Here is a 72089-nt window from a genome sequence, read left to right as displayed (position 1 = left end):
ATTTCCTCATAAGCTTTGTGGTTTTTAATGCACAATTTTGCATAATGTAGTGATTTGCTACAGCAGAACAGAAAAGGCCCAGTGATGAGAAAGCTTGCCTCCTTGGGATAACTGAAAATAGTTTAGTGTTGTTTGGGCACTTACCCCTTGTAGAAGTGAGGACTATAGCTAATGCTTCCTCCCCAAGCTCCTGCTTTGTATCAGGTACTGTGGGCAACACTCGTCACACATTAACTCAGTAAATCCTCATGATAAAACTTGCATGTAGGTCCTATTTTTTACCTATATTTTACAGATAAGAAACAGATGCACTGATTTGAGGAACTCTATTCAAAAATGTCACAGGGGTAAGTGTAAAACCAGCTAAACCCAGGCATTCCTTCCCCAAAGTGCTGATTCTTAACTAGATCCTATCACAGAGGTGCTTTTGTATCACTTTTCTTTGTTTCTCTTGAGTTTGTGCCCCCAAACCCACAAAAATTTATGACCCAAAACTCAAAAGCTTGTTATTCTCTGGTGATCTCTTTTACCTCTCTCTTCTTAAATCTTTTTCACCTATTGTCTAATTATGAATGAACAAAACCATTGCTGATTGACATATACTGTATAAGAGTGCTTTATTTGATGCTTATGAATCAGACATACTTCGATGGTTCTAACATTTTGTACCTGTATAACCTTGCCTGTTTTCAGCCTCAGTTTTCTACCACTTACTGTTTACTAATCCTTGACACTTCTCTTGGGTGTCTAATAGGCATCTCCAACTAAAACAAACCTCTTGATTCCCAGTCTCACCTCTCCTCTAACCCATCACACAACCCAATCTCAGGTGCTTCCTCAATTCAATCACTGTCACCAATTTCTACCCTGATGCTCAAGGGAAAACATGAGGGTCAGCCTTGATTTCTACACTTCCCTTATCTCTCCCCAACCCCACACATTGACTCCATCATCAAGTCCTTTTAATTTTATTTCCAAATGATATCTCTGACATGTCTACTTCTCTGTCCCCACTATTAACTTCCTATCCCCAGTCCAGGCCACCATCTCTGGTCTCGAACTCTGGAATAATTCTTTCATCTGTTTCCTGGTCTTTTCACTTGAACGCACTCTCTACAGGAACTAGAGTACATTTCTTAAATTTTGATCTGGCTAAGCCACTCTCCTGATTAAAACCCTTCAAAGCCTTTAGAGTAAAATCTAACTCCCCACTGTATCTTTGAGAGGTCCTACATACTGAGGCCTATTTTCCGAACTTCCTTTCATACAACTCAACCTCACTCACTATTCCCCAGCCACACTGGCCTTGTGTTTCTGTTCCTTGAACAGAGCAGGTCCTTTCCCACTTCTCATCTTTCATGTTTCAGCTCAAGTACCATCTCCTCAGAGAGGAGCCTCCTGACCTTCCTATCTAGAGTGTCCTCCCCCAGGCAGGTTCTATCTCAGCGGTCTGTTTATGTCCTTGGTGGCAATAATCTCAAGGTGTAATTACCTTATTTACTTGCTTCTGTTTATCACCCTATTTGTTTGTTTCCTCTCCTGCACTATAATGTAAGCTCCATGATGGCTGTGACCTTGTCTGTCTTAGACACCACTAGATACTGAGGATCTGGCACATGGTGGTCAACAGTGTCTCAACCCGTAATATTGACATAAATAACTGAGTCTGACATGTGGGGCACTATCGTTGCTGGGACAATTAAGATTAACAAGACATCATGGTTTTGAAAGGGAAGGCAGAAACAAAACAGGTAAACTAATAACTATACAAAATTTGTACATAAATATGAATATAAAGTGAGAGGGAAACATGGAGAAGGGAGTAATTAATTCTGGGGGAAGAGGGATGCTAGAGAACATACAGAGAGAAAGTGACATGAGCTGAACTTTGAAAGATGAAGGCACCAGGCAGACATGGGGGAAGAGGCATTCCAGGGCAGAGGTGACAGTGTGAACAAGGCATGGAGTTGTAACAAGCATTCATGTGTTTCTGAAGAGCAGCAATGGGCACAGTGTGGCTAAAACTTAGGGTGACTTGGGGAGGGTGCTGCAGGTGAGGCCGGAAGGGTAGGCCTGACCCAGTTATAAAGGGCCTTGGAGGTTCAGCTAAGAGTTTGGAATTTATTGTACAAGGCAACAGACTTCAAGCAGAGGAGTGGCACCTTCATTTTAGAAAGGTCTATCTAACAGCAATATGGTAAGAACCAAGACTGGAGGCAGGGAACTCAGGAAGAGACCTGAAATATGGCAGAAGGCAGGGTGAGGAGCTTTGTGGTGCTTCAGGGGTAGAATCCACAGGACTTTGATCAATTAGGTATGTGCAATGAAGGCAAAAACATTAAAGAAGAGTCTGTCTGTAGGTTTTAGCTTGAGTAAAAGGTGATGCTGTCAACCATGGATTGTATGGTTAAATTCCAATGCACCTTCCTTCCCCCTTTATAGATGTGGAGTTTGTGCCCCTTGAGATGAAGAGATTTGTCCAAGGACATACAGATAGTTGCTCAAAGAGCAAGTGCTATATACAACAGTGATTCTCAAACAATCTGGGAGGAAGGACCTTTTTCTAAAATTTCTAATCTTCCACTGACTATACTTTTGTAAAATAAAGCAAAAATGAGCTATTAGAAAAATGATATTAAAAAAGGAAAGCCTAACTTTTCAATTATTGGATATAAATCACCCTGTCAGATTGCCATGAAAGTTTCTAAATAATTGCTCTCAATTTTCTATACTTACAGCAAACCAGTATAATCAGTTTGCAAACCAGCACTGTTTCCCAGACCTTACTTTGAGGTGGTTTGCTTCACACCACTATGAAGGAGAAAAAGGAGAAGTGGAATCTCAGTTTGCAAGAGTTATCAGACAAATGAAATTGAGATTAACCCATCTGGGCTACCACAGAAGATGGTAAAGCCTATCCAGGTTACCAAGTTTAAATCACTAGTAATAGTGCTCTTTGCACTGCTCCCTCTTGTGCATGGGAGGTCTTACTGTTGCAACCTCATTGAAAGGGATCTTCTTCATAAAGAGATCATTTCCAGTAAACCCTGCCAGAACAGTTAGTGACCTTCCTGAATTTCAATCCCTAAGTTATTGGACACATTCCATACATGGATTGGCAGTTTGGCAGACTTCTCGATTCAATATTCCTGCCTGCCAAGGGAAAGAAGTTATGACTCTTTGCTTGCTCATTCTATTTCTCTGCAAGGAATAATAATAATAATAAAAAAGATCTCAGACATTTCTTGCAGTATTAGTGCTGGAGGGAAAGGGCTAATATGCACTTACACAATCCAATTTATACTTGCATAATCTACTGAAGGAAACAACCGAATGACATTTGCACCTAATCCTTCCACGGGGCTATGACTAAGACTGCAAACAGCAGAGTGAAAACACACAGTTGCCTGGTACAAGGGGGCAAATGAAAGTTATTTGATAGGTAAGGGGCGCCTACAATAAGAGGAATTTGTTTGTTTGTTTTAAAGGGTCTTTTACCTCTTCAATTCCCAAATAGAAACATAAACAACCCAACTGATGATGGAGCTGGGATGTGGGAAATCGGGTCAAGGACTCTAGGGGAGATAAAGGATGATGAGAGGAGAGAGAGAAGAGAGTTAGGGAGCAGACAGCTAAAAGGGCCCCAAGACCATGTGGACCTGGTAGAACAAGGTTGTGCTTATTTTACACAACTGACTCTGGAGGCTTCTCTATGGGCATTCTGTCAGATCGTGTATGTGGCATTTCCTTGTTCCTCTCTCAGATGAGAGAGGAGGAGGCAGTGGCTTTTGTGCAATATCTCAGCTCTGTGAGGAGAGAGCTCGGCAGCCTCCCACACTGGTGTCTTTACCCTGCCTTTGGCCATTTTAAATCTGAAACACCTGTGTTCCCTTTTGCTGATCTATTGAATGCAGGTGTGTTTTAATGGTAGCGTGATAGCATTCTGGGGGCAAGGATTAAGATTCTGGCTTTCTTGATATTCACTGTCAGTGCCCATTTGGATTCTAGTATTTGAGTATTTGTTGTTTAAACCCTTAGTTAATTGCCACTCAACCCACTCAACAACTATATTGACTGGAAGAAACCTCAGAGGGGCTCTTCTTGTTTTTTATGTCCTTGCATTTACCTCTCCAGGCACACAGAAATGGATCACCTCCACTCCCAGGATCCTTCCCAATCTACTAATGCAAGTGCTTTCTCCCAAACACACCCCTACCTACCTGGCTATCCAAGATAGAAATTAAGGAGGCACCATGGACTCCTGCCTTTTCTTCATTTCTGCCTCCATACCCATGTTCAATCAACCACAAAGTCTTAACCATTCTATCCTTTATATATTTTTCATTGCCACTGCCTAATTTCTTTCCCTCATTATATCTTACCTGACCTATTTCACTACTTGTTTCCTACCTCCACCCGGGACACACCAGTCTTACTACCTCCATTCTTGTCTCCCTCAGATACATTATCTTCACTGTCACCAGGAATTCCATCTAAAACACAAATCTGATCATGTTGCTCTCCAGGCAAAGCCCCGAATTTTAGCATGGCATACCAAGCTTTCTTTGACCTGTTTTCTGCTCACCTCTGACACTTAGTGACGCAGACGATATGAAGTTGCCCAGATGCCCCAGCTGCTTTATGCCACTACTCCTTTGCTTGTCTCATCCCCTACCTGCCAGGCTGACTGGGCTCAGGTGTCCTCCCTGACATTCCCAGACTAGATGGAGGATTTCTGTGTTCTTTTATCGTAGGACCTAGATATTATTTGTATATAGGCCTTTCTACATTACTAGGCTGTAGGTACTGAGATAGATATAGATATATAGAGCTTATATATATTAGGGGCCAAGGATCATGGTGTCTGCAACTTACTTACAAATGATTGAGCACCATATGTGTGTGTGTGTATGACAGAGAACAAAAATGTGGCAAAATATGAACAAATTTATGAATCTAGGTGAAGGCTATATGAAGGATGTTCATTGTATACTTACAGATTTTATGCATCTTTCTAAATTTATAGTTAAAAATATAAAAAGAAAGTTCAGCACAATGATTTTCATATAGTACTTACACAATAAGTAGTAGTTATTATTATTTCTAAACCTGCATCTATTTCAAAAGCAATTAGAGGAGCATATCTTCTTAAAAAAATCTTCTGGAAATCTTGAGGTTCTCTGGGATTTAGTGGAAGTTATTTGCTTCTGTAGAACATCAAGATCGTATACTCAAACCCGCCACTGACACAGGAATCTTTCCCATAATATTTCTCCCTTGGTAAAGAGCTGTCCAACCTTTTCTTGTACTTTTCTATTTTTAGAAAGATCATTGCTTAAAATAATGAAGGGCATATGGTAAGTTGACCACAGGGTGGGCACATGATAATACTGCAGAGAGAGTTACTGTTTTTCCTGTATAGTGGATAAGAAACTAGGCTCAGTTTTATTTAAAAATCTGTTGGAGGTCACCCAAAGTAGTAGAGGAAGAGGCAAGTTTCATATCCAAGGATTTGAAGTCTAGGTCTAGAAAGGAAGCTCTGATTTCTAGAGAGATCTTTACTAAATTGTCCAGAAATTTTCTACTGATTCTCTCTAGTTCTGTCCTCTGGAGACACCTGTATTATATCTAACCCCTTGCCCACCAGACCACTCTTCAGATATTTTAAGGCAGCAGTTATGTCCTCCTAAGGCTTCCCATTCCCAGACTATCTTAAACATCTCCAATTTCTTCTCATAACACACAGTTTCCAGAACCTCTCATAATAGTCTTATCTTCATTAGGGCATATCAAGATGCTAATGCAGGTGAAATCACTGCCCTCCCCCCTTCGTGGGATCAGACACCCGGGGGAGTGAATCTCCCTGGCAACATGGAATATGACTCCCAGGGAGGAATGTAGACCCGGCATCATGGGATGGAGAGCATCTTCTTGACCAGAAGGAGGATGTGAAAGGAAATGAAATAAGCTACAGTGGCAGAGAGACTCCAAAAGGAGCCAAGAGGTCATTCTGGTGGGCACGCTTACGTACAATATAGACAATTCTTTTTAGGTTCTAGTGAATTGGAGTAGCTAGCAGTAAATACCTGAAAGTATCAAACTACAACCCAGAACCCATGAATCTTGAAGACGATTATATAAAAATATAGCTTATAAGGGGTGACAATGTGATGGGGGAAGCCATATGGACCACACTTCCCTTTGTCTAGTTTATGGATGGATGAGTAGAAAAAATGGGGGAACGAAAAAAACAAACAAAGGCACCCAGTGTTCTTTTTTACTTTAATTGCTCTTTTTTACTTTAATTATTATTCTTGTTATTTTTGTGTGTGTAGTAATGAAGGTGTCAGGGATTGATTTTGGTGATGAATGCACAACTATGTAGTGGTACTGTGAACAATCGAATATATGGTTTGTTTCGTACGACTGCATGGTATGTGAATATATCTTAATAAAATGAACTAAAAAAAAAAAAAGATGCCAGTGAACCTAGAGTGAAACACAAAACTGTAGTTGTGGGCCTCCTTATAGATACAAGTGGACGGTTTACTTCTTGCATGGATCCTTCTATTAATTGTACCCAGGAAGGCAGCATCATTTAACCCAGACCTGAATTCAAACCTCACTTTCCCATATGGATCATCTGCCTGGTCGTATTACTCTGATTCTCTTCTTGAAAATGTTTTCAATTATGTCAAACTCCCTGGGCAAACTGAGGCTTAATGAAATATATATGCAAAATACTTAGCATGGTGTTTGACACATGGTGACTGCCCATCAAATGTTTCTTCCCTTTCTATTTTCCCCTTATGATCACATCAGCTTTATTGTCAGTCACACTGAAGAAGGGATTTCATTTTGGACTCCAGCTGACAAAGGAGTCACTTCAGGTTTACTGCTGTTGGGCAGGGTGTCCCTTAATTGTGTAATTAAAAAAGAATACATATATATATACATATATATATATTTCTTTTTTACTTAGAGAAGTTGTAGGATTACATGTAAAAAATACAGGGTTCCCATATATCCCCCTATTGTTGACACTTTGCATTAGTGTGTAACCTTTGTAATTGATGACAAAATATTAAAATAGTACTATTAACTGCAGTCCGTAGTTTACATTAGGGGTATTTTTCCCCAAATGCCACCCTATTATTGACACCTTGTATTAGTGTCATATACTTGTTATAATTCATGAAAGAGCATTCCTATACTTATACTATGAACCCAGTCCATCATCCACAACAGGATATACTTTTATACAATCCCATGTTTTACGTTCTTTCATTCTAGAAACTTACACAAACCAAAACTTCCCCTTTCAATCACAATCACATACATAATTCAGTGCTGTTAATTACACTCACAGTAACGTGCTACCATCACCACAATCCATTTCCAAAATTTACAATCAACCCAAACAGAAATTCTGTACAAATTAAGCATCAGCTCCCTATTCTCTACCCCCAATTTATCGCCTGGTAATCTATATTCTAGATTCTAACTCTATGAGTATGCTTATTATAATTATTTTATATAACTGAGATCATACAATATGTGTCCTTTTGTGTCTGGCTTATTTCACTCAGCCTAATGTCCTCAAAGTTCATCCATGTTATCAAGACTTCATTCCTTCTTACAGCTGAATAATATTCCAGCATATGTATATACCACATTTCATTTCTACATTCATCAGCTGATAGATATTTGGGTTGCTTCCATCTTTTGGCAAATGTGAATAATGCTATTACGAACATTAGTGTGAAAATATCAGTTCAAGTCCCTGCTTTTTATTCTTCTGGTATATTCCTAGTAGCAGGATTTCCCAGTTATATGGTAATTCTATATTTAGCTTCCTGAGGACTGCCAAACTGTCTTCCACAGCAGCTGCACCAATTTACATCTCCACTGAAAATGAATGAGTGTTCCTATTTCTCCACATCCTCTCCAACACTTGTGATTTTCTGTTTTATTTTCCAGTGACTTTGCTGAATTCATTTATTACCTCTAGTAGCTGTGTTGGTGATTTTGCAGGACTTTCTCTAAACAGAATCATGTCATCTGCAGAGTGAAGTTTTATTTCTTCCTCTCCAATTTGGATGCCTTTCATTTCTTTTTCTTGCCTAATTGTTCTGGCTAGAACTTCCAGTACTATGCTGAATAACAGTGGTGACAGTGGGCATCCTTGCCTTGTTCCAGATCTTAGAGAGAAAGCTTTCAGCCTTTCACCATTGAGTATGATGTTAGCTGTAGTTTTTTCCATATATGTTCTTTTTTTTTTTTCAATTTGAAGCAATCACTGTTTATTAACTGACCAGATTATAAAAGTTATCACAGTAGAAAACTTAGTTCATCCTTCTAATAAGCCTATTGATCTGATCTTCCCTGTAGCCAGCATCTACCCCTTCTACAAAATGAGTGGTCTTTTTCTTCATCCCACCTTGGGAAAAGATGATTTGAAGGGCCACAGGAAGTTGTTTGCTTCTTTGAAGCATTTCCCAACAGTATAGTTCTCATGAATCAGGTCCTCCATGCAGATGATGCCATATTTACCAAGAGATCGTGCAATCAGAGAGTTATCTGTCAGGGCAATCTGCTTCTTATTGATTTTGCCATAACCACACTTACAGATCAGTTCGTTCACTGGCTTCAGGTTCAGGTACCCCCATGCAGTATATGGTTTCACAATCCTCAGCATGTTGATTGAGGCCTTGTTGAGCTTAACAAAGGTGCCATTGAAGATTTGGCGAAGGCAAAGAAGTTGCAACACTTTTCGGACCTTTGGGCTCATGTCATAGATACCTCTGACCCTGATGACAAATACTAATTTGGATTCCGCAGGTACATAGAAGTTGCCAGCTTTTCTTGCCATTCTAGCCATTCGAATCTCAGTTCTGTACATTTACCTATATTCCTTGTGACAGTGCTTGGCTTTTTCATAGATAAGCTCCCTCCTTGCCTTTCGAAGCATCTTTTGGGCAAACTTCTTTCTCAAGTGCTTGATCTTCAGTTCAGCAAAATTCCTTCGCTTTTTCTTAAGGGTGTCCGGCACAGCCGGAACCTTCTTCTCTTTGACACCCTCCATGTTTCCAGCCGGAAAAGAGGCGTATATGTTCTTTATTATGTTGAGGAAGTTTCCTTCTATTCCTATTTTTCTAAGTGTTTTTTTTTTTCAAGATTGGATGCTGAGTTTTGTCAAATGCTTTTTCTATGTCAATTGAGATGATCATGTGTTTTTTTCTCTTAGTTTTGTTAATGTGGTGTATTACATTAATTGATTTTCTTATGTTGCATCACTCTTGCATACCTGGGATAAAACCCACTTGATCAAGGTGTATAATTCTTTTTATGTGCTGTTGGATTCCATTTGTGGTATTTTGTTGAGGATATTTCATCTACATGCATAAGAGAAATTGGTCTATAATTTTCTTTTCTTGTAGTATCTTTATCTACCTTTGGTATTAAGGTGTTGTTGGCCTCATAGAATGAGTTAGGTAGTGTTACTTCTTGTTAAATTTTATGGAAGAGTTTAAGCAGGATTGGAATTAATTCTTCTTGGGATGATTGCTAGAATTCACATGTGAAACCATCTGGTCCTGGGATTTTCTTTGTTGGGAGGTTGTGATGACCAAGTCAATCTCTTTATTTGTAATTGGTCTGTTGAAATCTTCTATTTCTTCTAGAGTCAGTGTAGATTACTTATATATTTCTAGGAATTTATCCATTTCATCTAGGTTGTCTAATTTGTTGGCATACAGTTGTTCACAGTATCTTCTAGTAATTTTTTTTATTTCTGTGGATTCATTGGTAGTGTCCCTCCTCTCATTTCTGATTTTATTTGTCATTTTTTTCTTTGTAAGTTTAGCTAAGTGTTTGTCAGTTCTTTCTATTGTTTTATTTATTCTCAATTTGATTTATTTCTGCTCTAATCTTTGTTATTTCTTTCCTTCTGCTTGCTTTGGGGTTAGTTTGCTGTTCTTTTTCTGGTTCTTGACAGTGTGCAATTAGGTCTTTGACTTTAGATTTTTCTTCTTTCTTAACGTAAGCATTTAGAGCTATAAATTTCCTTCTCAGCACTGCCTTTGCTGACTACCATAATTTTTTATACATTGTGTTCTCATTTTTATTTGTCTCAAGTTATTTACTGATTTCCCTTGCAATTTCTTCTTTGGCAAACTGATTGTTTGAGTGTTATTTAACTTCCATATACTTGTGGATTTTCTAGTTCTCCACCTGTTACTGATTTCCAGTTTCATTCCATTATGGTCAGAGAAGATGCTTTGTATGATTTCAATATTTCTGAATTTGTTGAGATTTGTTTTGTGACTCAATATGTGGTCTACCCTGGAGAATGATCTATGTGCACTTGAGAAGAATGTATATCAGGTGTTTTGGGGTGCAATGTTCTGTTTATGTCTATTAGGTCTAGTTCATTTATCATATTATTCAAGTTCTCTGTTTCATTATGATCCTTCATCTAGATGTTCTGTCTATTGATGAGAGTGGTGTATTGAGCTCTCCAACTATTATTGTAGAGGTGTAGAGGTGTCTATTTCTCCCTTCAGTTTTGCCAGTGTTTGCCTCATGTATTTTGAGGCACTGTGGTTAGGTACATAAATATTTATGATTGCTATTTCTTCTTGTTGGATTGCCCTTTTTATTAATTTATAGTGTCATTCTTTTATTCTTAAAACAGCTTTTGAATTAAAGTCTATTTTGTCTGATATTTTTATAGCTACCCCAGCTCTTTTTTGATTACTATTTGCGTGAAATATCTTTTTCCATCCTTTCGCTTTTGACCTGTTTGTGTCTTTGGGTCTAAGGTGAGTCTCTGGTAATCAACACAGAGTTGGATCATGCTTTTTTATCCATTTTGCCCAACCTGTGTTTTTTGATTGGAGAGTTTAATCCATTAACATTCAGTATTAATAATGTAAAGGTATTCATCCGTTTTGTACTTTGATTTTTATATGTTCATATCTTTTCTGTTTTTTCTTTTTCTTTTTTTGTCTCTTTCCTTTATTGCAAGCTCCTTTTCTGTATAGCTGATCTTTTATGATATATCTGAATGAACTCTTTCTCATTTCTGTTTCTGTATAATTTAAAAATACTTTCATTGTGGTTACTTTGGGGTTTATATTATATGATCTACATATATGTCCTAATAATTTGAAAGTTACCAACTTAACTTCAATAACATACCTGTCCTCTACTCCTATATCCCTGTTTCCCCTCTTTATATTGTTTTTGTCTAGCTTTATATTGTTTTTGTGCAATGTTATGTTTTGCACATCTGTTATCAGGAAATATGCCTCTTTCTTGTTCAATTGTATTGTGATTCTTATATGAATTAAAGAGTAGAGCTGTATATCGAGGATATGGTACTACTGGGTTTTGCATTTACCCTTTTAGTTAACCTTTGTGATGGTCTTCATTTCTTCACACTACTCCAAGCCACTCTCTCCTGTCTTTTCCTTTCAGCTTGCAGAACTCCCTTTAGTAAGCCTTATAGGGCAGGTCTTTTATTGATGAACTCTCTCGGTTTCTTTTTATCTGTGAATATACTAAGTTCTTCCTTATTTCTGAAGGATGCTTTTACCAGACAAAAAAAATTGGTACTGGCAGTTTTTTTCTTTCAGTACCTGTTTTAGTTTGCTAAAGCTAATGGAATACAATATACCAGAAATGGGGTGGCTTTTACAATGGGGATTTATTAGCTTACAAGTTTACAGTTCTTTGGCCATGAAAATGTCCAAATTAAGGCATCAACAGGATGATACTTTCTCCCTGAAGACCAGCTACCAGTGATCCTCAGCTCCTCTGTCACATGGCCAGCCACATGGTGACATCTGCTCTCTTGGGTTTCATTGTCTTGAGCTTCTGGCTTCAGTGGCTTCCTCTCTCACCTTCTATGTGGGTCCTTGTCTCTCAGTTTCTCTGGTCTCTTAGTTTCCCTGGGTGTTTCTCTCTCTTATCCTTTAATAAAGGACTCCAGTAAGAGGATTGAGACCCCCCTTGAATGAGGTGGGTCACATCTCAATTGAAATAACCTAACCAAAAAGCACCCCTACAGGAAGTCTATACCTACAGGAATGGATCAAATCTAATGACATGATCTTTTCTGGGGTCCATAAAGCCTCCAAACTACTACAGTACCTTAAATATATCATAGCATTCCCTTCTTGCCTGAGAAATCAGCAGTTAATTTTATTGAGGCTCCTTTGTATTTGACAGATTCCTTTTCTCTTGCTGCTTTCAGAATTCTCTCTTTATCTTTGGCATTTGGTATATGTCTTGGAGTAGGTCTATTATGATTTATTGTGTTTGGAGTACTTTCTGCTTCTTGGACATGTATATTTATGTCTCTTGTAAGTATTGGGGAATTTTGGGGCATGATTTCTGTTCCAGTTTGCTAATGCTGCCATTATGCAAAATACAACAAATGGATTGGCTTTTATAAGGGGGTTTATTTGGTTACAAATTTACAGTCTGAAGACTATGAAAATGTCCAAATTAAGGCATCAACACACATATACCTTCATCAAAGGAAGGCCAACAGTGTCTGGAAAACATCTTTTAGCTGGGAAGGCTCATGGCTGGTGTCTGCTGATACTGGGCTGTGTTCCAGCTCCTCTCTCAACTCCTGTACATTGTTCAAAATGTTCCTCTTGGGGTGTTTGTCCTCTCTTAGTTTCTCCAGAGCAAACTTTGGGCTAGCATCTCCAAAGTTTCAGCAGAAGTCTGCTTTCAGCGGTTGTCTCCAAAATGTCTCTTTCAGTTGCTCTCTAAAATGTCCTTCTCAGCTGCTCTGAGGTCCTTCTGTTTGTGAGCTCTTTTATAAAACTCCAGTGATTAAATCAAGACCCACCCTGAATGGGTGGGATCCATATCTCCATGGAAACAATTCAATCAAACATTCCACCCACAGTTGATTGAGTCACATCTCCACGGAAGCACTCAGTCAAAGGACTGCAACCCAATCAACACTAATACATCTCCCCCACAAGTGTTTTGGGGTCATAATACATCCAACTGGCACAATCTCCGAAAACATTCTTTCTGCTCCTGTTTCAGGTTGCTAAAGCTTCCAGAATGCAATATACCAGAAATGGATTGGCATTTTCAATGGGGTTTTATTAGGTTACAGATTTATGTTTCTAAGGCCATGAAAATGTCCAAATTAAGGCATCAAGGGGAAGATACCTTCTCTGAGGAAAGGCTATTGGCATCTGGGGTTCCTTTGTCACATGGGAAGGCACATAGTGACGTCTCCTAGTACTTCTATCCTGGTTCTGGTTTCAGTGGCTGTCTCCAAAGAAGTAAAGATCTCCAGTAAAGAAAATGACATCAGTAAACACAAATACAAGTACTATCGCATTTTAGATAGGTAACTCCACTTTTTGCTTCCTACAGGTATAAGTAAAAGGAAAATGCATAAAATGTAATGACAAATCAATGGTTTTAGACTTACAATGTTTATGTAATTTGTCACAAGGACTACATAAAGGTGGAGGATGAAGGGATACAAGACCATAGCTTATGCTGTTGAAGTTAAGTTGGTATCAAAGCAAATGAAATTCTTATAGATTTGGGATGTTAACTTTAAACCCCATGGTAACCACAAAGAAAAGATCAGAAAATATGCACACTCAAAGAGACAGAAAGTAAAGTACAGGTTACTGGGGCTGGAGGGCAGGGGAAAAAGGGAATTAATACAAAATAAGGGTAGGATGTTTGGAGTAAAGGAAAGTTCTAGTAATGGATTATGGCAAGAGTACTGTAACATTGTGAATGTGATTAATCCGACTGATAGCATGCTTGGAAGGGGTTGGAATGGGAAGATTTATGTTGTATATGTGTTTCCACAATTTAAAAAAGTAAAGAAAGAAAGGAAGAAAAACTAAAGATATAATACCAATTAATATGCGATACATGCTACTGAATGGGATCTAAGAAAGGAGGTGAAAAGGCTCAAAAGGACATTATCCTTTTGTGTCTGCAGGGTCTGTATTGATAGCCTCTATTTCATTGCTGATATTGGTCATCTAAGCCTTCTTTTCTCTTTGTCAGGCTTGCTAGAGGTTTGTCAGTTTTATTGATCATTTCCAAGAATAAGCTCTTTGTTTCATTGATTTTATGTATTGTTTTTCTGTTTTCAATTTCATTGATTTCTGCTCTTTATTATTTCCTTCTTTCTGCTTGCTTGTGTACCTTGCTCTTCTTTTCCTAGGTTCTGAGGTGGAAGCTTAGATTACTGAATTGAGATGTTTCTTCTTTCCTAATGTATGTGCTTAATGCTGTAAATTTCTCTTTCAGCACTGTTTTCGCTGGGTCCCACAAATTTTGATATGTTATATTATTGTTTTCATTCAATTGCATGTATTTTTTCCTTTCCCCTGAGACTCTCCTTTTGACTCATGGTTGCAAATGCTCTCAGTTCAAATAAAGAACTGAGAATATCTTGATTTTCCCTTCATTCCTGAAGGATATTTTCCTGGTAGGATTCTAGATTGATGGTTCTTTTCCATCAAGACTTTAAAAATATGATATCATTTTCTTCTGGTCTCCATGGCTTCAGAGAAATCGACTGTGTTCCAATTGCCTTTTTCTTATAGGTAAAGTGTTTTTTGTTTGTTTGTTTGTTGTGTTGTGTTTTGTGTGTGTGTGTGTGTGTGTGTGTTTTAACTCTGGCTGCTTTTAAGATTGTTTACCTTGTCTTTAATTTTTGGAAGTTTAATTATAATGTATCTTGGCATGTATTTCATTTTGCTTATCTTGTTTGGGGTTCACTCAACTTCTTGAATCTGAAGTTTATGTTTATTCCCAAATTGGGCAATTTTTAGCCTTTATTTCTTTGAGAACTTTTCTCAGCCCCACCTTTTTTCTCTTCTCCTTGGAGTCCAATGACACAAATGTTAGGTCTTTTGTAATAGTCCCTCAGGTCCTCTTGGCTCTTATCATTTTCTTTTTTTAAGTCTATCTTCTTCATCTTGGGGAATTTCTATTGCTCTATCTTCTAGTTCATTGATTCTTTCCTTTCTCCCCTACATTCTGCTGTTGAGCCCATCCACTGAAGTTTTTATTTCAGTTTTTATATTTTTGAACTCTGAAATTTCCCTTTGGTTCTTTTTTGTATCTTTTATTTCTTTGCTACAACTTCCTATTTCTTTGTTGAGGCTTTTAATTTTTCATTTTTTTTTCAAGCATGTCCCTAATTGCTCATTGAAGCATTTTTTATCACAGATGCTTTCAAATCTTTGTCAGATAATTCTAACATCTCTATCATCTTTGTATTGGCATCTATTGGCTATCTTTTTTCATTCACTTTGAGATCTTCTTGATTCTTGGTGTGATGAATCATTTTCAATAGAAATCCAGGTATTTTCATATTATGTTTTGAGGTTCTAGGTCTTATTTAAATCTTTTGACTCTTTCTGAGAATACTCTGGTAAGGAAAGGAGATGTGCCTCCTCCTTATTGCCAGGTAGAAGTAGAAGTCCGGGTTCCCCACTTGGCCTCACTTGGCCTCACTTAACATGCAACACTGGGAGGAGTTAGGGGAGGTGCCTCATTACTGGTGGGTGGGGAATTATGGCTCCCTATGTGGTCTTCATGACACTCCAGTGGTGGTGGACTTGTTACCCCTTGGCAATGGTGAACATCTTGACTCTCCACTAGACTTCCAGTGATCCTACCCCAGTGAGGAGGAAGAGTAACTTTTTACTGCCAGGGGGCTGGAAGTTCAGATTCCCCATGTGCCTCTACTGACATTCTCACAGGGCAGTGCCTTGCAACCAGCCAGTGGGAGTGGAAATCCTGTGCTTCCTACTTGGCCTTCTCTGGCATCACCCCATGAGGGTGGAATTCTAGGCTCCCCACCCAACCTTTGCTGGTCTGCATGTGGATGGGCCAGGATTTATTATATAAATGTTTTCTGTCTTGATAAGCTGCCCTTTTCCTGGTTCATTGACTAGAGAGTAGGTTTTTGCTGGGGTTGTTTTTGTCTGCACTCTTTGGCATTTCTAGGCTGTTAATTTCTTTAGCTCCATGTCAGAGAAATATAAAATATAAAGAAAACCCAGAGAATGTACTTTAATGTTCCTTTGGGTCCTGAGGTCCCTAGCCCATCTGCCTTCTCTCTTCTACCTTTCAGTCTCCTTATATTTGCTTTATATACTATGTCCAGGGATTTTAGTTATATTTAGTAGGAAGAATGAGGAAAAGTACATCTGTTCTATCATTCCAGAAGAGAGACATTTTTTTTAAGATGATGGTTAGTTGTCCATGTTTGCCAGTGAAAATGATGCAGTATGAATGTGGAAAAGGACAATACAGAAAGATGACACAGAATGTGAGGGTTTTGAGTTGGCAAAAGAAAATGGAATTATGAAGACAAATTGAGGGGTAGTTTTCTGATTGGACCAGGGACATGTCTTCTATTGACACAGAAGGCATGACAGAGGGACATAATGCAAATAGTCTAGAAAATCAGGGGTGGATAGAAGAGGAAGTTTCTCTAGACTAGACTAGAATAGTCCAATAGAAATTTCTGAGATGAAGGAAATACTCTGTCTTAGTCTTGGCTGCTAATCAAATACTGTGCAATGATTTGGCTTAAACAATGGGAATTTATTGGCTCACACATTTGAGGCTAAGTGAAGCCCAAAATCGAGGTGTCAGCAACGCAATACTTTCTCCCTAAATACTGTGGAATACCAGTGGTTTTTGATCCTTGGTGCTGGTGGTGCTGGTTGTCAAGGTTCCTTGATCCTTGGATTTTTCATCAGATGTAAATGCATATGATGGCGTTTTCTCTTCTCTCTTCCAGGTTCTGGTGACTTCCAGTTTCTGGCTGTTCCCCATGGCTTTCTCTCTTGTGTCCAATTTCTTTTGCTTATTGCTTATACAGACTTCAGACACATTTGATTAAGGCCCACCTTCATTCAGTTTGGGCATACCTTAATTAATACATCTTCAAACATCCTATTTACAAATGGGTTCACATACCAGGACCAGGGGTTGGGATCTGCACATGTCTTTGTGGGGGGGGACAAGATCCAATCCCCATCATGTTCTATATCTGTGTTGTCCACTGTTGTAGTCACTGGCCACATGTAACTATTTATCACTTGCAATGTGAGACTAATGCAATGTGGCTAGTGCATCTGAGGAGCTGAGCAGCATTTTAACTTTTAAGTAATTAAATTTAAATTTAAATAGTCACATGTGGCTAGTGACTACCATGTTGGATATTGTGGCTCTGCATGATAATTCTATTGGCTGAGACTGAAAATGAGGCAGGAGTGGGAGATACGGAAGTTTCAGAAGCGATGAAGAACTATTAAAAGTCCTCTTGATTTGTGATCTGGTCAGCACAGTTGTGTGATTTTCTCCAGTAAAAGCCAGGTGCAGGAGGATTATATCATAAAAACGTTGTGACACCAGAGCCGAAAGCCCCTTAGAGAGTCAATCCCCACATCCCCTTAGTTTTACACCGAGGACCATGAAAATTAAGGGTCTGGTTTAAGTTATTCCGACTAGTACGTGGCATAACCAAGTCCTTTAGGGTTTTATTCCCTCAACATTAGTACTTTTCTCTCATTTTTTTGCTTCCTCTTGGTACCTTCTATATGAAAAATTCAAGGTCTGTGGGCAAATGCTTTAGCACTCCTTAAAATCAAACTACCTGTGGGGCCCAGACTGTGATCTCAGCAAAGGGCGTGACCCCCATATTACTCACGTATAAGATATGAACGGATAATTTGCCTTCTTTCATCTCAAACATTTTCCTTTGGCTTCTTTTGTCCTAAGCAGAGTATTGTACTTTAACAGAGGTGGAGAAAGAGAAACTAGGTAAATTATACAGAAAAATGATTCCTAGGGAATGGCAAGACCAATTCATCCATTGCTTCTTTATAGTTTCTGAAACATATGCAAGCTGTTTGGCCATGCTCTCTAAATTTCCTGGTAATTTAGACATTGAATTTTGCATTATATGACCTGGTCTTGTGGAGAACATGTTGCAGTGCAACCTATCCATGTGTCTGTACCATTGTGGATCACCTGGAAATAATCCTTTGTCTCCATGAGAAAGGAGAACAGTTGTCTGTCTGTGGAGGAGTTGTGTATATGAAGGAAGAATCCACTTTTGTCTACAATGCCTAAAGTTAATTATTTGAGCAGTTTTCTATCTGCTATGATAGATTCATTATTAATCCTTAAAAAAAGAAAGGAGAAAAGGAAAATAAATGAACATTTAATGAGTCCTACTATGTGAAAAGTTCAATCAAATAATTTATTTATTTATTCAACAACTGTATGCAAGATGCAATGAAAAGAATGGAGATGACAAGGCTTATGCTTAAGAGGATCTTACAGTTTACAGAGAAGGATAATGTCTAAGAATAAGTAATATATTAGTAGTACTATAATAAAGCCTAACAACCCTAGGAGGTGAGCGTTATTTCCATTTTACAGATTCAGAAACAGAGACCACCAGAGGTTAAATTTTGAACTCATGATTGTAGTCAGAGCCAGGATTTCAACTCAGATCTGAATCATAACAAAACACCTCCTATTAGGGAAAAAAACCTTGCCAGAAAAATACATTTTTGAAATGTCAGACTTAGAAAATTAGATATAATTAACATGTACTCTTGAAAAACTCTTTCTTGCTTTTTCCAAAAATACTAGAAGAAAAAAATCATCTTTGATTTGGATACAGGAGTGGCATCTTGTAAAATGAGCACTGGAACTGAATCAGGCTTCTGAACATTCTAGCTGTGCGACATGGACTTTTCACTTAATATCTTATAAATGTCAGATTTCAAAGGTAAATAATTCCTACTTTACTGGGTGAACAGTTTATGAGATAAATGTCTGGGGATGTGGTAGGCACATGTTAAATGTCGGATAAATTTGAATCAAGCAATTTCTTTGATCTGGCTTTTTACCAGGACTTGATTTTACTTTATTCACTTCATTTGTTTGAAAAAAAAAATTTAAGGGGAGCAGCAGAGGGATGAAACAGTGTGTTCAGGAGAAGAATGAGGTACATTTATGCACAAGAGGGGACTGGTAGATTTGTAATATGTAAAACTATAAAACTAATGTTTTAGCTTTAGGATTGCAAAGTGGACGCTGCAAAGTAGAGGATGGTGCTCCATGGTATGTCAGGTCCTGGCACCTGAGAATGCATTCCCAAGGGCTTAATAGACTTAACCAATTAAAAGCACTGTTCTAACACCATTTCTAACCAGTGTCTCCTACATGGTAATATGAGGTCTTTATGCTTGGAACCACTGGAAGGAACTACAAATTGACTTTGGGCATAAAATTAGTTGACACAAAGCAACTTTGATTGAACAAAATTGGCCTAGCAAAATGCAAAATTGTCCTAAGAGTGGGGTTGTTCATTTCTTTTTGGGGGACCTTAAAGCAGTGGGAGCCTCCACAATGTCTAATGAAATTTTTGAATATGCTGCTCCCCAAATTAGTGCTTCCCTGAATTAGAAAATACTAAATGGATGACCCTAAGAAGGCATCCTCCAAATTACTCTTTCCAAGAAGTGATTGCTTCTCAAGGATGCCAAGCTGTAGCAACTGCCACACACATTAAGGTAACTTGAGAACCAAGAGTCTCTCTGCAAAGGCCTAATGGGAAGTCACCAATCTCTTCATATTTATAGACATTTGGGCCCAGGTAAGCATGACCTTGAGTAGAAACCTATGGACTTCACACATTTTACATCCTGGTACCAGGAAGATTTGTGTGCTGAAAAATTTGCATCCATACCAATGCCTTGTGTGGGACCGGCCCTTTCCATCCCAGTTGACTGTGGAAGGAAGCCAAGAAAGGGGGAGGGGGTCTGGTGCATTTATTTGCATTTGCCATTTCTATTTGCCTCCGGGACATTAGACTGCAGGCCTCCTTAAGCATGAACTGTTTGTTAAAGTCTGCTGTAGGCTTTTGTGGACTGGTCTAGCCAAGAGTTCTTTTACCCCAAATGGGGAGATGGGGGTGGAGCTGGGGTGGGGTTAGACATCTGCAGAGCCCAACAACCGTTACCAAGGCTTCCCTTGGCTCTGCCTCTACCTGCCAAATGGTAAACAAAGCCCCTGGGAGAACTCAGGGCAAGCTGCACACCTTGGTCAAACACTAAGCAAACCACCTCCAGGTGTGCTTGCAGAACACACTCTCCATCAGCGTCCTGTCATGCATAAAATGTTTATCCAATTTGTCAAGATAATCTTTCCTCAAATAAGCCTTGGGCCTACTCCTTGGAACAGCCCGAATTTAGTCAGTATAATGTAACTCTATTTTTTTCACCCATTTTCCTTTAATCACTGTGTCAACTTTTCCCTGGCTTTAAGCAAACTGAAAGTAATTATATCATCCTTAAGTGAGTAATCTTTTGACTGCGTTAGCTGATTCGTGATTACTCTAAAATTCTTCTAAACTGTGCAGTCCTTTTCCAAACACATTTTCTTAGATGTTTCACAAATTTGGCTCATCGATGACCCACGGATGTGTTTATTCTGTCACGTTCTGTGGCTATGCAATGACTATATTAGGGCATTTGAAAAGAAGATGAGTGTAGAAATTGGAGAGGGAGAAAGAAAGGTAACTTTGCCCACTATTTTAGATATTTCTTGGAAATATTACAGCCATTGTAAAAAAATCTCAGCTTTGAGCATGAAGAACATTTGATTAGTGCTTTGAATCATGGTGTAATATGAAAGACTGGGCTTGACAGACTTCAATGCATCCACTTCTTTCATTTCATTATGTAGTTTCCTTGCCATTTGACACCCTGTGTGATATTGTTTTGTTTAAAAAACAGAAACACTCAAGGTTACCACATTTTTCTTAGTTCTACTCATTGACACTCCCACAGAACTCATGATATATTTAAAAATAGAAAGCTCAGCCATCTGGCTATTTGATGGTTTCTATTTTTGTTTCTCTTTGCATTCATAAACTCTGTTGAGTCTGAAATTCCCTATGTTCTGCCCTATATGTAATTGTGTATACATACACACATACTTTCTCATTTAAATTTAGCCATTATCAATCTGTGTTAGTTTTACTGATCACATTCGCATTTTGGTGGGACTCTAATCTTGCTTAATCTATGCATTAGTCAAGTCTGCATTAAGTTCCGACTCTGAAGATTATTACCCAAAGTCTAGGAGATGCCAAATCAAAGGCATTTCTTAATAGTATGTACCCACCCATGTTTATCAGGAGTTTCATTGATAGAAATGTGTTCACTTTCTGAGCTTTGATGGAAAAGACAGAATCACAGGACCAGAGGAAACAGTAAAGCTCATCTAATCCATTCCCATCATTTTACACACAAGCAAACTGGATTCTAGAGATGTGACTTGTCCAAGGTCATTTAAGCTAATTCATAGCAGAGCTCCCTTTAGAACCCCAGTTTCTTGACTTTCCAATACTCTACCCACTTTCATAAAGTTAGATAAAAACAATTAAAGATATTTTTTGTGTAGATAAAAACAGATTTTTTTGTGAAGCTCACAAATGAACATTTTAATTGTATTAATTATGCATTTATATCTATTGTCATTTATAGGATAGTATTTACAAGCAAACTTAAAGTGCATTGTTATGCCTTGATGGCTAAAGAAAAGAAAAAGACTGCGAAGCTTTTCCACCAACCAGACTGTTCAGCCTGCCCTGGTTGGCTGCACCTGCTTCTGGCCTTTGCTTTCCTGCCCTGTGATGAGAGAACAAAGCCTCCAACTGAGGAACTGACTGCTAGAGCTGGTAGGAGCAAAGTATTCCTCAGAATTTGGTCCCGACCAGGGGCTGGGGAGCTCTCACAGCCAGCTGCAGGCAGTGCCAAGTCCAGTAGAAAATTGAATATCAGCTGGTGAATTCTAGGTCTTTCTAATCAAGAATTAGCTTTTCTGAGTGATTTCTTGGAGTTATCATGCTTACTATGTACAGGATACTCTTCTAGGCAGTGAGTATACCTCAGGGAGCAAAATCCTTGCTCTCATGGAGCTTATATTCTATTGCTAACAGCTAACATTTATCTAGAGCTTACTACATAACTGGCACTTTTCTAAGCACTTTACAAGTACTAATTCACTTAACCCTTACAACACTATGTGCTAGGTGGTATTATAATCCCTGATTTACAGATGCAGAAACTGACGCACAAGGAGGTTAACAAACTTGCCCAAAGTCACATACATCCTGCTCTAAACCAAAAACTGTGGTTGCTTGTGGTTCATGTCCTAAATCCCAGTTCTGTGGGTATGACTCATTTGTAATTGGGATCTTTGAAGATCCTATTTGGATGAGGCCAAATTGATTTAATTGATTTAATCTGGTATGATTGGAGTCCTTACAAGCAAAGGAAATTTGGATATGGGTTGTACAAGCCACAGGAGGAGGCTGAAAGAGACAGCTCACCATGTGACAGAGCAGGGACTTATTGCCAGTAAGCCACCACCAGAACCCTACAGACGTCAGAGAAAGCAAGGCCTGACAATACCTTGATTTTGGATTTCTAGCCTCCGAACTGTGAGCCAATAAATTCCAGTCTGTGGTATTTGTCATAGCAGCCCTGGGAAACTAAGACATGCCCCCATAGGGCATTTCTTTCCTTTAGGATTCTTGGGCACAGATTTCCCTACTTCAGCAGCATTAAAGTATCCACAAGCGTGGGAAGGGGACTAGCTTTGACTGAGTATCGGCCATATGCCTGGGACTTGGTTAGGTACTTTCTATTCATGATCTTATTTAATCCTTAAAACAACATCGGTGAAAAGTCACAGAGCTGGCGAGAGGTGGAGTCTTTCTGATTCCATTGCCACATCATGCAGGGAAAATGGGTATGGATGACCTAGTGCAGACTCACCATGGCTACTAGACAAAAATGGCAAACACATAACTAGTGTTCCTAACAGAGTGCTGGATGAGCGTTAGAGGTCTGTGAAGAACTTAAAATTGTAACTAAATTAAATTTGATGATGAGGAGGATATTTGCATGCTCTTCCAGTGTCTCCTCCCAGACTGCCTGTTAGTTGCAAGGGAGAAAAATAGAATAGCAATTATACAGTAGAGATATCAGGCAACATGACCAATGAATGATACACAGAAAAGGACACAGCATCCCCTATGCAGTTTACCAGCAGAGAATGCAAAGCCTTAACGTAATCACAAGGAAACCTCAAACACAAAATGGAAAACTTTCTCTTTCCAAAATAAAAAAGTTGAGGGGAACTGAATACTTCAAAAATTTCAATATTAAAAGAAGACAAAGAAAGGCTGTGGAAATGTTCCAGATTAAAGGAGGCTAAAGAGATATGACAATTAAATGTAATATTTGACGCTTTGATCCCATACTGGAGTTAAAAACAGTGCTATCAAGGACATTATTAGACCTCCAACAAAATTGGAATATGGATGGATTAAATAAAAGCATATACATTTATGAACTCAATAACTGTACTGTGATTATATCAGAGAATATCCCTATTCTTAGGAAATACATACTAAAGTATTTAGGGGTTAAGTATTTAGGGGTAAAAGGCCACAATGTATGCCACTAACCCTCAAATGGTTCAGGAAAAAAATACACACATATACACACAGAATGAGAGGGATCAAATGATGAAACAAATGGTGTTAATAGATTAATTTGGGTAAAGTGTAAATGGATATTTCTCATGCTATTTTTATTTTTGCAAATTTTGTAAGTTTGAAATTACTACCAAATAAAGTTTTTATAAATGTACATAAATATTTGTCTGGATGTGTCTGTGTACATTCTATGTGAGGAGAGGGTTCAAGCTTTCCTTAGATTCTCATAGGAGTCTGAGACCAAAAAAAGTGGCTCAGAAGTAGCATCTTGATTTTGAAGAACAGTTTATCTGTCATTGGAGAAAGGTTTGCTCTTTAAGAGGGAGAAGCATGTTATTTCTGGCTTGTGGATTCTGATTTCTGGTACTCACATCTGCTTTTCACCTTTGCAACTCAGAATGTATAATAATTATTGTGCAGTGTCTGCTTTGATCTCTACTGTTTATTTATTGAGCATTCATTGAGAACCTGCTCTGTAATATATATTTGCACTATAGCTATTCAAGACAACAGGTGAAATTATTAGTGATGCTCTGTTCTTTAGGCAGCACACAACCTAGTAGAGAAGAAGCCTATGGGAAAAATAACTGAGATTCTAGCTATAAAGTGCTGAATATCTCCAACAGGTGTGAACCAGAAAGTTAGGTAGTTCCAGGGAGAGAAGAAGATACCAGGCTGAGAGAAGCCAGGTAGCCTTTTCAATGAAGGAGTCACTTATGCTGGGCTTTGTGGGATGAGTGGGATCTGTGTCGATGGACAGTATATTTGTGTGAGTGAGTGTGTGTGTGTAGGGAGGGCAAAATCTGCAGATGAATAAGTCTGGGCTGTTTGGGGGGATTTTCCATTTGAGCTGGAGTGACTGGCATATGTTAGGGAGAATTTGGTGGTAAGGAGGGGGGTAACTGGTAACAGACAATAAGGTTGGGCTAAGAGATTTGGGTTTTAGTATGAAATAGGGCGACTCGATATCTGAGCAGGTAAGTGACATAGAGCGGTGCTCGGGGAAGATTGTCCCAGTATTGGTATGAACGTGGGACCAGATGAGGCAAGGATGCAGAATGAGGAACAGGGCCCAACTGAAGTGCTTCCATCAGAGTTGCCTTAAAGTACCAGAAGCAGGGAGCCAGGGTTCCCAGTGAAGGCTGAGGGAAGGATGAGGGCTTCTCATTAAAGGTGGGATGTGTAGAGACAAGGGCTAAGCAGACATCAAATAAAGCCTCTTCAGCCTAGAGATCAAAGAGAGGCAGGCTCTTGGGGAAGGAGGGAGGGTGGGGACAGGCAGCTCACGGAGTGCCTCCTTCCACCCACCCCCCACTCGCCTCCCAGATCTGTGCCACCCCTTGTGAGCACACCTGGCAGGGGACATTTGGGTGAGAAGAAGTGAAGGCAGTGCTGGGGCTTGTAGCCGCCCCAGGCACTGGATGACATCACACCAACCCTAGACGAGGTCTCTGTTTGGAGGGTTCTCAAGACTGCCAAATCCCAGGGCTCAGAGAACCAACCCTTTTGATGTTTGGCTGTCACTGGCCCCTAATTATTCATGAATACTTCTGCATGGCATGGCAATGAGCTTGTTTCTTTACCATAGAAATAAAAACACAGCTCCAACCAACCAGGAGGAGAAAGACAATGTCAACTCACCTGAGGCATTCAGGCCTTTTAAATGGATTTGACTCCACTGTCACTTCTCAGCTTTCCAAGAACAGGGATGGATGGAAGTGCCTCAAATTTCCCCCTAAAACTTAGATCCAGATCCTGCTTAATTTCCCATTCCTCTTACTGGGAAGGAAGGGCACACTCATCCACCCTGAGCAACCCTGCCATGGACCTTCAAAAAGGACTTATTCTGAGTCGTAGGATTATAGAACAGAAAAAGACTTCAGAGGTATCTACTCCAATTCTATGCTTGTTCAAACGAGGAAATGGAAATCCGTAAGATTGGGTGGTTTATTCAAGGTTATATGGACGGGGCAAAGTACAACCAGAACGCGGATCTGTTGGCTCCCTGTCCTGTGTTAACTGGTTGTGGGCACCCCCAAAAGTTCATAATCAGACTTTAGAATTCATCTCATTCTCTGGAACTTTCTATATAGAGGGCTTCATGGACAGCAGACCTAGAGTATGGTTCTTCTAAGTGCTGCCTCCATGGGAGTAGAGAAGGGGTCAGGATGGGAAGTTTAAGTGGGGTGACATGACCGGAATCTTGGAAAACTTTAAAGGAAGTAAAAGGATCTGGTGTTGTACAAGATCCGAAACAGTTGTCTGGTTTGTTCACAGGATCTTTCCAGACAAAGCCATAATGCATCCTGAAAGAAAAGAGAAAATCATAAAGTTTTCAACAGATTAGATAGTTGAGGTTAGCTTTTTGTGATCTTGCAATGTTTTCATTTATTTCAAAATCATATAAAGCTGAGCATGTTGAGCAATCAGGTGAAAATCACATGCAAACAGAGTCTAAGTACTGATAAGAATCCTAAAGGTAAACAATGAATTCCTACTAATGGCTAAGTCACTAAGGTAAGATCCAGTCTAAATACACACCCTTGGTTAAATAGGGTTTCATTAGCTCAGGTTACAGTGGCTCAGGGAAATTTTTCCTTTATGCTTGTCAAGTGAAATTAATTATATATCATTCATCAATCATTCCTGCCATAGACGTTCTATGTGAATATTAAGGATTCCTTAGCAGCTCCCCCCACTCGTCCCCTACTCCCACTCTCCAAGCCACAAGGAGCAGTCTGGGGCATATTTTGGTACCCTTAGCTAAAAGTTGCTGGAATTTTCTAGGAAGTCACAACTATGGCTTTCACTGATAACTTGTAAAAGTTTCCTCTTTCAAAATTTGATACTTGGTGTGTGCTTCAAGTTACTGACAAATATTTGGCTTCTCAGAGTGTATCTCAAACGGCACACAGCAAATTAGGTTCTTGCAAGTTTCTGATATTAATTTTGTTTTCATTGGAAAAGGAATGCAAATAATTCAAGAACATTTAAAAAAAGAAAATTTATTTAAAAAAAAATCACCCTGTTAAACCAGTTAGAACTTTGATGCATTTTCTTTGGTCTTGTTTTTCTATTGTTTTTCTTTTTTTCTTTCTCATTTAAAAGGAATGTGTGTGCAGCACAGAAAATTCAGAAAATATGGATAAGAACATAAAAATTGGCCATTGACTCCTTTATCCAGAGATAATCAACATTTCCAGTTTTTTTTACATGCATTTATTTTATTTTGTTCAGTTCTAATCACTATTGCAAAGCTGCTTTTTCACTTACATTGTGAAAAAGCATATATATCATTTTAAGAAAACTGTTTATCAAGGAGATATGTAAACATATTTTAAAAATCAAATACTAGTCATTTTAATGATGGTTTAGTACCCTGTAGTCAATGTTTAACAGTCATTCTGTTAGAGATCAGACAAATCAATTTTGTTGTCTTTGACATTTAAGTGGGTTTTTTTTTGTTTTTGTTTTTGTTTTTGTTTTCTCTCTTTCCCTTTATGGTATTTCATTCACCATACACTTGGCATAAGTGCCTGCAGGACAAGGCACTCGGTTAAGAATTAAGGATAAAAATGCATTTTTATTTAAAAATATATATATACACACACACACATATACATATATAAAGTCTCATATATGCCAGCTAGTGTTCTAGGCATTCGGGATACAGCAGTGAACACATCAGACAAAACATCTCTGCTGTCTTGGAGCTTACATTCCGGTAGGGATGAACAAGAGACAGCCCTTGCTGAATTTAAAATATGGCACCTTTAGGAAATAAGACAGTGGTAAATATTGGTGTCCTATATTTAATCCTTATGAACTTCTACTCTCTTGTGCTTTACCAGGTGATTTGGATATAACAGTGGGCAAGACATTGCCCCCTGTTCTCAAGGGGCTTGTAGTTCAGGGCCCAGTGTCCCATCCAAAATGCATGTCTTTGTTTCCTAGGGCTGCGGTAGCAAAGAACAGCTTAAAACAACAAAAATTTATTGTCTTCCAGTTCTGCAGCTGGAGGTCTGAAGTCTGTAGGGGAGGCTCAGTCCTTGCCTCTTCCTAGCTTCTGGTGGTTTGCTGGCAAGCCATGGGCTTCATTGTCACATGGTCTTCTCCCCTGGGGTCTCTTCTCTCCTTATAAGATTGGCTTGAAGGCCCATCTACTCCAGCATGACACCTTTTCACTTGCATAATTCTGTCGGTAAGCACCCTATTTCCAAATAAGTTCACATTTTGAAGTACTGGGGGTTAGGACTTCAACATATCTTTTTGGGGGACATAATTCAACCCCTAACAATGGGTACGATGATCCTTGTCTTGCTCACCTTATTAGGTGAGTGTGATATCAAACAAAACAATGACTCTTTAAGTGCTTTGGAAACTTTAAAGTGAGATACTTCATGGAAAACCTGGTATTAGTACTACTGGCAGTTGAGGGTCAGGCAGTGGATCTGAAACAAGGAAATAATATTACCTGAGAGTGACTGCTAAGGGTCAGGTGGTCAGACAGACTCTGGGGTGGGTTTTCCCAGTGCAAGGAGACTTTTTTTTTTTTTTTTTACAGGTGGGCAAAGGCATGACACAATGAATTAAGAATACATACTTCTGTTACCACTGACGTGAACTCTGTGAAAAACGTAAAATAAATGTTTTATATTGTAGAATGTAGGGGACCTAGAGACAGACAGCAACTAGTGAAGGAGGAACAATAATCTAATAAGAACAGACAAGACATTGAGAGTAATCTTAATGATATGGGAATGCTCAGGAATTACTTTGATTTGTTAATTTTCTTGGGGTATGGTAGGAACATGTTGGAAGCAATGTAGTTATTTTAGGTTATTTGTTTTTCTTATTCCTTTGTTTTGTTGTTTTTTTTTTTTTAATTTTTTTATAAAGTATAAAAAAAAACCATATTTCCCAGAAGTATAAAGTCATTGAGTAAATAACACCTATGATGATAATGATGCTATTTTAATAGCACTTAACACTTCACTGTATCCCACTCACAACAACTATATGCTCTCAAAAAACTGTGCTCTGATGCTCTTTTCGTAACTCAGTGGTTCTCGAACTTTGCTCAATAACAGAATCATATGAGGAACTTGATACACCTACAAGGGCCAGGTCCTATCCTCTGTGTTATTTATGTGTTCTTTATTAGCTCTCCATATGGATCCGATACACACCAAATTTTGAGAGTCACTAACTTTTTGCTTGCTTATAACTGTATAGTTATCAGAGCTGAAAAAAAATACCTTGGAAATCATGCCTTTGATGCCTTTACAAGAAAGGGGTCTGGGGTCTAGAGGTGTGAAATGGCTTGCACAGCCAGCCAATGTCTGAGCCATCACCCAAACACAGGTCTTTCGACTGGCTTGATCAGTGTGATGCACCCTCCTTTCAGCCTCTGGGACATCTAGGTGCTCCGGAGCTGGGCTGCAGCATCCTTCCCCTTTTCTGAGCATGTCCATGTGACTGTCAAGTGTTGCTGGCACACAGCCACCAGCTCTTATATTAGAAGTGAATGTGATTTCCCAGAGAAAAGCTGCCCTTCAGAGTTTCTAGCACTGCCTTACCTAACCACAAAAGTACTTATTTTGTCTTGAGAACCATGTATTCTGTGTAGTGGCCCCCATGATAAGTTTTTAAAGCACTGTAAATTCTTCAGCTGAATATTGGGGAATTTCCAAATTTACCTCTCCAAATTAGGACATTATTATTTCCCATAAAAAACGTTTTCACCGTCTAGGTCTATCACTTCTTCAATCTCCTGCCTCACAGCGATGGCGTTCTCCAGTGTTTCCTGACTAATTCTGAATCTGATGCTTGGATTCTGAAGAATATTCCCACAACCTCAAACTACATGTTATACATGTTACAGCTGCAAGATGGCACTTGTGCTGTTTCTTTTGTTTTTATTTTGGGTGGGTGGTCTGGGGGCAGAAAGGATATGTAATGATATTTTTTCTAGTCTTATGAAAGTAGCTTGTTGCTTATTACATTTTTGGTTTCTTGGGGCAGCAGGAGTGAGACTATTTCCTTTACACCACTAGTCTGAATGGACTGATCTCAGTTAAAAGTGATTTCTTGTTAAGTGGATTGTTGATACTTGGTGTGACAAGGGTGGTGGAGAGGCGGGCATTCTCAACCACCCAGAGTGGGGTGAAAATGGTTCAGCTTTTTAGAGGAAAATTTGGAAATATTGATTCAAATAAAAACATAGTTGTTCTTTGAGCTGTTCTTTTAGATAATTATCCTATAGCAAAGTGTGAAATGTATATTACAAGAGTGTTAAATACAGTATTTTTTAATGAACAAACAAATAAATAATTGAGGGAAAACATCTATCATGTGAGATTAGATTTAAAAAAAAGGAGGGGTCTGTGTACACTAGAATACTTATATGGCCATTAAAAATAAGGGAAAGCTTATATTGCTAGGTGATAAAAAGGTGAAAACAGCGGGCATTGTTTGTTTATGCACGTGTGGATTAGTGTCTGTCTATATCTATCTATCTATCTATCTATCTATCTATCTATCTATCTATCTATCTAATCATTTATCTAGCAGTCTAAAAACTAGTCAGAAGTCAGAAGGGAAACATACCAAACTGCTAAGCATAGTTATCTCTGGAGGGGTTTACAGAAGATTTATTCCCTGTATTGTTGTTTGCATTTTTTATTGCGTTAAGACGTTTGTAATCAGGCAAAAACTAAAACAAAAACAGAAAGCTCTGGTAAGCATAAGTTTTTCTTAAAAAGTTATTTCTTATATTCCTACAAAAACAAAAATCAAAACACAAAACCCATTTGTCCTGGCCAGCTTTATACTCAGGCAATGAAGGGAGGCCCAGACCAGGGGAGGTCAACTTGAGGTGGCTGGGGTTAATTTAATGCAAATAGCTAGACTGGGAATATTTTGAACCAGAGGTTTCTGGTTCTGGGGAAAAGTTAATATGAATGGGAATGCAGATTTCTGGTGAGGAGGTGATAAAGGACTTCATTATCTTCAATAAGTACTTACAGGCAGCCAAAAGGAGCCCGCAGGCTGGGATCAGGCCCTTTCAGCCACGGGTCTCCAAGCCCTTTGCCTTCCTGTCTCTTCCGGTGTGAACTTGGCGCATTTCTGTTGAGCTGATTTGGGTTCTGTCAGGTTCTGTCCCGCTTTGGGTTCAAATGTGTAAGTGCCTGAGCTTCCTCACTAAACCATGAACTTGCGGAAAGTAGGCATGAAAAGGACTAGGCATAACCCACTGTTACATTGCCTAGTACGTGGCACAGTGCATTTCACAGAATAGGTGCCTAACTGGTGGCATCACTTCCCTGTTTCAAACCCCCTGTCATTCTCCATTTCTTACCAAATAAAGGACAATTTCCCAGTGTAAGTTCAACTTTCCAATGAACTTCCCAGTTTTATCTTGCCTTATTCCCCTAAATACACACCCTTTGCTCCAGAGAAATATGACTGTAAGCCAGTCACCCAATATAACCAGCATCCTCTCTTCTCTAAGATAGAACATGACCCATTATTACTTTCAGAATAAAATCCAAATTTCAGAATGCCATTGAAGCTCTGTCAGTGACGAGTGTTAAATGCACGGCCACCTGGAGCCAGGATCCATGAGCTCTGTCTCATCTCCCCCTCAAGGAGTTTCGACCTTGGGTAAATTACTTACCCTGGGAAATGGAAATAAGAATAACACTTACCTCTTAGGTTGTTAATGTGCAATTGCTTAGCATAGTTCTGAGGCATGGGCTAAGTGCTGGATATTGTCATGATTATTTATTCAACACCTTTATGTTAATTATCTGTTCCTCAAGCCTCTTGAGTCTGACACCCCTGAACTTGCAGAAATGAACCTGTTGGCTAATAATGGATGGGGATAAGGAAGGAACATCCCAGAATGAATGAATCTTGAACTTCTTAAAATTAGGTTGGAATTAAAGAAGGAAGGATTTTGAATACCTTGCTAAGGATTTTAAGTTTATGGAGTAAGGTTTGAGGAGTAATGATATATGTCAAAAAAGGTAATTTAGGTACAACACAATTGGCCATTCTCCCCAACTCATCAAGTATTTTTCTTCCAATTCCCCCAATACCTGATGATGATAATTAATATTATTAACAATAGTCACCATTTATTAAATACCTATTTTGTGCCATCTGTTGTATTAAGTCCTTTATATTTTTATTTATTAATTCACTCATTCACTCAATCATTCATTTGTTCATGCATTCATTCAACAAGTGTTTGCTGAGTGCTTACTGAACACCAGGCTTTGTAGTAGGCTTTTGGGGATAGTGGTGAACTAGACCCACAAGGTTGTGCCCTCCTGGAACATTCGCTCTAGTGGAGATCCAGAAAACAGGCAAGGAAGCGCATACATGATGTTTTTGAGTGTTGTGAAAAACAGAGCTTGGCACATGTGTTGTTCTTGTTAGCTGTTGTTATAATCAGTATCTGGCCTGATTCACTTTCCATCTTTCTTTCCCATGACATACTCACAAGCACCTCCAGCTCCACCGAACTTCTTTCTGGGCTTGTCTCTCTTTATGACTGTGCTCACACAGTTCCTCCAACAAAATATGCTGCAGTGTATTTTTGCCTTTTGGAGGTTTCTACATCCTTTACCATCTGTTTCAAATACCACTTCCTCTAGGAGCCTTCTTTGGTCCTTCCAGTTGGGATTAGTTACTCCCTCTTCTGTGCCACAGGAATTGTGTTTGAACTTCCCATCTAGCACTTAACCTCATCCTCTCAGAATGTTTAATAATATTTGCACATATCGGTTATCTGTTTTCCTTCTCCACCAAATAATCAGTGGCTTCTTTCCACTTCTACCACTAGCATCTGTTGCCTGGATGAACACAACTGGTACATTATGGCAAGCTCGTTTTCCTAGAATCTATTTTCCAAACCAGTGGTCCTCAGTCTTCTTTTCTACCCTTTTGTGCTCCAGCTGATCCCACCCAATTAGGAATAGCTGTTAACAGAGAGGGCTTTCTGGAAGTCAAATCTCAGGATTTCACTGGCTTACTTAAAACCTGTCAGTGGTTCTCACGGTGAAGATAAAATCCAAACTCTGTGACATGACACACATGCCCTTTCATAAACTAGGCTTGCTTAAACTCCAGATACATTTCTCACATTCCACCTCCCCTCCTAGGCCCCTATTGTATCCAACTGCCTGCCATGATCCCTTCAGCCTCCTTCCAGCCCTTGTTGGAAATCCCCTCTCCTAAAACCTGCTAATCTTTCAGGTCCCAGTTTAGATGGCACCTCCTCCAAGAAGCCATACTTGATTTCTCCTAGACCTCCATACTTGAGTTCTCCACTGTGATCCTTCAGGGCCTAATGCTTACTCCTGGCCAAGGTGTTGTCATTCCTTACAATCATTTCATGTTTTGTTGTCTGTCTCTGCTGCTAGACTATAAGATCTATGTGGGAAGTATCTCATCTATTTTTGTTCACCTCTCTACTCCCAGTGTTGGCCCCAAATGAATATTTGTTGAATGAGCTCTCTTTGCATCTCACATAGCCCTCCCCCAACTTTTAGAAGGTTAAAAAATAAACACGTCTAACATGACAACAGGTTTATTGTAAAAGAAATCCCAGCATGATGAAGGGATGAGCAAAATGTGGTATATCCATACAATGGCATATTATTCAGTCATAAAAAGGAATGAGGTTTTGATATGTGTTACAATGTGGATGAACATTGAAAATTTATGCCAAGTGAAATAAGCCAGACACAAAAGGAAAAATATTGTATGGTTCCACTTACATGAAGTATCTGGAATAGGCAAATTCATGGAGACAGAAGTACATTAGATGTTACCTGGGGCTGGGAAAGAAGAGAAAGGAGAGTTATGTGTACAGAATTTCTGCTTGGAGCGATGAAACATTTTGGAAATAGTATAGTGATGGTTGCTTAATATTGTGAATGTTTTAATGCCACTAAATGTACACTTAAAAATGGTTAAAAATGGCAAATTTTATGTTGCATATATTTCATCACAATAAAAAAAAAACATTAAAAAACAAAACAAAAAATCCTCAAACAAACAAACAAAAAGAAATTCCAACAAAACAGAATAGTTGAGTGCAAGTATAGGTTCTCTTTTACTGGTAAGTACCCTGCCCTTCCCTCTCCAATTCTACTCTCATGTCTGGGATGTTAACAATTTACTGTGTCTTTCCCTTCCTTCATCCTGCATACACACATGCACGCATGAACACTCACAGCCTCTCCCCAAACCCCCATGGAGTGTTTCAGTATAGATGTTGTTCTCTTCCTTATGTTCTGCTTTTTCATTCAATATATTTCAGAGATAGTTCCATGTCTCCATGTAGATTTACTCCTATTTACCTCAGTCTTTTAATACTTATATAGTATTCCATAAAAAGGTTGTATAATGGTTGATTTATTAATTCTCCTATTGATTGATCTTGTATGTTCACTTCTGCTTACAAATGCCTGTGTAGTTGTAGGGAAGGTTTCTAAAAGTAGAAGTGCTGGATCATATACTACCTGCATTTTGAAGTTAGTAGGTAATGTCAAATAGCCTTCCAACAGTTCCTTTCCACTTCTCATTCCCCAATGAGTATTACCAAAACTTCATCATTTTGATAGGCAAAAATGGATTTTCTTGGTCAGTTGGTAGTTCTTTAATTATGGACGAGACAGGACTTTTTACAATACGTTGTTGGCCATTTGTGTTTATATCTTTAGCTCATTTTTTGGTTGGATTGCTAATCACTTCTCGTAGACTTTTTTTTAATTAAATTCAGTTTTATTGAAATATATTCACATATCATACAGTCATCCATGGTGTACAATCAACTGTTCATAGTACCATCATATAGTTGTGCATTGATCACCCCAATCTATTTTTGAACATTTTCCTTACACCAGAAAGAATCAGAATAAGAATAAAAAATACAAGTAAAAAAGAACACCCAAAATCATCCCCCATCCCACATTATTTTCAATTAGTTTTTTGTTCCAATTTTTCTACTTACCCATCCATACACTGGATAAAGGGAGTGCAGTCCACAAGGTTTTCACAATCACACTGTCCTTGTAGACTTTTACGACTTTATATAGTAAGGGAATTACTAACTGTTAGTCACATGTGTTACAAATATTTCCCCCTATTTTGTTCATGGTATTTTTGTTCTGTAGAAGTTTAAATTTTTAAAAAAAGTCAAATTTCAAATTAACCAATGGTTTTGGGGGTTTTGAGTCAGGTTTAGAAAGATTTTTCTAATCCCAGAAAAAAATAATTTAAAAATTTGCTACTTTTCCTCAAATACTTTTTTAGTTTTTTTTTTTTTTTTAGGTATGTTTACACTGTATTTTGATACAAGCAAAAAAAAAAAGAAAAACACATAACTGTTAATAAACTTAATTTATTTAATGAGTGGATATATTCTGTTTATTCTGATTTTCTATGCTATTTGTAGAAGGTGTCTTTTGCAATGGTTTAGAGGGAGGTCTTAATCACTCATTCAGTCCCTCAGATATCACATCAACATTTATTAAGCACTTACTATGTCACAGGTATTGTGCTGGACAAGGGAAAGAATAATAGCTAAATAGCATTTATTATTTAACTACCAAGTGCTTTACCTATATCAACTCATTTAATCCACCCAATAAACCTAAAATAGGCCCCCAAATTGTCCCCATTTTAAGGATCAAAAGGTTGAGGCATAGAGACATTCACTGACTTGCCCAAGGTCATATACCTAGTAAGTGGCAGAGCTAAGATATCATCCCAGACAGACAGGCGCCTGAGCCTCACTCTTAAATTCTTATGCTACTGCTTCTCCAAAACCTGACCTCTGGGATCTCCGAGCCTGGTAGGAGAGACAAGCCCATCCACATTACCTGTAATGTCAGGCAGGCAGTGGTGAGGGCTAGACTACAAACCCCAACAAATGCCGCGGGAGCCCTGCAGATGCAAAAATTAATTCTGATTGGAGGGATTTGTTAAGGATTTGCCAAAAAACTGTTGTGTGAACTGGATTCGGAGGAATGCAAGGAATTTCTGTTTCAAGGTTGAAGATGAGAAGGATGGAGAGAGGCCCGAGAATTCCTGACTTCGTACCTGTTTCTGCAGTTTTAAATTTTTGTCCTCTGTCCTATGCTTTGCCTGTCTCCTCGGATAGTGAGATCTGCATGGGCAGGAACAGTCTGGTTCATCACTGGATGCTCAGGTCTCTGCCCAGTGCATGGATGAGAGGACTTGCTCAGACATGTCTGTTGAATGAATGAATGAAAGCATGAATGTCTACATAGATGACACTGACTTCAAGTGAAACCACAGGGAAGGGGGCCCTCCCACCACAGTCTGTGTTCACTTTGCCAGAGGGACTGTTCATTTGATTAAGAACAAACAGATGATAATTCAGTCTGTGGCTTAGGTTTGAACCAATTTAGGGGTTTAAAGGGTCCATATGTAAGTGTTGGCTTTTCATTATGGAATCTGGGTTTACCTTGCTAAATCTTTTTCTTCAAATGTTTGTCATATACCTGACATGTTACAAAGACATGTAAACATCTGGCTGTCTAGAATGACTGCCATATTCCCAGCATCTAGCTCTATGCCTGGCCCAAATATTTGTTGAATGAGATTAGCACTACCTGCCAGGCTGAGAAGCGTCAGGAAATGATTGAGGCCTGGCTCTGGGTTCCTGCCCTCCAGGGGATCTCTGATAATGGGGAATATAAATATCTTACTCAGATGGTGGGAGGCAAGGTGGGGAGAAAAAGGATTGAATATTTATGGGGCACCTCATCTCCTCAAAGCAGACAGTTTGTCTGAGGTGACTTTGAACGTTTTCTCTATTGCTTATCAAATATGAGATTTGGGTTAAATAATGTTTCTAGGCCTGAACTCACTTTTTAGCTGTTAAATGGCTGTGAGTACATGAGCACACGGAAAATGCTTGGTAATGCTAGTTTTCTTCTTTCTACTGGAATCAAACATAATGGAGGAACTGGGAGTTCATTTCGTTTCTCAGCTATTTCTTTACATAGTTCTTAGTGGAGGGATTACTAGCTCTCTCAAATATTTGTAAATCTGGCCCTTGGCAAAACTGACAAGGGGCAAATTTATCTTCTCATCACTTTTCATCCCACTTAGAATTATACTCCTCTTGCCCCCTCCCATCCTTCTATCTAAATCCCTCCCATTCCACTCAGATCTGCCCTACCCTACCCCACCCCATAGTGACTGAAAAATTTAGCAACTCTTAGTAATAGAATCTTCCTTCCCTGTGTGTCCACCACCCTCCCCATGGTAATTACTGTTTGAGTTAATGGGGCTACCATCCAGGTAATGGGGCCACCATCCAGCCAAGGAAATAGCCCTCAGGATACAGAAACCTGGAGGTTTTCCATGACTCCTCCCTCTTTAACCCACCCTCAGGCAATCATCAAATCCTCTCCTTCACCTCCCCAGCTTCTCCTGGAATCTAGCCTAGTTCTTATCACCCTCCTCTCCAGCCTGATCGGTCTTGGAGGTGCAGGATGCCTTTGCCATATTACAGCCAGAATAATTTTTCTAAAACACTAATCTGTATCCATCTGTCTTCTGCTTACGACCTTTCTGAAGTTCCTTCAGGACTAGCCCAAGCTCCTTAACACTCCAAGCACCTCCCTTCTCTGGCTCTGATTGTTTTATCTTCATCCTGAAAATATATCTCACTTATAGCCCCATCTCCAGCCCCACTTCCACTTCTTCTTCTTGTCTGTACCTATGCATTTGATTCCTGAAGGGCACCACGATCTCCCCCACCTCTATATTCTCTGCTCCATGACTGGAATGACCTTCCCTCTGACCCAGCGGGGCTTGCCTTACTCCTACCCTTCCTCCAGGTCTCAGCTGATGGAGCACTTTCCCCCTGGTCCCTCAGGTAGGGTTAGGGCCTGTCCTGTGTGACCCCGCTGCATGCAGAACATTCCCTCGTGTTGGCCATTCAGCTCCCTGATCACATTTTCAGTATAATTGCCCACTCAACCAGTTACTCCTCCCTTAGACTGTAAGCCCCCAGGAAGGGAGGATTGTGTTATGCACTTGTTAACTCCCAGGTGCCTGGCCCAGTTCTTGTGGCGATGCAATTTTGTGGATTTGAGTGAAAGGACAAATGAATGAGTGAGTGAATTCAAGTTTTTCCAGCAATCTCTACACTTTAACTCAGACCTACTAATATTAATAACAAGTTCCATTTAAAAATTTTATTTTGGGCCAGGCTTAGAGGTTGATATGTAGTATATAATTTAGTCCTTCCATCCACCCTGTGAAGTAGGTATTGTTAGCGCCATATAATGAGGATGCTGAGAGGCAGAGGAGTTAAGCCACTTACCCTCAGTCACCAAGCTAGTAAGGGGTAAAGCTAGGACTGCAAGCTTGTCTGATCCCAGAGCTTATGCCCTTAAACACACTTGGCAACCCCAGGGCTTTGCCTTTGTTATTTCTAGTTGATTGTGACTCTAATGGAGGGTCCAGCTAACTGCAATGGATATATGCATTTGGTCTGGTGGAGATTTGTGTTTTCTTCAAACCATACTAAGTAGGTGCTTGTCACCCTCTCCTTCATATTAGGCCCAGTCAAGTTGGAATCATGGAAGTATTTTTGCTTAGCAGACCAGAATAAAGATCCAGAATATTCCGTTTTTAAAGTTTTTAAAATACCTTTTATTTACATTTTGTTTTGAAATAATTTCATTCTATAGAAGAGTTGTAAGAATTTTGTACAAAGAATTCCTATATCCTGCACCCAGGTTCACCAATTGTTAACATTTTGACAAATTTGTTTTATATCTCTCTCTCTTAAAAAAATAAAAAAGAAAAAGATACTTTTTAGAAGCATTTAAGAATAAGTTCTAGCCATCATGTATCTTTACCCCTAAGTACTACAGCATGTGTCTCTTAAGAACAAGGACATTCTCTTATATAACCACAGTACAGCTATCAGAGTAATTAAATTAATTAAGTATTATTATCTATATTCACATTTTACAAATTATTTCAATAATGCCCTTCATAGAATTTTCCCTCAATACAGGATCCAGTCCAGGATCATGCATTTAGTCATGTGGTCTTGTTTTTTAAAACTCCTTGGGTTTTCCATGACCCTTTGAGCATGGGCCCTTAAGCCAAGTCCCAGGGATGGCAATGCTTGTGCTATGATGTGGGGCACTGGGTCAGGGCTTCTAGACGAGGGACCCCAGGCTCCCCTACTCTTAACTTTGAAAAGCCTCTGGAGCCTCAGGACCTCAGTTTCTTCACCTGTCAAAGGGGAAATGGAAGAGCTGAACTTCAGCATCTCTAAAATCCTTCCCAGCTCTTAAGGCACCAAAAGAAAGAACGAAAGATATGCTAAATTATTTTTAAAAAGCCTTTTTTTTTTAAATAAAAATTAGGTGGAAAGAAACCTGTCTCCTTCAGAACCTGTCAGTCTGAAAGTCTGCTAAATGATTCTATTTTCTGGATGTCTTACCTCTAAGATGTTGTCTTTTCTTCTGCATTATCTTTTTCAAATGCTTGGTTGACAGTCTTTTTCATCTTAGAAGTATTTTGAACATAATATGGCTGTTTATTTAATGTCTTGTGCACTTCAGAAGATAATGACCAGAAGAAGGGACTATTTACCTATTTTTCTAGCACGATAGCTTACTTAGCGCTAGACTTTTGAGAGAGCCTATGTTCATTTGTCTTTGTTTTGTCAGTTTGAAGTTAGATTTACACTTGTGGGCTCTCATTCTTTCTCTTTTGAAATCTGATGTGCATTTGTTACTCAGACTCCTTGCCATTTATTCTCATTGGTCCATGAGTGCTATTTACTTCCATGGGTCCCACCAGATTCAAATACTTTGCAGGGAAAACCGTAGGGAGATTGAAAAATGGTAAGAATGTGAGAATGACATTTTAGCCTGAAGATTTCAATATAATTTTCATTTTCTCCTCCCTTTTACCTTTAACCACTATTTTCAAGAGTTGGTAGCAGATTTTAAGGTGACAGGTATTTGTTTCAAAAGTAGTTTTCTCTGGCATTTATGTACAAAGCAAAAACATCTGAACTGTCAGTGAATATTTGCCAAGTGCCTACTATGTTTGAGTTCTGTGTTGGTGCTGGGAGTACAGCAAGACCTTGAGCCTCTGAGTCTGATAGACTCTTACACAAATAATTCCACAGATGAGATCAATTCTCTGCTAGACATATTGGCATGGTGTACTGCAGTACAAAAGGGAGTGATGAGCTCTGCCAAGAGGGGTGAAGTGAAGCTATTTATTTATGTTCATTAGCTTTAAAACCTTAATACTTTGCTTTGTAGACAATTTGTGACTTATCCCCTGAGAGATGTTTCTTGTCTATCTTCCCTTTTGATACAGCCCTCACTGAACCCTGAGCAAATTAAAGGAAGCAGCTATTTTATACCTTTAGTGCACCGGGGTGTCTAAGCTTGAAGCTAGGCACATAGTAGACCCACAATGAATATTTGCTGAAATAAAAATTTGCATTAATATTGATAGTTGTCTAATAGGGGTGACCCCATATGGCATTTCCAGAAGCAGAGTTCATTCCTCTGAGAATTCCACATTAAGGAGGCAGCTGGACATGAAACACAGGTCGGGAACGCCTACACTTAAGGCATCCCTGAAAGGCTGTGGACCTTTTGAATTGGTAGAAGGCCAGGATGTTCTAGAGAAGGCAAGGCTGACCTACACAGGTACTTCTGGAACGAAGAGGGTCGGGGGTGGGAGGGGACATCTCAGACTGAGGCTCTCTCTATAAGGCGGGTATTTCATACCAGTTTACAAACTGTGTGTTATCAATTCTGCAAAAGAAAACATATTCTGTCTTGTGGGATAGCAAATGTCTTTTATACATAAATCTGTGAGCTTCTCTACATTTTCCCACATTCCTACATTGAACTCTTACTGCTTTGGTAGTTAAAAATTGAAGACTTTTTAAACATGAGTTTGATAGGCTTGGAATGATGAATTAAAAGCAGCAAGATGCTTTGGGCTCTGGATGGAGGAGAAGTGGGAAAACAGCAACAAGTGTGAGAAAGAGGGGACTGTTTTTTTTTATTAAGATTTATTCACATACCATACAATCATCCAAAGTACATAATCCACTGATCACATTACCATCATATAGTTGTTTGTTCATCACCCCAAACAATTTTTTTAACATTTTCCTTGTACCAGAAAAAGTGAAAGCAAGAATAAAAAACACAAGAGTAAAAACAGAACACCCAAACTGTCCTCCCCATTCTTCCTTTAGATTTTTTTTTTTTTTGCCCCCATTTTTCTACTCATCCATCCATACACTGGACAAAGGTGAGTGTGATCCACATGGTTTTCCCAATCACATTGTCACCCCTCATAAACTACATTTTTATACAATCGTCTTCAAGATTCAACGGTTCTGGGTTGCAGTTTGACAGTCTCAGGTATTTACTGCTAGCTACTCCAATTCACTAGAACCTAAAAAGGGTTATCTATATTATGCGTAAGAGTGCCCACCAGAGTGACCTCTTGGCTCCTTTTGGAGTCTCTCAGCCACTGAAACTTATTTCATTTCACATCCCCCTTTTGGTCAAGATGTTCTCTATCCCACGATGCCAGATCTAGATTCCTCCCTGGGAGTCATATTCCACGTTGTGAGCTGGATTTACACCCCAGGGTGTCAGATCCCATGTAGCGTGGAGGGCAGTGATTTCACCTGCCAAGTTGGCTTAGCTAGAGAGAGAGGGCCACATCTGAGCAACAAAGAGGCATTCTGGAGGAGACACTTAGGCACAGTTATAAGCAGGCCTAGCTTCTCCTTTGCAGTAACAGTCTTCCTAAGGGCAAGTCCCGTGATAGAGGGCTCAGCCCATCAAACCTCCAGTCCCCAATGTCTGCAAGCACATCAGCAACCATCGAGGTGGGGAAGCCCAACACCCCTGCATTCTCCCCTAGCTTCTCAGGGGAGCTCTGCATATTTTTTTCATTTTTTTTTTTTAAATTAACTATTAACTATATAAAAAAAAAAATACAATAAAAAGCATTTCAAACAAACCAAAACAAGGGAATAAGAAAAAGACAACTAACCGAAAATAACTACTTTACTTCAAAGATGTTCCTACTCTCTACCCCAAGAAAATAACCTAATATAGCAACATTTCTGTGAACTTACCCACCAGAAATTAACAAACCATAGTCATTTCTGGGCATTCCCAGAGTGTTAAATTTACTCACAGTAGTTTATCTGTTCTTATTAGGTTATCGTTCCCCCTTCACTAATTGCTCTCTATTGCTAGGTCCCCTACATTCTACATTATAAACCATTTATTTTATATTTTTCAATGCTCACATTAGTGGTAGTATATAGTATTTCTCTTTTTGTGCCTGGCTTATTTCGCTCAGCATTATGTATTCAGGGTTCATCCAGGTTGTCATATGTTTCACGACATCGTTCCTTCTTACAGCCACGTAGTATTCCATCATGTGTATATACCACATTTTATTTATCCACTCTTCTGTTGAAGGATGTTTGGGTTGTTTCTATCTCTTGGCAATTGTGAATAATTCTGCTATGAACATTGGTGTGCAGATATCTGTTCATGTCACTGCGTTCAGATTTTCTAGGTAAATACTGAGAAGTGCAATTGCTGGATCAAAGGGTAACTCTATATCTAGTTTTCTAAGGAACTGCCAGACTGTCTTCCAGAGTGGCTGAACCATTATACAGTCAAAAGAGGGGACTCTTGATTGACAAAGCTCAATATGCTGTGGCTGCTGCCCAAAATGCCAGTGTCATCCCATTGCTGTTTTATTTATAAGGCTGAAAAATGGAAGTAAATTATATGTCCAACAATAGTGGCTAAAAAGTAAATCATGATGCAGTATGAAGGTATAATTGAAGGCCAATTAGTGATACGGTAAAAATTTTTATATTAATACATTAAGTTAAAAAAAAAAAGTCAGGAGGCTTTTGCCTAGAAAACTTTTCTCAAAATGGCAGAAACAAGGGGGACTTAACAGATGTAGTGTCCTGAGCAAGAGAGCATAGTCAAACTGTTTGTCAACAGCTGTACTGTGCCTGGAGTACTGTACTGAAATGTTGAAAACCTGATTTTACGATGTAAGTTTTTAAAATTGCGATGCATCCAGAAGGGAGTGAGGTGTGAAAAAGGGAGACAGGAAGAAAAGAAGCTTGGAGAAGTCTCAAGTAAGACGTGGTAGCTGTCTTCTAATATTAGGTACCCATTTTATGGAAGAGGGACTCAGTGGATTTTATGGCACAAATGGACTTCAACGGATATTATGCACGTAAGCTATAATTCAAAATGAGGGGAGGCTTTTTTTGTTTGGTACTTATTTTCATTTTTAGTTATCGTACCAACAACATTATAACAGCTGTTGCAATGAAAGAAATGTTTATAAAAGAGAACAAATTATTCACAGTTAGTTCACCTTTCATGCCTCAGCTGTTCAATGATTTTGTTCCCTTTGGTAATTGTCAATTTGTGCACATCGTTTTAGAGTTGCAGTTATTGTGTGGTTCCCAAATGCTAAGTAGTCATGTGCTCCTGTGCTTTCCTACGGCACTGCAGATCCAACTAACTCGTGGCCACCTGGAAGCACCCTCAGTGTTTTTTATTTTAGTACTCTAAGAAGCCATGACTGATTATAAAATTAGCTAGCATTTACTGAGTACTTAGTGCCAGGCATTGCTCCTTGTTCTTGACTCATATTAATTCATATTAACTTAAGACGACCCTGTAAACTTGGTACTGTTATAATTCCCATTTCACTGATGAGAAAACTGAGGCCTAGAGAAGTTATTTTACTCAACTGATAATATTTGACATGGGAGTTGACACTCTTTTGTTATTTCACTATATAGATTTTATTATGCATCATTTTCTTTTTTTACTTAAGGCATCATTAACAATTTCTATGTTTCTCCATGATTTCAAAATTATAATTATTAGGTGCAATGATTATGTAAGAAATGAAAACTTTATTATAATTAACACTAATTACTAAAAATGGAATGAAGAATGAGGAAGATGTTTCTGACAACAGTTATTTAAGCAAAAGCTGGATAATCATTTTGTGAGGATATTAGAGGGGGTGAAGTTTCCACCTTGTATAAGGGAGTTAGATTATAGTTCCACTAAGACCCTTTCCAATTCTTTGATTTAATGTGTCTATCAGTAGGTGCACCTCTCTGATCACTTAAAAGGCTCTTCTGCTGGGAATAAACAAAAAGCAAAACCTAAAAACAGCTTCTCTTGCTGTAAGTGCATTTGCAAGCAGATAGTTGAAATTCCTTGAACTGTGGGATAATGCTTTAAAGATAAGCTTAATTCTAGGGATAAGGAATTTTGACACATATTCACATTAAGAAGTAAATGACGAAGATGATTCTTTTCCAAGAGGAGTCTTTGAAGTGGACTGGGTAGGAAAACACCTCAGGGCATTTATAACCTAAAGGGCTGGGATAGGATGAGAGGAAAAGGGAGACACTGAAGGGAGTGAAGCATGAAAAAAGGGAAGTTGAGGCCTCCAAAAGAAAGTTCACTATCTAACAACTTGGCCCCTAACCAGCCCTATCAGGTCCCATGTTGTCAAGACCTCTCCTATTCCTGCTAACATTTTCCTTGGCTCCCCTCTCTTTGCCCTTAAGTCCTTTCCTTAACGTAGGTGCCCTTGATTTAAAAGGGCACCTACCATCATCACTTGAATAAAAGAACCTTGGTGATCTATTCTAGCTCCATTATTCCCACACTGGACTGCACACTGGGAACCCCCTACCCCTACCCCAACCAAGGGATTTTTTTTTTTTTTAGACAACCTATATGACGTTTTTATTTTCTTAAAAACAATGCTTCTGCTCCAATAAATCAAGATCAAAATGCCTGAAGAGTTCACGATGACATAGGTCCCATTTGTTGAAGTCCTGATGTTGTGTGGATGAAAAGCAGCCAGTTACGATGACAGGTGATAGGTCCAAAATAATTTCCAAATTTATTAACATTTCTCCATTTCTAAACCATCCTTAAAGAAAATCATATATAGAGTCATACCATCCTCATGGTAGTCCAGGAGAGCAACCATAAAATCTGGGTTCATGTTTTCACCAATACAGAACTGGTAGTTTTTGAAATTAGCAAGGATGTGCTTGATTTGCTCCACAGCCCCTGCTAAAAAGGTTTTACTCTTTCTGATCTCTGTTTTTCAAGTTTGCCTTTGATTGATTTCGTGAAATCTTTGATGTACTGCTTGTAGGTTTCTTTTGTGAAGCTGGTTTCCTGCAAGTGATGGCTCATGACAATATCAACACCTGTGATTTCTGTGCCTTTGGAACGTGCACCTTCGGGGCATTGGGCAGAGGCATTTCCACCCAGGAGGGAGTGGAGTCATCCAAGTTACTCTCTGTCCTGCTGACCATCTTCCCCTTCACCTCCAGGCACACCCCATCTGTGTGATCTCTTGGCTCTTATGAATGTTGGAGAATGTCTCCATGCCTGATGAGGTCCTGGTAGATGACTCCAGTGGCGGCTGGAGGGAGACCTTGGCAGCTCTAGCTTATTTAGCAGAAGACAGGAGGTCGGAGCCAGCATGGTGCAGCCAGAGCCACGCTCCGGGGGAGGAGGAGTGGCTGGAAAAGTGGAATTTAAAAAAAATAGTGATGCTTTTGCCACCCCCCATTCCCACCCCCCAGAGATTCTAAGTTGGTGTGGGTGTGGCCGAGGCATTGGGGCTTTTAAAAACCTCCCAGGGGATTCTAATGAACTGTCAAGTTTGAAAACACTGTCTTCAACCCAGATAGATGTGTATTGTCTTTACATTTTTTTTTTTTTTTTAAATTTCAGGTCTATAGTCTTTACTGATAAGATATCTTAATATGCAATTGTCTTCATCCTCCATGTTCTAAAAAAGCCACTTTTCTATTGCTGGATGGAGTGTTGCATAAATGTCAATTTGGTGGAGTTGGTTGGTAGAACTGTTCAAGCCTCCTACATCTTTTCTGTCTTCTTTTTCTATTGATTACTCAGAATGGAACATTGAAATTGCTAACAACACTTTTTTTATTTTCATTTTACTCCTGTCAGTTTTTATTCCATGAATTTTGAAGCTTTTGTTATTGGGTGCATTATGCATTCAAGATGGTTATGTCTTCTTGATAATTGATCTCTTTACTATTATAAAATAACCCTCTTTGCCCCTGATAATGTTATTTATTCTGAAATCTATTTTGACATTCCAGCTTTGTTATGCTTAGTATTTTTTTCCATCATTTTGCTTTTAACCTGCCTGTGTCTATGCATTTAAAATGGGTTTTATTGGGACAGCATATAATTGATTCTTGCTTTTTTAATTGAGTTTGCCAAACTTTTCCAATTATAGTATTTCATTTATATTTAATATAGTTTATCTATGTTATTGGGTTTAAATCTATCATTTTGCTATTTGTTTTCTATTTACCCTATTTGTCCTATTCTTTTCAACAGCAATAAAAGCTTTTTTTGGAATATATCTACGCAATTGACAAAACTCGAGATGGATTCATCAAGGAGAAAAATATAAGCTAGAAATCACCAATGTCAGGAACAAAAGGGGGGGACATTACTAAAGTGCTTAAGACATTAAATGAATAATAAAGGAATATTATGGACAACTAATGTCAATAAATTTGACAATTAGAAGAAGTAGAGAAATTTCTTTAAAAACTTAACTTGCCAAAACTGGCAAAAGAAGAAATAGAAAATATGAATAGCCCTATATCTATTAAAGAAATTGATTTCATAATTTGCAATCTTCCCTGCAAAACAAAATAACCCTCCCAAATCACTTTGAGTTAAGGGCATTCAAATAAAATTTTGTTTTTAATCTCATCCCTCCCTTTCCAGCAACTGTATTCCTCAATCAAGATTTTATTATTGTGTCTCTTTACTAAATTGGTGATACCCATCAGTTCTGTTTCAAAATAGCCTATTCCATTTAAGTAGTCATTTTTGTTTGCTTCTGCTCATATTTTTGGCAAATATTTTAATTTGGGCCCAGGTTTCAAAAACAGCACAAATCATGGGTACACTGTTTGATGAATTTTCACAAAAGGGGTACAAACCCTTGTAAGAAAGACCTAGATCAGAAACAGAACATGACTAGAGCCCCAAAGGTCACCTCATGTTCTCTACCAATCACTAAACCCTTTCTCTTCCTCAAAGTTAACTACTTTTCTCACATCGAATATCACAGATTAGTTTTACCCATTTTTGAATCTTGTAAAAATGGAATCAAACAGTATGCATATGTTTTTGTGTTTGGTTTCCTTCTCTCAAAATTATGTTAATGACACTCATCCATTATTATTGTAGTATGGTATTTTATTGCATGAATATATTGCAGTTTATTTATCCATTCTACTGATTGGGTCCAATTTTTATAGTTAGTTGGATGTGGCTGTAGAATGCTTAGTGGGTTATCCCTGTGTCCATTAATTCAGTATTTTGGGGGTGAAAATCACTGTTTGGGAGCCTGACCAATTGATGATATGCACTTATGGCAGCATTTTCCCATGTGGAGATACAGGCTTATTTGCGCAGTGGCACATACCTTTTTCCTCCCCTGCAGGTTGTTACAAGTAGGTTGTTGTTGAGTGGTATGCCTATACAATGCAGTTTGCTACTGCTTGCCTGATATTTCTTCATCATGGCATAAACGGATTTTCTATTGTAAATATTAAAAAATTAGTACATTTGAGAAATGGAAACCTTTGAATCATAGCATTTCAGTCAGAAGGTTCTTTTGATGATATAAATTGCTAACTCTTTCTTGAAAATAATTAGATAGTTTAGCAATAATTACCAAAAATCCTTACAAAACAAAACAAAACCACATGCTGTGACCTTTGAGTCATTAAGGCCCCCTCTAAGAGAGACAGTGGCACTGTAGATTCAAATGTATGCTTTTCTTCTTTCTAGCTGTGTCACCTTGAGCAAATTAATAATCTCTCTATAATAGGTTTTTTCATTTGTAAAATGGGGATAATAATAGTATTTATCTCATAAGGATATTGTGAGGGTTAATTAAATTAATACAACTATTACTATAGCAAAGAAAATATCAGACATGCAGGCAAAGATTTATATTCAAATATGTTTGTTTCTCAGGTATCTTAATAGTGAAAATTTGAAATCAACCTGAATGTTCAATTCTGGAAAAAAAGAGAAGAGAAACTGGGAGTATTTCATCTATATAATGAAATTTTATATAACCATTTCAAAACAAAGTTTCCAAAGATTTTATAAAGCTAAGGGAAAATTATGACCATATAATGTAAAGTAGAAAAAATAGGCTAAAATTGCACATAGTTTGATACCAGCTGTATAAAAATATATAGTCATAGCAAAAAGATTTGGGGTATATACATAAACATGTTAACTCGTGGAAGTGGTATTCCATTGTGGACTTAATTATCTTCTTCTTCTTCTTCTTTTTGTATTTTCTGGAATTAACTTTTCTGAGCATTACCATTAAAATCAGAAAACAAAATACATAAAAAAAATCAAAGCATCAATAAATACTATTTAAGGGAAAAGCAGAGTCCTTAGACATCAGCCAGCTTGACCTCTGGTGAGGCAGGGAAGCTTGAACCTGCTGACCACAACTGGCCACAGGCCCTCTTGTGCTGTTTTTCTAAGCACACGTTAAGTTAATGAGTGCATATCAGCGAGTGTCTGCCAAGTCCTGGATTTTTTTTTTTTTTTTTTAAATAATTCCACTTCCTTCTTTTCTATATGAGAAGGTAGTGACTACCCTGGGAATACATGTCATTTCAGCACTCCAGTTGGCTCTGAATCCTGAATTGTTGCAGCCTGTTTGCTTGGTAATCTCCTTGTCTGCCTGAGTTGTTAGGGGTAACCAAAGGCAGCTGATGACTTAATTGTTGAAGGCCGGAAATCAGACTCTTTCATTAGTTCCCATCATGTTCTTGAGAGCAACTAGTATTTGGCCTAGTCAGGTTTGCTATCCTTTCTAATTCAAAAGATTGACTAATCCTGATATACTCAGTGAGGCTTTAGCCCTGTAAATTCTATACAGAATCAGCTGAATATTAAAAACAAACTGAAATTTTTCTATAGTTAATCATCGATTTCATGGCAGGTAAATGAAAACATTCTGGTGTCATTGAGATACAATGAGGTTTTTTTCTTTATTTAAAAGTGGCATAAAAGTGTTCCATGTTTCCTATTTCCTTTTTATTAGATCAATTTCCTTTTTATTAGATCATTGATTGATGATAGTTGAAATTTGTGGGTTGTATAGTATTTACAGCAAGCAATGTTGAATTCTCAATGAGTCTGCTTCCTTATGTCTTTTAGAGTGCTGGTTTTTATTGGTAAGTGTGGGTAAATCTAGTGTCCAAATTTAATTATATGTTGGTAATCAGGTTTTGAAGAGCTTAATTTGCCTTGAAAAATAAGATTTCTCCTTCTCTCTTTCTTACCACCCCCATGTTTGGTTTTTCTAACAAAGGCTATGTGAATCTAATGCCAAAGTAACCAGTTGAAAAAGGAAACATTCACTTAATTACTAGTTGTTTTGTCTACACAATGTGAAACAAGAAGTTGGCATGATTTTATTGTTCACCTAGTTGACAGTTTTGCTTTCTTTTGTTTTGTAAGATTTCTTTGGACTGAAATGATTTGTTGATTTGGACTTATGTCAACCAAGCCCAATTCTACAATACCCCTGCGACTGTTAGGCTCTCCTCACCCACAAATACAGCAAGCAAAACAAAACAAACAAACAAACAAAAAAACCAAGTTAAGAGTGAAAAGGATAATTAAACTGAAAGCCAAAGCCAGGAGACTTTGTGATTTTGTTCCAGCTTTACCAAAGCCAGTTACATGAGCTGGGCAGGTTGTTTTACCTTCTAGGGCTTCCATTTCCTTAAATGTAAAATGAGGAGTCTGGGCAATGCAAGTACTCAGGTGCCTGGTAGTTTCACCTTTCAATGATTCTTTGACCTGGAGGATGCAGAAGAGAAGTCTAGTGTGATCCCCAGAGATAAGCTGGTGACTAACATTTTTGGTTGGCTCAAGGGGGAGTATCATAGTTTTATGGTTTTTTTAGAATGATATCACACTTTTGGTCGGATTTTTAAATTAAAAAAAAATTTTTTTTTTTGCCCTTATTTCTTATTACAAATTGATGCATGTTGCTTGGAGGAAACTGGGCAAATATAGATCAGCAGAAAGAAGAAACTTTAAATAATCTGTAATTCTACCATGGAGCAATAACTCATGTCAATGTATGTACATATTTCCAGATTTATAAATATCATCAAAATACAAACAGTTCTACCAGTATGCTTATTTTGAAAACATGAATTTGTTGCAAAACGATCGATATATTAGGGTTAAATTTGAACAATGCTAATTTTGCATTTGTGCACCATTTCGTCAGTGAAAAACAGTAGATGAATGCAGAAAATTGCGCCCAGCTGAACAGAGCATCATAGGAACACACTACATGCACAGGCACACACCCCTCATGAGCCAAACCCATTGACGTCTGGAGCTACAACTTTTTGTCCCATTTCAGGCAATCCTCCTTCCGCCACCTCACAAAAATTGGCAAACTGCAATCCTTGCACCCTAGCCCCAGCCCTTTCTCTTTAATTTTCCCCTTTCCTCTCAGCCTAGTTTGTGGTGGTCCTCTCTGTTCTCTGTTCTTTTTCTCTATCTCCCCCCTCTCCTCTCAGCCTAGTTTGTAGTACTCCTCTCTGTTCTCTGTTCTTTTTCTCTATCTCCCCTTTCTCTCCATATTTTTCTTTCTCTCATTTGTTTCCTTCCTTTCCCACACAGGGTGGCAGGGCTGGGGAAGGCAGACACCCACTTCCACAAGTAAACTGCTTTGGAAGGTCTTTGTCCAGTTAAAGTGCCATATTTACAAAGTACTTATGTATTTTGTAACCATTCAACATGTGTAAAACTCTGCTGCTGTTTTAAAAGTTCCTTTTTAGTGTGTCCCCGATAAAGTTTTTGAGTGTTGTGTCCCTAAACCCATTTTCCTGTAAGTTCTGTTGCCCCATTTTGCATAGTGCAGTGGTTAATTAATAATTAACAAGTGAATAATAATTAGATAATAAAGCAATTGAGCAATAATTTAGTCATTTAATAATTGTTTAATTAAAATAATAAAATTATTAATTTTATTAGATCCCAATCCTTGAGGACACGTCCTATTAACATTCTGCGTAAGGAAATGGGAAGTACACATGAATTACTTTTATTGCATACTGAAGCAACAGTGAGCATCTGGAGGAAAAACCCTTGAGTGATTGAGTTTCCAGCTCAATTTCTCAGTTTAAATATCGAATATAGCAAATATCGATAGATACAACTCACATAAACAATAGCTCTCTCGTGTAGTCAACAATTTTTAAGAGTATAAATGGGTCCTTAGACCAAAATGTTTGTGGACTCCTGCTAAAACCAATTTCCTATTGTTGGGAAATTTAGATTTGTCATCCCTGTAGCTAAATCTTTGAGTGTAAGAGTTCCTTAGTGTAGATTCTCAGAAATGCAACTTTGAGTCAACGAGTATGAATATTTTTAAAAGGTTTATCTATATAGTGCCCAAATGCCCTCTAGAAATGTTGTACCAATTTATATTCTTATCATTCGTGTATGAGTATGCCCATTTAATTTTGGCTGAATGTTGCTAACATCCCAGGACACTGAGAACCACCAGCTAGAGTAGCCAAGATGAGGGTCAAGTTAAACTTATCCCAGCTTTTAGAAATACTTGGAAGGTCTTTATTTTGAAATTCAAAATGACCTTGAAATGTATTTATGGCTGTATTAGTAAATTAGTGAGAGATGAAATCTCTTGTTTTGCGCTCTTCCTGAGAGTGAAACACTAGAAAGGGGACATCAAAAATCTCTATGATGTGACTCAATGGTTCAAGACTAGGTCAAAAGCAAAGGACACACCTTTAAATATTGTTGTGGCCAAAGAGATTGAGTTATGAGTTAAAAGTTTTCCTTTTATAAAATCACAGCCTGGAGGAAATACAGACATGAAAAGACCACTTGGGAAACAGTTTATCCTCTTACAATGAAAATGACGTAAGGAAATTGCTCCTTGGGCCCTCCTTGTCTTCCCCCTGGCCTTCCCTTTACCCAACCTCTTTTCTTCCCCTCCTAATTAGACCACTTGAGTCCATATTCTCAAGGAGGCTTTTCTAACAAGCCATGGTCTCTCCAGGAGCTGAGAGGAGTTCAGTGAAGCTGAAAGGGAGTTACCGAAACAAAGCTTGTCTTCTACCTTTCTTGTTTTTCTTTTCTTTACCTTAATTAACCCATATTTGGATTCAAATTCCTTTCTAATTTTTTTCAGATGTCTTCTGGTTACTCCTATTGCATAAAATGATGCATTAATTAAACTTTTTTAATTATGCAGAACAGAATATATTTCCTAAATTGTATCCATCTGACACTCTCCAGAACTTCACGGACAATTTTTGGGCTTTCTTTAGATTTCAGACAAGTGGAACAAAGTTATTTCTTTCCCATTTATTTCTCTGCCAGGAAATCAGACTGCAAACTAATAGTTTCATTCCAGATTAGAGTATCCTACAGTGGAATACTACGCAGCTGTAAGCGGAATTGAAGAAGCTCTCTTCGTGTGGAGTGGAAAGACTTCTAAGATATTTATGTTGGTTGAAAAAGGCAAAGTTCAGAACAGTGTGCCTAAAATGCTATCGTCTGTGTAAAAAGAGGGAACATAACATAACAATGTATTTGCATTTGCTTGATTTTGCATAAGGTAATTTTGGAAGGTTATACAAGAAATCAAAAACAGTGGCAACCTGTTTGGGTAGAAGGAAGGAAATTGGGCAGGTGAAAGACAAGACAGAAGAGAGATTTGTCACCTTGTATCTTTTTTGTTTGTTTTGAACATGTATTATATTCTTAAAAATTAATAATAATATTAAAAAAGAATTACATTTGTGTTTAGGAAGCAGAATCATGATATATTAGTAGCATGTGATAGAGACCACTCCATGATAATGAGGCATTTTTGCACAGGTTTCTATTTTATTCATAATCCTGGGATTCTCTATCGTTCTATTCTTCCCACTGTTAGTGTTAGGACTGGCTTGACGTGGGGGTCTTGGCAGCTCTTCTTAGAGGACATCCCTGGGGAGGAGTAAGTCAGTCTTTTCCTTTCCCCCAGGCAGAAATAAGACCCTCCTTTGCCTTCCTTGCATTCTTTAGCTGTTTGGGTCATGCTGGAACTGGCATTACAGATTCTGGCAGGCAGAAGAGGTGGCAGCCATGGGTTCTGGCACTGTCTCTAAGGTGAGCTGTTTCTGACTGTAAGTATTACAGAGAAAGCACTTTGAAGAGCTGACAAAACTAGCCTGTGCTTTCCTTGCAGGATGATGAAGATGCTTCTACTGGAGCAGCTGAAAGCAAACTCAGAAGGTTTTTGTGTGAATGCTCAGAGGACAATGCTATTAATGAAGCTTGGCCAGGCCCAAAGTTTGTTAACATTCCAAATACCTTAGAAGAGTTCAGCAGCACATATCTAATTTGACTTAATTTATTCTGTTAATATTTTGGTTTCCTGCTGCTAGGAACTCTGGGCATATGGCAATCCCCTAAGACACAAAGAAGGAAACTATTGTGGGTGAAAATAAGGAATGCACATTCATTGATATGTTTAACATCTTGGCTTGAAGATGAAATTCTAAGCCATGAATCCCAGTGGCTTCCCAGCTGGGTACACGTTAAGGTCGACTTCCCCTTGACTGCTGTACTGATTCCAGTAACATGAGGGCTCTGGGGACCTTCTGAGCCTTGGCATTGTGAGGGATAAGGATCAATGGGATGCTTGCTGAAAATACAGATTCCCAGACTCCACCTTAGCCCGGGAAACCCACTCTGTAACAATTGCCTCAGATAATTCTTATCATCTGGTGAGTTTGGGAAACACTACATTTTTGAATCTTGAGAAAGTGACATTTGACTGAATCATCCTGGCTTTAGGCTGACCTCTTCCACCAGGAATGAAAAAAAGCCATTTCCCAGAAAGAAAGAAAGAAACAAAGGCTCTCCTTCCTGGGGAGGTTATTGTGTATCAAATCCGAGCGGGAACCTTAGAGATCTTCATTTGACTTTACTAGTTTAGATTACATGCTTGTAATTTTTGACTTTCCTTGTTTTATTATTATTATTTTTTGTCCTTAAGATAAAGGAAAGTTAAATGCCTGTCTTTCTCTAACTAAGGTTTCTATTTAGAATGCAGAGCTCTGTGGAATCTATGGAGCCATATGTAACCTGTGTTAAATGGTTAGAGGCATCTGGTAACAGCTATACAGTTCAATTGCCTTTAAATTTCCACATTCACTACACCGTGTTTCCTCTATGAGACACACACTGGCCATTAAAGGGGAAAAACTAGGTCAGAAGTAAAACAGAAGTACAGTTTGGATAGCACCCTTTGTAAAGCACAACAAAATGCCCCTCCTACAGAAAACATATCCTTACCCTCTGTAAAGTAAAGATCCCTGGTTGGAAGGTTCTTTTTAATGAAGTTTATGTATTGGAGTTGATGTCTTCTGTTCTAATTTGGAAGAGGTTAAAAGTTAAGTGAATGCTCCTCTGGAGTTCTCCTGGTAGCAACTTTAAAAATCTCACCCACAAGTGAACTTGTGACTGTGTCAGCAAATGGGTTTATTTTCTTGCATGCGTCTTTGCTTTCCCCCTTTTGTAGAAATAGTCCTTGCAAAGTATATGTCATAAAATGCATCATGTATTACCTGTGACTTTACCTAAAGGCAATTCCACCATTAGCAGTTAGTTTTGGTCAACAGGTTAACAAGACTTTTAAGGGGGAAGAGCATTTTCTCCTCATTATTACCTCCTTAAATTGAATGAACAAGGAGTCCTAGACTTGGCCCGGGGGAGTTTTCAAGGTGATAATGAGAAAACAGTTTGTTGGACTTGTGTCTTATTTTAGTTCTCAGTACATTTGCTTCATTATCTGTACTAGATTTTAAGTTGTCGGATCCCTCACTGTGCCAGGCTCAGGCCTGGGAAGTCCTAGGTGCTCAGGGGTGGGGCAGGGTGGGGTTCCCCACATTTTCCCAGTGACAGAGTCACAGGGGTTCAAAGAGAATAAGGGATTAGAAACCTCCTGGGAAGTAATAGCTCTAATTTATGTAGGATTGCTATCTATACATTTATTATGGAGAACTTTCTTTCTAGGGCCAGGAATATTTCTGTGCACTCTACTAAGATGCTCTTTGGGGGGGTCTAGGCATTAATCAGAAGGTTGATTGGTGAATGTAGAGTCAGTAACAGATGATTGAAAATTTGGGGGTTATTTCATTGAGGTTTTGGTGAAGCCCGAATAAGGTCTCTTTGCTCCAAGCAAGGAGCTCACTCCTATCACATTTACATTCTCTCTCCCCTGGACAGTCCTGCCTTATTCTCAGACCCCAGAGACCTTGCTATTAAGGCAGTTTGATGTCATCAGCTTCAGATGCAATCCTGCAAATGCCATCCTTTTACCCATTTACTGACTAAATCTTAGATCAGATTATGTATTTTTAAAATTGTTTTCTCTGAGGTTAGTCCTGTTTCTAGGTGGGCTGCTGGATGGTGTCTGATCGTGTGGGTATGTATGAATTGCAGCTGGGAAGTTGTGGTGGCAGGGTGAGCATCACAGACTAAAGTCGCTCTAGGTATTGACCACTTGCATTGTATCTCATTTAATCCTGCTGACAACCCAAGGAGGTGGGCAGAGCTGGGATTTGAACCCAGCTGATTCCAAATAATTCTATATTCTTTACCCTTCATTATACTGCCTCCTCATGGACACTCAAGGCCCTTGATCTCACTCCCATCTGTCAAAACCACCTCATCTCTCTGGATTCATGCCTCCCTCTAGGAATCACAAAGTGCTTTTAGCTCCCTGTGTGGTGATGCTGTGTCTGATCCAGAAGCAGTAATGTATGGTTGTCATATATCTGTATGGCTGAGATTTGAGTTCCCAGGACCCGGGAGATAGTAATGTTGCCATGGGAGCAGGTGAAAGGGAGACTAGAACTTTGGAATGAAATTGAGCAATTATGAGGTACCATACATATTATGTAATAGGTCCTTAAAATACTTTGTTTCATTTAATCCTCATAATGATGTCATGAAGGATCAGTGAGAGTACATGTAGCATAGGGGTTAAGAATTTAGACTATGGAGTCATGCTCCCCAGCTTCAAATCCCAGCTTTGATACTTGCTAGCTGCATGATCTGGGATAGGTCACTTGATCTGTGTCTTCGTTTCCCTCTCTGTAAAGTGGGAATGATAATAATTGAACTTGCCTCAATAGGTTGTAATGAGGATCAAAGGAGTTAATACAAATAAGATACAACAGTGTCTGGCACATGGTGTAGTTTTAGAGATGAGTTTTCTGGGCTCAAAGAGGTTATGTCACTTCTCAAGTTTACAAAATTAGCAAATGGTTGCACTGATTTTTAAACTCAGTTCTGTCCACTTCCAAAGACTATATTATTTTCAGTACATATCACTGTGTTCAGAAGGCTAAAGACAATGAACTTTTCAGAATGCGGGACCATCCATTAGTCTTGTGCTCATAAGAACAAGGTGAAGAATTAGAGAATTAAAAAGAGTGGGTCCTGAGATTAATTCACAAAAAATTGCCCTCAGTTTACTTACTTTTCATAGTCTCACATCCCGGGGTCATGGAAATACAGCTTGATCACCAGGGAGCAATCAATGACCAACTCTACGTAAAAGTCAGCTATCATTATAATTGCAACAATTTTAGAGTGAGGAAACTGGGCTCAAAGAGGTTAAGTGCAGGACTCCAGGCAATAGAATCCTCTAGGGTGAGATGTGAGTGTGTGGCACACACACACACAGAAAGGAGTTTTGGTGGGAGGTAAATTGCATGAATTGATCTAGAGCCAAGAAACTTGCTTGGGACCAGAGACTGACTGCTTGTGTTGCCTGGGTGAAGGAGGGGAAGGAAGTTGAAGATAACCGTAAAAAGTAGGGGGAAGATATAAAGATATAACAGGGGAGGGAGCAACGGCGGTAAAGGTGAGATAGGAACTTTTACCATTGTATAGAGTATCAATAGCTACATCCTTTCTGATCATGAATATGGCTCCAACTTATATCAAACACTTCAAAAATGTACCTAACTTTCCCCCCATTTAAAATCTCTCTTAATCATAGGGGACTGGTGGTTTGATGGGTTGAGCCCTCTACCACAGGTTTTACCCTTGGGAAGACGGTTGCTGCAAAGGAGAGGCTAGGCCTCCCTATGGTTGTGCCTAAGAGCCTCCTCCCGAATGCCTCTTTGTTGCTCAGATGTGGCCCTGTCTCTCTAGCTAAGCCAACTTGAAAGGTGAAATCACTGCCCTCCCCCCTACGTGGGATCAGACACCCAGGGGAGTGAATCTCCCTGGCAACGTGGAATATGACTCCCGGGGAGGAATGTAGACCTGGCATCGTGGGACGGAGAACATCTTCTTGACCAAAAGGGGGATGTGAAAGGAAATGAAGTAAGCTTCCAGTGGCAGAGAGATTCCAAAAGGAGCCGAGAGGTCACTCTGGTGGGCACTCTTATGCACACTTTAGACAACCCTTTTTAGGTTCTAAAGAATTGGGGTAGCTGGTGGTGGATACCTGAAACTATCAAACTACAACCCAGAACCCATGAATCTTGAAGACAGTTGTATAAAAATGTAGCTTATGAGGGGTGACAATGGGATTGGGAAAGCCATAAGGACCACACTCCACTTTGTCTAGTTTATGGATGGATGAGTAGAAAAATAGGGGAAGGAAACAAACAGACAAAGGTACCCAGTGTTCTTTTTTACTTCAATTGCTCTTTTTCACTCTAATTATTATTCTTGTTATTTTTGTGTGTGTGCTAATGAAGGTGTCAGGGATTGATTTGGGTGATGAATGTACCACTATGTAATGGTACTGTAAACAATCGAAAGTACGATTTGTTTTGTATGACTGCGTGGTATGTGAATATATCTCAATAAAATGAAGATTAAAAAAAAAAAATCTCTCTTAAGGAAATAATACATGGTGGCCAAAGATCCATATTAATCACAGTGTTATTAAAAACAGGGAAAATTTGGAGATGATCTGTTCCAAAATAAACTGTTATAATGGAATGTTATGCAGCCATTAATAGAAATTTTGAGAAACGTTTTAAATATCTATAGGAGGAAGGATCTTACATCTCTTGTTCAAATTTGTGCATTCTTTGCCCAAGACAATCCTTGGCCCATAATAAGAACTCAATTAGTATTTGTTAAATAAATAAATATAATAGTATTAAGCAGAGAGAAAAAGGACACTCTTGCTTTGAAAAGGATTCTGGCGATGAAAGAGGCAGGGTTACAAATGCCTTCATACGAAGTACCACATGGTACCCTGGATTGGATCCCAAAACAGAAAAAAAAGACATTAGTGGAAAAATAGTGAAATCCAAATAAAGTCTGTAGTTTAGTCCATAGTAATGTACCAATGTTTATTTCTCAGTTTGGACAAATGTACCCTGGTTATACAAGATGTTACCATCAGGGGAAACTAGGTGAAGAGTACATGAGAACTACCTATAGTATCTTTGCAACTTTTCTGTGAATCTAAATTTATCCCAAAGTAAAAAAGTTTGTTTAGAAAAGGGACTTCATAGCAAATGACAGTTAGGGCCCCCTGGGTGACCATCCCCTGGAGCACTTGCACACCAGCAGAGATAAGGAAAGGAAAATCAATGGCACCAATGTTCCTAAGAGAAGTTAAATTTAGTATAAAACACTGAAGTGTAATTCAACAAATAATTTATACAAATTTTATCACCTGTTTTTTTTTAAAGTAGTCAAAATTACAATAGAAAAAAACTTGCACAGATGTATTTTCTAAACTTGACTCATCTTCCCCCTGAAACATCTTCCTTCTCTTTTCTCCTTCCACATTTATTGAGTGACTGCCTCAGACCCTGGTGAATTTTCAAGGGATAAGACGGACAAGGGCTCTGCCATGAAGGACAATAAAACTGGCTTGTAATAGTCAAAGGGTAGGTGTTTGCCCCCTACTTTGTGTCTGCTCTCATCTTTAATGAGCTAAACACTGATTTTATCATGTGTTGACTTTGAACACGGCTCTCCTAGGTCACAAGCAAAGTTGCCAGTACTATCTTGTGCTGGTCCATGAATTTCAGAGGACTTTCTTGTCTCTGCTATTGTGATATTTTATCAGTAGCCACCACCTTTGAAATTAGTGTCTTAAAACAGCATCTTTAAAAAGTCATCAGCATGTCATTATCTCTCCTTTGGAAAGAAGAATAGTCACAGTGAGATGGCCATAGCAGCAGGAAGGAGCAGTCATTTAGCTGGTGATTCTATAAAGTGTTGAGTGTCACACTAGGACCCCATAGATTCTGCTCACACCAAACTGGCACTGATATTTACTCATGGAAGCTCAAAGACGAGAATTCTCTCTAGGACACTACTCTCAGCTCCCGCTCTCGGGCTCAATTGCTGGACTGTTACTTTATTCTTCCTGGTTCCCAGCTAGCATCTGGCTCATCCTTACCTGCCCAAGGGCTTAATCTGTTTAATTAGAGTAGTAAGGGAAAGATAACAATTCTTAGAGAGTTTGTTTCATTTGATCGTTGAAGTATTGCACAGCAAAGCACACTGTTTCCTCAGTCCGCATTCATCACCCTTGGCGAAGGTAATGAGGTAGTGTTGATGGTGATAAGCATACAAAGTGTGACAGAGTCATATTCTGAGGCATTCTTTGCCCACAAGGCATTCCAATCTATTTTAGGAGGCATGTCTAGCCCACTACATGCATCTAAACTAGGATCTATTTCTTGTCTGTAGATAGATAGTCTGCTTCTGCCTCTGACAGGTTGGAACAATTTCTGAGTGTTTACAGAAGGTTCTAATGCCCAGTCTGGGGGTGAAGCACTGTGCTGGAATGTGGGTCACAACTATAGCGAGGTGCCAGGCTGGCTTCCCGAGCATGTGACCTGTGAAGTCCCACAAACTCTATGCCTAGATGGCCGTGCACTTGATTAATGCTCTGTTGTCTCTGTCCTGAAATTCTTAATAATTTTTGAGCAAGTGGCCTGTGTTTTAATTTTGCCCTGGAGCCCACAAATTGTGTAGTCAGTCCTGGCTGGGAGCAATAAGTAGAGGAGGATCAGACTGGTTGGGGTTCAAATTTGAGCTTAGATTCTTGCTAGCTGTGAGATATGAGCAATTCCTTACTTAACTCCTGAGCCTCATACTCATCTGTTAAATGGGGAGTAATTCCTCATAATGAGAAACACTTAAATGGGAAAACATAGTTAAAAGAACTAGCTTGATACCAGGCTCATAGTACATGAAATCTGTTCATCTGTCCACTTACCCAACAATTTATATAGACATCCAAGAAGCATTTACTCTTGCCTATTTGTGCAAAGCACTATGCAAGGCTCCACATAGGGTGCAGAGTTGTAGAAAATGTGATCTCAAGAAGCTTGCAGCGTAATAAGAGAGATAAGATCCCTCCCTCCACAATGGCCCCTTCAAGCTGAATTTAAATATGTTATCAATTAGGTGGTTGGTTATTATTTGTGGGGAAGTAGGGAGGAAGTAAGAGGGAGCTAAAGTGGAGACAATAAGTTTATAACCTGGGAAAGTCTGAGTGTTAGGGAAAACTTAACAGGGAGTTTTGACAAGTATAGTCTCATTTTAACAATTACTCCAGGGAGGAAGCAGGTGACAATATGGATGTAGGGAGACCAAGGAAGAAGAAAAGGGAAGGAGGTGGCAGCATTACCAGTCCAGGAGTGAGAAAAGAGCAAAACTGGACTGAATGATTGGGTAGATATAACATTTAATATTCACATTGTCAAAGCCATTGGCAGATTTTAAATAATAACGGATTTCTGGTTTTAACCACAAAATTTTTTTTAATTTTAAATCAGGTTAAGCATGAAAGCAGACTAGCATTGAACACACACAGGGAAATATACCATCTTGGTATAATAAACGAGTTTATGTCCTGCGTTGAAACAGTGCAACTTCCTTAATCCAATATCTGATGAAGGAGCAAGGATAGAAGAATTAATTTACCACACACTAATTAAAGAGGGGTGTGCACTGCATATACAGTGAAAGTCTCTGGAATGAATATTTGATAAACAATATCTGGTAAATTAAAAACCCGAAATGTCAAATTAAATGCAAATTAAAAACCTGGAATTTTAAATTAATTAAATACAGAAAACTGTGTCAAATAACTCTACAGGTCTCAGTTAAATCAGGAAGGAAAAAAAAAGCCAAGATACTCAGCACCACATCTTGCCAGGATGCACCCTTTACTCACCTGGTGGGAATAAATGAGGGTGACAGGAGCTTCAGCTTTATCTGTGAATTTACATATCATGTGCACAACCATTTCTGGGTACTTTTTACTTGTGAAGCTAAGTGGGGAATAAAATAGACTTTTTACTGTACCATGGAAAGATGTCTAGAGGTTTATTCAAATCATTGAGTCCTCTCTAGCCTGAGATGAGGACAGTCAATTGCTACATAAAAGAATGACTATAAGGCAGAGTGGTTTCCCACCATGTGGTGGCTGCCCTTACGTCTGATGTGCAGTTGAAGAGTAAGCTTGGAGAATTAGGCTCCGAATATAGCTCAAGACCTGCCTCTTGCTGTGTCACGGAGGGAAAAACAAAATGCCCTGGTTTTTCTATAGGTATGAGTCCTGTTGCCCTGTTGGGGAATCTAATGGATGGGAATCAGCCATAGGTTCTTATGTTTCTTGAGAATAGGAGATGCCTAAGCTATGACCTATTGTCATCTGACTCTTGGTTGGAACACAGTATCAATCATAGAGGATCATTTAGATGTGAAATGTGGTTCCTGCCACTGAATGATAAACAATTCTGAGCAAGGCGCTAGTTTTTCCATTCCCCAGTTCCACACTCGTTGGAAGAGGCTTACAATGCTGACACCTCTGAGAGCTGTAGCAGGAATAATTAACTAATTTGAATACTTCATAATTTTGGTTCTAAAACCTGCAAATTAAACAGCCTTCTAAAGCTGCCATAAACCACCAAAGTAGATTTTCTTAGTTGAAGCCTTTGGGTGTCTATGCTATGTCCACTTAAGATATATAATTTATTTCTGGTAAAAAAAAAAAGGTCCATTTAGTGGATGGTAATCTTTATAGAATAGGTTATTTTCTCCTTCCTTTGGGCCACATAGTACTTTGTTCATATCTCTATGTTAGCACTTATTCTGTATTGCAAGTTTTAAAAAATTTATTAAATTTTAAAAATCCATTTAATACAGAACTAATAACAGGAAATATCAAACAGTACACCTAAAGGCCCCTTAATCACAGCTTTCAACCCAGATGTACCCCAGGTCATTGGTTTGGTGTGTATCCATCTAGACACTTATTTGCATGTGCTTACAAATCTATATACCTAAAGAAACATATTTTTTAAATTAAGGAAAAAAATTAGCTTTATGTAAATATTTTAAAAAATCATATTTATCATTCTGCAACCTTGCTTTTTTTTTAATTCACAATATCTTTGACAGTCTTTTGTCTTTGCTTTATTGATCTATCTTGTTCTGTAATGTTGCACAGCATGCTGTTGCTGTATCCTAATCTACTTAGCTATTTCTATATTGATGAGTATTTGGATTGTTTCCAATTTTTTGCTAACATAAACATAGCTACATTCTTTGGCCATGTCTCCTTGTCCAGTATTTCTCCAGAAATGTAACTGAAAAGAGGAGTCATAGGGTGGACGCATTAAAAAATTTAATAGGTACTGCTGAAATGCCTTTGAAAGTGGTTGAAACACATTATATTTCCACCATAACATATGAAAATATTTGCCTTCCCACAGCCTCAGGACTGGATGTTACCAAACGTCTTATCTTTTGCCAATCTGACTGGTGGAAAAAAAGGGTAATTTGTCCCAATTTGTGTTTCCCTGAATACCAATAAGTCTGGACAATGTTTATATATTTATTGGCAATTTTATTTCCTCTTTTGTAAATTCTCTGTTTAAGCCTTCTGATCATTTTTTAAATCATATATTTTTATTGTAGAATGTAACATATATACATAGAAGTGATAACTTGCCAAGTACAATTTAACAAGTAGTTAGAGAGCAAATTTCCAAGAATGTTATGGATTATAGTTCCACAGTTTCAGTTATTTCCTTATTATGGAATATAACATATAAGCAAAAAGTAGTATCTTTCAACGTATGATTTAATGAGTAGTTATACAGGAAATTTCCAAAAATGTTATGAGTTATAGTACCATAGTTTCTGTTATTTCCTTATTGTGAAATGTAACAAATATACAAAAAGGTGATAACTTTGAAATTATAGTTTGACAAGTAACTATAGAACAAATTTCAAAGGATGTTCCTCTGATCTTTTTTTATTTTAAAATTATATTGTTTGACTTTTTCTGTTGGCTTTTAGAAGTTCTTCATATATTCTAGCTATTAATCTTGTGCTACGAGGATTTTCTCCCTGTTTTGTATATCTTAATTTTTATGCCTTGTTTTTTAATAGATAAGTTAAATTTTGATATAATAAAGTTTATCATTTTTTATTTGGAAGATGTGAATTTTGTGGTATTGCAATTGTTTATTTACATGGCCTTTCTGTGCCAGTAGATGACAAATTTCTTGATAGCAGATACTCTGTTCTATTTCTTCCTGTGTTTCCAGTGCTTAGTTCAGTGCCTGGAACATTTAAGTATTTAATAAATGTTTATGAATAAATAAATAAATAAATTAATTCTAGAAGAATTTCTGATTCTTGACAGTGTCTACTTATAATATAATTTTGAATGGTTTATAGTGTAATTAAGTCAAATTAATCTGAAATGGAACTGTTAGGTATATTAAAAGTTGCTGAAATGAAAGAATATTTACCAAAGGCTCTATCTCTGTCCCTGTTGCATTCAGCACTTAAAAAAGAGATGATAATGTGATGTCATAAGAGGTATACTTGGGAGATTTGCAGAATATAATATATGAACAGCTAATATAACCAAGATTGACTCAAGATTCAAAATAACTTATATGTTGGAATATTGAGCAGGGAAAGAATTTAGCAAGGTAAAGATTTTGGGATCATCTACAATATTTAGGTACCTAACATGTTCCTTTTAGAACACACTAGAAAGAGCAATCGATAGATCCCTGCTGCCAAGATGCTCATAGGGAAATTCCTGAATTTAGCTACAAGTCCATGGCACAAGTTCATGTGAAGGATGCCTGGGTGGTCAGCAATTCATGGAAAAAAGATGTGGAGTTTACATTTGACCACTGCCTCAATATGAGTCCATGATGGGAGCCAAATAAGGCCACTCTGGCCTAAGAAAGCATTTGTGAAGTTAATGTGCACAATAATCAGAAGGAATAATTCTAGTGAATTTTGAGTGTGTCAAATGCCCATACTTGGGGTAATCATTTAGTCTGGGTGCCACATTAAAAAGTAGATATTTATGGACGTGGTTTGTGTATAGGAGATTCTGTATCTAAAACTCAATGTCCTCTGAGGTATGGTTGAAGGAAGTGATAAGATCGGATAGCTGTCTTCTGTTCTCTGAAGCAGACTTATTCCATATTGCTCCAAAATACAACACTAATGTTTGTTAAAAGTTTGAAGGAGTCAGAGTTCAGCTTATATAAAATGAATTGTTTAAATGTTGAAGCAGAGTGCCTCAAAGAAGTGCTAAGCAAGCAAGAAGACCTGGCCTCAGAGATTCTGTAGGAAGATTTCCTGGATGGGAGCAGATGATCTCTTTCTAAGGATAGAGTCTATATTAGTGGAATTCTGGCATAGGGCTGATTTGGAATGAAAAGAAAAACATTTTATATTCCATTGAAGGCATTACATTACTTATGTATCACCCTGTCTACAAATTAATGTCTCAGTTCCTGGTTAAAAAAAAAAAAGTCTGATTATAAAAGAATTGCAAATTTCTTTTTAAAAACCTGAGTACATATTTTCTTTATAATCTATAAAACCAGTGCAACAATTTTCAGTTTGAAAAACGTTATTTATTTATTTATTCATTTATTCTGCAAGCATTGATTGCATGCTGACTTGATGCTGGTGCTGTAACATGTGCTCAAGATACAGATAGGGATAGACAGACAAGGTCCTTGCTTTCCGGATGTTTATATGTCAGTGGGGAACCTAGGCAATAAACAATTCAACAAGTAATTAAATAAGATAATTTCAAATAATGATGAATTCTAGGAAGAGACTGAAACAAGTTATTGTGATATTCTGGGCCTGGAGATGCAAGTTGTGGGGGAGCAAGGTACAGGGATGGCCAGGGAAGGTCTCTAGGAGGAGGTGACACTTGAGATTAGAATGATGGGGAAGGCAAGTCCATTTGAAGATGGAGGGTGGCACTTAGGAAAGGGGATTATGATCCAGACTGAGGATCCAGACATGTGCAAAGTCCCCAACGCAGGAACCATCTGAGGCTATAGTTTATGCGTGGAGGCTGCTGTAGTAGAAGGTAAGGTGAGAGAAGAAGGCAGGTATATGGAGATTGTCTTTTATTTCAGTATCAATGAGAAATTACTGGAGGGTTTTTAAGTGGGAGAGCTTTTTAAAATTACATTCAGTGCTGTGTGGAGGATATATTGTGGAGGTTTTGTCCTGGTAGGGAGATGGCCACATTTGTGGCAGAAAGTTTTAGAAAATACAGAGCTCAAAAATGAGAGAATTTTTGAAAAATCACAGAATCTTATAATCTACAGAGGTAAGCTTTATTAATACTTATTTCTGATGCTTTTTCCTTCCTCTCTCTGTATAGTATTTAATAGTAGGACCACAGTGTACATACTGTCCTATAACTTGATTTTTTTCACTTAATTTATTACAGCCATTTTCTCATAACCTGAAATAGTATTCAACAATATGATCTGTACAACAACAACACAAAGGGGAATAATTGCGGTCGCAGTTGACTCGTCTGGGGGGGGGAGGTGGCGGCCGGTTACCAAATCCTAGGCTCTCAGGATTGCTTGGAGGGTACCGGCGGCGGGGGCTCTTTCCCGGAGGCGAGGGCGAGGCGGGGGACTGGGCCCGGTCCCCGGCGTAGGTGTGCAAAGTATGGAGGGCGGCGAGAAAGGAACAAGCGGGACACGGTTCTTTTAGGGTGAAGAAGCCAAGAGAGTTTATTAGGGGAGAGTACAAGCTTATATCGGGCGTTTAGAGGGTGGGGTAGCTGTAGAGGTTAAAGGCTTGGATTGGTTCTGAGAGGGCGCGGAGGTTGATTGAAAAGGGGCGAGAGTTGCTCCGGTAACGGTGTCTGGCAACAATGTATGCGCACTGGTGGTGATGGGAGTTGCACTGGCAACGGGGAGTGTCCGGGCAAGATAAGGGGGTGGGGAAAAGGGCGGTTCCCTCCGGCAAGCCTCCCCTAACAGTGGTATTTTGGGTGAGGAAATGGGGCCTGCCTCCGGCCTCACTTTCCCAGGCCCGGGGGGCTGCGGAGGGCGCTGTCGCCCGTGCCCACCACCCTCCCCAGGGGCTGATCAGGTCCCCCAGCCCAGGCCCGCCAAGTTGAAGCACGTAATCAGTGTCCCGCAAATAATCTAAATGTTCATCACCAGGAGATTTATTGATATGCCAAGAAAACTATGCAGTCAATAAAAGAATGAGGTGGAAGTAGATGTGCTGACTGATACAGAAGGATCTTTATCAGTGAAAAATACAAATTACCAAGCACAATGTTATTCCATGAAACCCAACACACACACATACATATGCGCACATGCATGTATGCTTATATATGTATTGACTATTTCTGGAAGAATGAATAAAAATTTTTAATGATGGGGTTTGGGACTTGAGGGCCAGTGGTGGAATTTTTTACATTGTTTATACCCCCCTTTTTTTTATAGTTTTAATTTATTAACATGAATATGCATTACTTTTACAAGCAAAACATATGTAGTAAAAAGAAATAAAGACATCTGAAATGATCAAAGGAAGAGAACAAAAGGGATACCAACCTTTAGTCAAGGTAGGAAGGTGCTCTTCACATACTGCTCTCCTGCCTACATCTTTATACTTGTTAACAGCAACCAAGTTTGCCTAATTGGAGGCCTGGCTCCCTGGATTTTTTTTTTTGGAAAAAAAGAGAAAAATTTATTACAAATAAAAAAACTTAATTTATCAGTAATAAAAACAACCAGACACTTGTAAAAATTATTTTGTTTCCTCTAGAGTTATTCTAGTTTATATTCTGGCATTACTAATGGGGTGTTCTTTTTTTTTTTTTTTCTTCTTTTATTGTGGAACATAACATATTTACATAGAAGTAATAAATTTCCAAGTGCAATTTAACAGGCAGTTAGAGAGCAAATTTCCAAGAATGCTATCAGTTACAGTTCCACAGTTTCAGTTACTTCCTTATTGTAAAATATAACATATATGCAAAAAGGTGATAACTTTCAAAGTACAATATGCCAAATACTTATATAGGAAATTTCCAAGAACATTATGGGTCACAGTACCATAGTTTCAGTTATTTCCTTATTGTGAAATATATATAGAAAAAAGTGATAACCTTGAAATTACAATTTAACAAGTAGCTATATAGCAAATTTCAAAGAATGCTATGGGTTACAGTTCCACCATTTCTGTTCTTTCCTTCTAGCTATTCTAATACCTTAGCAACCAAGTAAAAGAAAATTATACAGAGATTCAGTATTCATAATCCTTTGTTAAATTCCAACTTGTCTGTTGCTACCCCTTCCTCTAGTTTAATCACTTTCCCCATATTTAGGGATGTGTAGGCAGTGACCACCCTAACTTGTTCATGTTGAAAAGGGATGTTGACATTATGGCAAAAGGGGACACAACTGGTTGATGTTCTTGAAGAGGCTATTGCCTCTGGGTTTTGGGCCTTACCTGGCATAGGAGCTCTCTGGAGGATTTAAGTTACTGAAGAATAAACTCAGTGAGTGAAACTTTATGGAGTATCAGATAGGGATCTGGGTGTTCTTTAGGGTTTTGGAGACTACTGTTAACTTTGGCTTGTCATATTTGGCATATTTAGGTGAAGCTTGCAGAGGGGTAACCTCCAGGGCAGCCTCTTGACTCTATTTGAACTTTCTTAGCCACTGAAACCTTAGTTTATTGCCTTTCTTTCCCGTCTTTTGGTCAAAAAAGGCATTCTCAACCCTTGATGCCAGAGTCAATCTCCTTCCAGGAATCTGTGTCCCACGTTGCCAGGGAGACTCACTCCCCTGGGGGATCTTGTCCCACGTCGGGAAGTGGGTGATGAATTTATTTGCAGAGTTGGGCTTGGAGAGAGAAAGTCTGCATTTGAGCAACAAAAGAGGTTCTCTGGAGGCAACTACTAGACATAATTATAGGTGAGCTTGCCTTTCCTTTACAGCCATAAATTTCAGAAGAGCAAGCCTCAAGATCAAGGGCTTGACTTATAAAGTAAGGAGTTCCTAATTTCACATAGCATATGTTCTGTCCACAATAATCAACCAATATCTCACATTATCACCACTTAGTTGTACAATCCTCATTACTCTCCATTTTAAACAATTCTCATTACCCGAAATACCCCATAGCAAACATTTTATATTATTATATAAAATAATAGCCCACGTATTTCATGATGTAACAAACACTTATAAGTTTATTCCGCAAAGATAATCTATATTTTTTTTACCCATTCATCTGTTGATGGACACTTGGGTTGTTCCCACCTTTTGGCTATTGTGAATAATGCTGCGATGAACACTGGTACACATTTATCTGTTTGAGTCCCTGCTTTCACTTTTTTTTGCTATATACCTAGAAGTAGAATTGCTGGGTCATATGGTAGTTCTATGTTTTACTTTTCGAGGAACCACCAAACTGTCTTCCACGGTGGCTGTACAATTTTACATTCCCACCAACAATGTACAAGACTTCCTATTTCTCTGCATCCTCACAAGCACATGTTATTTTTCTATTTTTTAAAATAATAAACATTCTAATGGGCATGAGGTGGTATCTCACCATGGTTTTGATTTGCATTTCCCTAATGGCTAATGATGTTGAGCAGCTTTATCATGTGCTTATTAGCCATTATATCTTCTTTGGAGAAATGTCTATTCAAGTCTTTTGCCCATTTTAAAATTGGGTTGTTTGTCTTTTTATTGTGAGTTGTAATCAATTCCTTTTGCTGTGATTAGTTCAAAAGTGGATAGGCAGAAGCCAAAAAACTGGACCTGTGTGATGTGAGGAAAGGCCAGTTTGTGGTTTCAGGTAAAGAGAAGACTCTCTCACTCTGGGTATGAGCCAGAAGGCAGCTTTCCTTGGTTGCTGCTGGCAGCCCTTGCATAATCCCTTGGGGAACCAGCCTTAGGATGAAGCTGACAATGATGCAAATAATATAAGTTCCTGATGACATTGATGGGCCACTGAGCCAACCAGCCTTGGAAACTTTACCTTGGATTTATCATTACATGAGAGAATTTTGATGATCAATTAAGTCATTTTGAGTGGCATTGTCTTCAACTTGCAGCTGATAAAATCCTAACTGGCTCACATGATCAAGTGATATTCCAGGAGAAGTGTTCCAGGAAGGCTTTTTGAAAGAGAGTTAATTTGAACTAGGTCTTTAAGGAGAGAAGATATACAACATGGCAGAAAAAGCATAAGCAAATGTTGGAGGCAGGAAAAGGAGAGGGACTCCAGGCTCTGTTGAACCTTCCCTCAGTAGCACAGGACAGGGTGAGGAAGGAGTAGAAAAAGGTCAGACTGTCCTCACTCTAGACTCTGGTCTGTTTCCAGCTCCTTTCCTAGTGCCCCGTGAGCAGCAACAGCTGTGGTTACAGCTGGGAGTTCATGAATCCAGAGATGGAGCAGAAAACTCTTTTCCTCTCCTCACATCCAAAAAGTCTCTAACTTTTTTCCTTTTGGATAAAGAGCAGAAAGCCCATTATGCAGAATATTTGAAAGGGCTTTATGGTGAGATGAAGCTGCATTCAGAGTGATGAGAACATTGAAGTTGGTGTCAGAGGAGGTGGGTTTTAATTCTTGTTTCCCCAAAAATTCTAGGGGAAAATGTGACCAAAGATTAGGAGAAAGTCTGATCAATTTTCTAGGCCCCAAGCTAATAAATAATTTCTTATTTGTTTTACTGTTATTTATTGTTATTTTTAAAATAAGCCAATGAGTAAACAATTTAGTACCCAAGTCAGAAGTGTTTCATTACAATACCTACTCAGGATGACATTAAGTCATTATGAGCTATTACCCAGCCTGGTTTTTCCAGCCCTATGTGTAAGGGCCCTGTCCTGACAGCATCCTCATCTTCATCCTCACATCACCGTGATAGACAATGTTTCAAGATTTACTCTGTTCTTGATTCTCTTTGAAGTTCTTTACATGTACTCATTTCTTTAATCTTCACAACAGCACCAGGAGGTTAGTGTTATTACTCTTCTCCCCATTTTACAGATAAGCAAACTGAGTTATAGAAAGGAGAAGTAAATTGCCCAAGTTCACATAGCCAGTAAGTGTCAAAGCTAGGATTCAAATCTAGGTAGTCTGGCTTTAGAGCCAACTCATGCCATAGTCTATATTGGAGGACACAACCAATAACTCTTTCTCCCCTAGAAGTAGCCTGCTTCCTCATCAGTATCCACACTAATTGACAGGTTGGGCATCCTAATACCTTTTCCCATCTCGCTTGAGGGACTGATGGCCCTCTCTATCCCTAAATGAGATATAACAAAGCAGCAAGCATGCAAAGATTCTTCTAATATGTGCGAGATAAGAAAAGGTCATGTAAGATCTTGTGTTTTCTTCCCTTCTCCTTGTTACAACTTAAGTACATTAACTCATGGGGAGAGAAAAGTTAAATTTTCCTGGAGGCAGTTTACTGAAATGCAAATTTCTGAAATGGAAGTAGTTCCACTTTGAAGAGTCCAACTACAAAATGTTCCCAAGAGGGTACATATTTTTGCCTTTACAATTTTAATTTTGACATTTCAGATTCAAGAAAAGTTGGAAGAACAATGCAAAGAATTCTTGGATATATTTTGTCTAGATTTTGCAAAAGTTAACATTTTACTACATATGCTTTAACTTTTCTTTCCATATATATATGATTTTTTATTTTGAACCATTTGAAAGTAAGTAATGGGCATCCTGTCCCTTTACCCCTAAATATTTAAGTGTGTATTTCCTAAAACTGAGGACATTTAGGCAATTGCCACTGATATGACAGTATTATCTAATCTACAGACCTTATTCAGATTTTGCCAATTGCCCCAACAATGTCCTCATGCAAAAGAAAATTGCAGATCGTACATTATGTTCAGTTGTCATGTTCCTTTAGTCTTTAATCTGGAATTCTTCCGCAGTTTTTCTTTGTTTCATGACATTGACAGTTTTGAAGAATACGGGCCACTTATTTTATAGTGTGTCCCTCAATTGGATTGTCTGATATTTCCTCATGATTAGATTGATTAGATTCAGGTTATGCTTTTTTTTTTTTTTTTTTTTTTTTGCTAGGAATACACAAAAGTGATTTTATTCCCAAAGTAGCGCATCCAGAGGCACATGTGACCGGTGATGTTAACCTTGATCATTTTAAGATAGTATCTGCCAGGTTTCTATGCTACAAGTTGTGATTTTCCTCTTTGTAACTAATAAGTATCTGGTCAAGAGATACTCTGAGACCACGTAAATGTCCTACTCCTCAAACTTTCACCCAATAATTTTAGCATCCTTTGATGATTCCTGCATGGGGATTATTTTGATAAGGAAATGCACCAGTGTTTAAAGTTGTAACTAAAGTTGGCTCAGCTCATATGTTTACAGATGAAGGAAGCATTGACCCAGGGCAAGTGTCTAGGACCCCAGCCTGCTATAGAGGATTGTCCTGGGGTCCCGTGAGATATTTACTCTCAATTATGTTGGTTTTCTGAGCTTCAGCTTTTTCTTGAGCCACATGGGAATAAAAATACCTACCTCTAAGAGTTATTGTAAGGATTAAATTATACACTACATATGAAAACACAGGATCTAACATATAGCACCTGTTCAGTAAATGTTTGTCTGAGTTTGCCAGGCTCCTATGACAGATATCACATAATAGATTAGCTTAAACAATGAGAATTTATTGTCTCATGGTTTCAGAGGCCAGAAGTCCTAAATCAAGGTGGTAGCAAGGCTGTGCCTTCTCTCAGAGTCTGCAGCATTCTGGGGCTGGCTTGCACAATCCTTGTGTTTCCTTGGCTTGCATCCATGCCTCCCGTCACTTGGCCATTTCTCTCTCCTATATCTGTTCTTCCTGTTTCCGC

The 72089-nt window shown here is 38.6% G+C and overlaps 2 pseudogenes; both read right to left on the bottom strand.

Moving 5' to 3' along the window:
• Nucleotides 1-8345: 8345 nt before the first annotated feature.
• LOC119521010 lies at nucleotides 8346-9085 on the bottom strand (annotated as a pseudogene).
• Nucleotides 9086-44662: 35577 nt separating this feature from the next.
• Nucleotides 44663-45176, bottom strand: LOC119519899 (annotated as a pseudogene).
• Between the last annotated feature and the right edge of the window lie 26913 nt (nucleotides 45177-72089).

This window comes from Choloepus didactylus, chromosome 1 (genome assembly GCF_015220235.1).
Source record: "Choloepus didactylus isolate mChoDid1 chromosome 1, mChoDid1.pri, whole genome shotgun sequence".
NCBI classification, from domain to species: domain Eukaryota; kingdom Metazoa; phylum Chordata; class Mammalia; order Pilosa; family Megalonychidae; genus Choloepus; species Choloepus didactylus.
The sequence above is the reverse complement of the archived record's forward strand: the minus strand, read 5'-3'. Positions and strand labels throughout refer to the sequence as shown.